The sequence below is a fragment of the Globicephala melas genome, chromosome 12, assembly GCF_963455315.2.
Source record: "Globicephala melas chromosome 12, mGloMel1.2, whole genome shotgun sequence".
NCBI lineage: Eukaryota > Metazoa > Chordata > Mammalia > Artiodactyla > Delphinidae > Globicephala > Globicephala melas.
In genome coordinates this window covers 66,488,985-66,560,491 of record NC_083325.1, presented here as the reverse complement: position 1 = coordinate 66,560,491, position 71,507 = coordinate 66,488,985, and the positions used below count along the sequence as shown (strand labels likewise).

At 47.6% G+C, this 71,507-nt stretch overlaps 1 protein-coding gene across 1 annotated transcript; it reads left to right on the top strand.

Moving 5' to 3' along the window:
• Nucleotides 1-14,772: 14,772 nt before the first annotated feature.
• LBH (LBH regulator of WNT signaling pathway) lies at nt 14,773-41,028 on the top strand. Its single transcript, XM_030858028.3, has 3 exons — nt 14,773-15,022; nt 17,605-17,707; nt 39,106-41,028. Exons 1-3 carry the CDS (start codon nt 14,997-14,999, stop codon nt 39,292-39,294), a joined length of 318 nt encoding a protein of 105 aa, XP_030713888.1. The 5' UTR covers nt 14,773-14,996; the 3' UTR covers nt 39,295-41,028.
• The last annotated feature ends 30,479 nt before the right edge of the window (nt 41,029-71,507 follow it).

Below are 71,507 nucleotides of genomic sequence, written 5' to 3'. Positions count from 1 at the left end.
GAATGGAGTGGGGAAGAGGACAGAGGGAAACTCAGCTGTGTCTCTAATATTTACTTTCTTTGAAGTAAAAAGACCTGAAGCAAATAAGACAATATGCTAATATTTTCTAAAGCTGATGTGGCCATCATTAATGCTGTCCACCAAATATTTCTGGCTCTCTGCTTTCCAGGCCCATGGTAAGATTGCATTTTCCATTCACTTTGAAGTTAGGGGTAGCCTGGAGACTTTGGCCAATGAACTGAAGTGGAAGTGACTTACATTTCTGGTGTCAGTGCACAAAAGTGTTGGCCAACATGGCAGCCCAGAGACAAAGTTTCTCTCCTCCCCAGGCCCTAAGCAGACATGATATTTCCAGATAACCTGTGGAGTACAGGTGGATGAGTGAGAGATGAACCTTTATTGCTCTTGGCCACTGAAATTTAGGGATGTTTGTTACCACAGCACAACCAACTCTGTCCTGACCGATATAGCTGTGAAGTGTGTCCATAGGTGTTCACTGTGTTAGTCTCTGATTTTATCTACATGTTGAAATATTACAAATACATTTTTTAAAGTTTTTAAATTGGACTGGATTAATCATATTTCTCAGTTCACGGCACATTGTCTTTATTGGTCTGCATAATGCCCTTCTCTTATTCTATTAATTCTCATTTTCTTAGTAAGTACCTCAGACTTGAGATGGAAGCAATGTTGAATGACAGGACATCTTGATGTATTGACAAAGGGAATGAATGATGGGCTCGCACTCCTAGCACGAGTCCAGATTTCCTCCAGTGCTCTCTGGTCAGATTGTGGGAGCCAGACTTTCCAATCAGAAAGTCTCAGCTCTTCTCCAGAGAAATGTAAACAAGAATTGTGATGAATGCAATGGTCCCAATTGTTGCTGACTCTTTGTATGGTTTTAGAAAAATCATTTCACCCTTTGTTCCTAATTCTCTGATGTGTTGGAAAGTGCTAACCTTGCCCCCAGAGAGTTCCTTCCCTACCCACTTAGAGCCAGCACCTGCCCTCCATCCCCACCAACCAGCAACTGTTTCCCCAGATGCAGGTCACCTGTGAGAGAAATGCTAAGAAAACTTTCCACACCTCGTGGCTCCCAGGTTCCTTTTGCAGGGCTGCCTGCAGAACCCTCAGGGAGTGAAAACCCCAGAAAGAGAAGGAGGAAGGGGGCAGAGAGCTGGGAGAAGGAAGAGAAACTTGTGCTTCTGGCCAGTTCTGTTCTGTACTGTGGAGCGAAACACAAGCAGTGCCTGGAAGTCACCGTGAAATTTGATGCCTTTGAGAAGTTCCGTGGAAAGAATGACATCATGACCAACCACTCCCCCCCACCCCACCTTTTTTCCAGTGGGAGTGAGAAATAAATAGACTGACACATTTTCCAGTCAGGGAGCGATTCTGGAGAGCAAGTTTACCTTGGCTCAGGAGCTCAGGTGGGGCTGTGAGAAACCTTATCTGTGCTTGCCCTGTAAACAAGGGGCCCTCCATCTCCCCGGAGCCTTGGCCACTGAGCAGGTGACTGCGGCAGGCAGGTGAGCAGGGCAAGCCACGGGCTGGCCAGAGCTACCGCAGAGCCAGCCTGGCCCCAAGCAGGCTGTGTTAGGTAAATATTGCCTAGATTTGACTGACAGACTCATTTACTGACTGTGGCTGCCAAGAGAAATGCCATCAAATCCACCAGATTCAAAGGTAAAACAGACGTCCCTTAATTTGATGCTTCTCAAACTGTAATGTGCATATGGTCACCTGGGGATCTCCTTAAAATGCAGCTTCTGATTCAGCAGGTTGGGGCAGGGCTGAGAAATTGCATTTCTAACAAGCTGCCGGGTGATACTGATGGTGCTGGTCTATGGAGCACACTGTGAGCTGGCAAAGCCTCAATGTTGAGATGACCGTGTGCATTTTACACGGTCGAAATAGTTACCATTTAAGGAGCCCCGTCTGACTCTGTGACAGGTGCTGTACCAGGTGTCTTCTGTCACTGAGCTCTTTTACTCTTCATACCAGCTCTGCAAGGTAGGCATTATTATCCCTGCCCCTTCCTTGGCAAACAAGGAACTTGAGGCTAAGAGAGGTTAATTCCTGCTCTGTAAGTGTCATTTCCAAAAGCTTTCATTGCTCTCTTCCTTCCCCTTCCCCGCGATCTGAAATAACCCAAAGACAAAGGATAATACACACCCTGTGTAGGGCTGGGCGTTGTCTGCTTGTGGTGATCGGCCCACTTGACATCCGAGAATGAATAATTCCTTTTGTACAGAATCATCAGGGCCAAGCACAGGACTTCAGGAATCCTGGAGTGAATGTTTGGCCCAGTAAGCCCTGGCCACAGTAGAGATAGTCACTCAGAAAGGTGGACACGTCTGGTTTTCAAATCCCTATTGTACTGATGTGTTCACCCCTAGGAAATGCGGTTTAAGATTCTAAATACCAGGAGGAGATGCTTTGATGTGTCAGCTTGGAAAGAATGCCTCTTAAGGGCCATTTAGGACTGCAGGAGGGGAAAAAAATGTCCCAGCTTGTGTAAACACCAGCGTGAAGGCAGTTGTAATTGACTGACCCACCTGGAGATATTTAATTACCTCCAAGAACTGTGATGTGCCCTTGCAAAACCCAGACAACTTCCGGGTATGAACTTGCATCACATCTGCATCTCAACCAGCAAGGCAATTCAACTAGCTGGTCCTGGCCACACACAGGGCAAAGTGGGAAAAATATGATACTCTCCCCCAGACCCTTGGAAGACCTGAATTCTGGTGACCGCTTAGGAAGTCGGACTGCTCTAGGACTCCATTAGCATTTGAACCTCATCCATAGTGGTTCCAAGATGCGACCATGATTTGTACTGCAGGGTGGGGAAGGCCAGGTTCAGGTCCTCCTGGAAGCCATTACAACTCCATCCTTGTTACACAGAAGAAAATACTCAGAGCAGCAAGTCCCAAGACAAATTGAAGGCCTCCAAAAAGTCACATTTAATTTTGTTATTTACATATTACATCATCCTACAAAGTATTTGAGGGAGTTTACGGAAACCACATGAAAGAGAGCAAAGTTTAAAAAAAAATAAGGAGAGGGAATATGGGAGGAAGGGAAAATAAAAGAAGAGGATTAAGCCTGGTGTGGTCAATACCTTATCAAATATTTTAAGGTCCCACGCACTTGGACTAAGTTATCTTAAATCGAGCTCTAACTTCCTAACCTACAAAGCAAAAAAGAAAAGCATGGACAGCATTCACTACACCTATGCTATAAAAATGAAGCAGCTGCTTCAGAGAAGCACAGCTATTCCTGGTGCTGAGGCTCCCCATGGGGCTTCATGAGGGAGAACCAGAAGACACAGTGGAATGTCATCAAGAGTGTCCTCAACGCTAGCTCTATGGGAAGTCCCACGGGTTGTTTCATGGGGATGTTTCCTCTAATGCGCCCAGTGCAGGCTGACGGCCGTGCCAATGCCTAGTCCATCGAGAGCAATTGTGAAAGATTCCAGAATGACCCCTGCGGAGCTGGCGTCGTCCCAGGATAAAAATCAGAGGCAAGGAACTGCTCTGGTAATCTGACAGTCTGATTTCTAAGCACTCCTCACGCCTGCCTCTCTGCGAATCTGAATTTAGTCTGCTCTCCAGGTCTTGTGCCCACCTCACTTAATTTTGGGGTGTGCGTCCTGAGCACTCCCAGCAAATCTGCAGACAATGAAGGTGAAGACGGGGCACAACCTGTAGCCCATCCCCGAGCTGGGAGCAACGGTCTGCCCGCCATGACTTGCTGGGCACAGAGCAGTCTCTTTTCCTGGGAAAGCACAGGCTGAGGAGCCAGAGGACCAGTGCTGGTCCTGAGTTCACGCTCACTGACTGTCAGAACTGAGGAAAGTCAACTCCTCTCTCTGGGCCTTACTTCTGTTGCCTGCAAAAGGGAGAAGATGGGCTGGCATCTAATCTGTCCGTTCCAGGAGGATTCCCCAAGCTGTGGTCCTCCGTGATGCACGGCAAATGGAAGAGAGGCAAGAAAGCAGAGTTGCAAGCTTTGGGGTCTGTGATAGAAATGGAAATGTGCCACCTGGATCCGCTTCAGGGGAGCAGCTGCTGCCCAGCTGCTGGGAGTGGGGTCAGCAGACTGCATCCAGCTCCCAGCTCCTTCAAGGTCAGCCTCGGCTGAAGAGGGCCTCCTCTGCCAAGATCAGGCCTTCCCCAGGACAGCCCACACTGCAGATGCAGGAGAACAAAGGCCCAGGCATTTTGTCCCAATGCGGGACACTCTTACAGGTAATATTTCCCCCATAGCTCCCCATAGGATTGGCTGAGATTTGTTGAGCCTGCATTAGACTTCCTTCTCGGCCCAAGCCTGCTTCTTCCCCTTCCTTTCATCAGTGTTGGCCCCAAACCCTGTCTCCACAGCTGCCTCTGAAGAACCTAGTCTGCAACAGCTTCAAAGCACCCACGGCACAGAGACTTGCCAGACCTGACCTTCAGAACAGAAGCCTTAGCCACCAGGGATCCCAGAGTGAGAGAAACAACTAGTGTGGATGGTGTGACAACACTTATAGCCACAGTCGCAACTCAACAGGCAGTCATCACGTGGACGCCCCACCCATCTAAAACTGACATGATCCTCTTCTCCCCACATCAGTCCCTTCTGGGCTTTGTTTTCCCAGCGGAGGGTGGCAGTTTTCCAGTCACCCAAGCTCAAGAACTCCAAGACTTTTCCAATTCCTTCTCCCTTATGCTCTCACATCCAAACAATTACCGAGTTCTAAAGCCTCCGTCTCTGCATGGCCTCTCACCTTGTCATCTGCGCCTCCCGTGGACACAACCTCTCTCTTGGGCCATCACAGCAGGTCCCCTTCTGACCTCCCTTGCTCCAGCTCGCCCCTTCTTACTTACCGTCAGATGGTTATACCTGTGCGGGCTCCTGTCACGGTGATGGCCCCCACTGCCCCCCGTCATCGCTCTATGGAAGGAAGAGAATGTCAGAGATACTGGAATCACACCAGTCCTTCACACCTGTTTCCCCTGTAGTCACTGGGAGGTATTTGTTGCTGCTTGTGACAACCACGCATACACAAAGTGGTAAAACAACATGAGTTGGATAAGTTTCTGTTTCTATTTGGATTGAGGTCAGCATGATTTCCCTACCTTAGACCCAGAAAACAGAGCACTTGTTCAACTGCAGAGGTGCCCCTGGCATGTAAGTGTATGTGCCTGTGTGGACATGTGGAGGTCCCAAGAACAAAAAAAGAGCTGGGTGACTTGCTGGCATTCAATACCAGGGTATTTCTTAATGTTCCTTGTTGAACAAATAGCTTTCATCTGCCCGTGTCCCCATGTGCAGAAGGGCAGGCTGTGAAGGCGGGACACCGTCTGCCTGCCAATTAAGGCTGGTGGAACCTCCCTGGGCTTTGATGGAAATGCAGCAGTTCACACACCGTGTGCTTCTAGCCAAGGCATTGGCAAGTGCAAGACTAGTGCAAATACTCTGAGAAATGTGCTGGGAAGAGGGAGAGATGGGTTATCAACCATTATATTTGGCATCATCCTCTTCTAAGAGAACTGGCTTGGCCTCTCTCAGAAAACAAGAAAGGGTTGCTACCTTTGCTATGTTTTCCTGTTAAGCAACAAAATGAAATAATTGATGTGGGTTTCACTATCCCTTCTTTTTACTGTTCATCTTCAAGCAGATCCAGTAGAGAATAATTTAACACTGTACCTTTCTGCCAAGGAAGCCGAGTGTCTGCCCCGACTGCACCCTTATGTGTGACGAGCTGAGGGCAGGGAATATAAGGTCCATTTTACAGAGGAGCAAACTGAGGCCAGACAAGTAAAGAGACCTGTTCATTCTCTTATTAAGAATGTCAGACAACATCATATATGGTGTGTAATTCATTAGTCTTTATATATTCTTCTTTTTAAATGAGGAAATTAGTAAGAACTGGGGAACATTAGGGTCCTGGAGGTGGAGGCAATAACAGGAGAATAACCCTGGGGAACATGTGTGGAGGAGACCTCCTCCAGTGAGGAACAGGAAGTGAAGTGGGTCAGGGCTTTCAGTTGGGTTCTCCAACTACCCCTAAATAAAAAAAAGCCTGTGGCTAGGGGCGGGGGCCGCACGCCCCCAGCCTCCTGAAAGACTGGAATGCTCTAGCTTTTTTCAATAGTAACATCAGGGCATTAAAGAGTGAAGTTAGAAAACAGCCTCAGGAGGGTCTCCTTCCCTATTTCTGGTTTTCCTTTCTTTTTCTTTTTTTTTTAAAAATTTATTTATTTAATTTATTTATTTTTGGCTACATTGGGTCCTGGTTGCTGTGTGCAGGCTTTCTCTAGTTGTGGCGAGTAGAGTCTACTCTTTGTTGCGGTGCGCGGGCTTCTCATTGTGGTGGCTTCTTTTGTTATGGAGCACAGGGTCTAGGTGCGCGGGCTTCAGTAGCTGTGGCACGCGGGCTCAGTAGTTGTGGCTTGCGGGTCTAGAGCGCAGGCTCAGTAGTTGTGGCGCACGGGCTTAGTTGCTCCGCAGCATGTGGGATGTTCCTGAACCAGGGCTCGAACCTGTGTCTCCTGCATTGGCAGGTGGATTCTTAACCATTGCGCCACCAGGGAAGCCCTGATTTTCCTTTCTTAAGAGGATGCCAGGGCTTCCCTGGTGGCGCAGTGGTTGAGAGTCCGCCTGCCGATGCAGGGGACGCGGGTTCGTGCCCCGGTCCGGGAAGATCCCACATGCCGCAGAGCGGCTGGGCCCATGAGCCGTGGCCGCTGAGCCTGCGCGTCCGGAGCCTGTGCTCTGCAACGGGAGAGGCCACAACAGTGAGAGGCCCGCGTACCGCAAAAAAAAAAAGAGGATGCCAGGGTGATGAGGAAGGAGACGGCCAGGTGCTCTCTCAGAAGGCAGGTGGGGATGCAAGGCAAGGGTCCTGCAGTTCAGGCTTTGATGTCAGGGTCGGGGGTGGAGGACGTGGGGGCCAGCTGCCCCACTGTCCTCAGTAGCTGGTGAGCAGTACTGTCCCCAGCTCTGCCCGAGCCCATGTGCCACGCCGTCCACTCGCAAGGCTTAGAAACCCTTTATGGAAGCCTCTGACGCCCCAGGGCCTCATCAAGCATGTGAAAGGGCATTTGGCCTTCCTCGCCATCACGACCTGTCATCAGCTTTGCTCACACTGGTGCAGGACTTCAGCAGTGATGTCAAGGCCACCTCTCCTGGTGCACACGTGGGCTGCTTGGCCTGGCCTGGGCAGGGGTGCTGGGTGCCTGGGGTCCACTTGGAGAAGTATCCTTTGGTCTAAAACTCCGTCCCTTCTTAGTACAAAGGAAGGAAGAAAATGATCTGCCCAGACTTTTTATACCCCTCCCCAATGATCACTGGCGTTAATCTGCTCCAATGCTGTCATCAGATTCGAGCTGGGGTCAAAGATTCCCATCAGATCCCTCCAGAAGGGCTGTGACCGACTAGGGAAGTCATTTTCTATTGTGCCCATGGTTGCACCCACCCAGCCCTTCTGAGGGGTTCACTTCCTTCTCTGTCCTCTCAGGGCATGGTTTCCCCTCAGCCTCCGACCATCAACCATACTCCAGGCTCCGGGACCACAGAGATCTTCCCTCTCACCCACTCAGCCTGCCTGAAATGGCACTATTAGGTGGAGACCCTGGAGGTATTGTGAGCATGTCGTTCTCACAATAGTGTGAATTTGTTTGGCAGATCAAGTTCACTTGCTTCGCAGCTGCCTGAGATTAGGCTGTTGAAGAGTGGACTTTTCTTTGGAAAAGAAAAAAGATGGCTTTGGAGTTTGGAAGGCCAATATGTAGGAGGGAGCATGGGTTTCTTGAGATCAGTGGGTGCCTGAGGCGGGTCAGAAAAAAGGTGTGAAACAAGAGGAGATGGAAAGGGGAAGTCTCAGAAGACACGATTCACATAAATTCAATCTGACCTACTTAACACTTCTGCTTAGGCCCCACCCAACTGGAGGAGAAATGCTGATGTTAACTCAAATAATGTAGAGGTGAGGAAAACTGGACTGGTTTGGCTAACAGAAGTTCCAGACATTTTTCCTGCCAGAAATTTGGTGCACAGCCCATGCGGCTGAGCACAAGGCCCTTTCCTAACAAATAAGTATTGCATTTCACATGCAGACTTGGAGTCCTAGGGGCCTCCAGTGTCCCCCCCCAGGATCTAGATTCTTTTGCTCACTCCTGGTTCCCAGTACACCCTGGCACTTTCTCACCCCTGGGTCTTTGCTTATGCTGTTCTTGTTGCTAGCATCGCCTTTCTCTGGCTTTTACCCATCCTTTGAGGCCAGCTCAGTAGCATCCTTTCCCTTTCACTTCTCCTGGTACCATTCATTTATTCAACAACTATTTCTTGAGTGCCTACCATGTGCCAGGCACCCTTCCAGGTGGTAAAGGTACAGCAGTAAACAAAACAGACTCAATCCTTGCCCTTGTAGAATTTATATTCTGGTAGTCAGCACCCTTCTCCCCAGGACAAGAGTAATCACGACACCCCCCATGCTCACATCTCTATCACAACAGCTGTCAGATGGTCCTAGAGGGGCTGGCATCTCCCAATCTCCCCAGTGATGGACACCATGCCAAGCACCAGAGGCAACCCCTGATTTCTTTATAAAGGGAACTCAGGGATGGAAAATCTGGTAGGAAGGGTAGAGGCTAGGGCTTTTTTGTTTTTGTTTTGTTTTGTTTTTTAGAGGAGGACAACACATTTAGTTTTATTTCAATCAAATCACAGAGGCTCGGGTTTTTATATGCAAACGGTACTTACATAGCACACGTGCTGTTTTTATTCGGCTGTATAATTATTTAGGGGATCGCTAAAACAATTTAGTGATTTTTCTTAGAGCTGTGTTGGCCCATCAGACCCCCTATTATCACATAGTGTGTGTGTCTATTTGAGATGGTTTTGGGGGTAATGGAGATGGGAGAGAACTAAAGACCTCCTAAAATAATTCCTTGGAACTCCACCATCTGGCGTGTAGTAGGTGCTTAATACCTCCTTAATTCTACCTGTTGGTAGAATTGTTGTTGAAAGGTCAGGAAGGTGTAATATGGACCCAGCTATCTGATCCCAAGGCTGGGCACCATGTGGGTGTGAAGTACATGGGGGACTCCAGTGAGCTGGTGTTAGCTTGGGTTACAGAGTTGGCAGAGGCCTTCAGAAGGAGCTGCTCAGCGTGCATAATTCACTGCTTGTTCCTCCAAGGAGGAACAGTGGGTGTGAAATCAAGAGGGACACAGCTGGCCCTGGAGGAAGCTAGCTGACATCCTGTATATTTGAAAAGAAAACTGAAAGTGCTTTTCTTCACAAGAAACTATTGTAAGTGTTTTTCTCTTTTTTTCTAACCCCACAGGAGCCATGGAGTTTCTGTGGTCCAGAGGTGTGGGTGAAATGGCGGGGGGTAGGGTGGTATGAAGGGAATTTGGATTGTTCTGTGGTCTGTGCTCTTTGTCTAATTCGAGGAAGGTATCAGCCTGCTGGAGTCCACCCCGAGGAGCCCTCTGCTATATGATCTGTGTCCTGGTGATAGTAACCTCTTTTCTGGCTGTTAAAGTACATTCCTGTGTAGATGTGGAAAGAGAGAAAGCACGCTAGGGCCAGAGCCAGGACAGGAATGTGAGTATTTCCTTAATTGGACACGAGAGCCTTGAACTGGTTCCAGTTTTAGTGTTTTCTTTTAAGAGCCTGGACCCTAAAGATTCCATAGAGTTTTCTTTCTCTGAAAAAATCCCTTTGGTTCAAAGCCCCCTTGATAGAAATAAAGAATAAGCCAGGGTTGAAATCTCTTTGATATTTGGGAAGGCAAGAGTTCATGGGCTGCCAGATCCCAGGCTTCTTTTGGGGGTGAGAACGTTCTGGCCAGAACGGTGAAGGCTCCTCGGGAGATGCACGGGGCAAGAGCATCCACGGGCTTCATACTGGGCTGCAGGGCTCTGATGATAGGATGCAGAGCACTTCGCTCTTGAGCATTTATCAAAGCAACTTCTCTCAGCCTTATTAGTGACCTGAGAGCTAAAAAGAGATGCTATTGCCTGCCTTATTGCTTTAGGAGTCTGAAACAGAGAGTTTACACAACTTGCTGAGGACTTAGAGCAAAGTCAGTGGAAGGCTAGAGGATTCTGTCCGGTGGGTTTGGGTTGCTCTGTGTCATGGACTGCTAATTCCTTAACGGCCGAGGTGGGAGAGCGTGCCCACACTCTCAGGCCCGCTCATTCATCGTGTGCCCAGAACCCAGCTGAACGCTTGCTGAGGGGCACCGAAAACTCCATGGGGTGTGAGGGGACCTGCTAGGACTCTGGCACCACAGCAGTGCCCACCAGGCAGAGCTTCACTGCTTGCCTCTGATATCTGCCCCACAAAAGCTGGAAACTTCAGTCAAGGGGCTCCAGGGGAAAATGGGGCAGTCTGTGGTTGAAATAAGTGAAAAACTGAAGCAGATGCAGTCATGTCTGCCGAACCCCTTCTTTCCTCCCCCTCCACATCTTAAAAACAAGCCGTGCATCTGCTCAGTGCTTTCCAACTTACCAAGTGTTTTCATAACATTATCTCATTTCATCCTCACATCAACCCACACACATTCTTGCCTTTCAGATTTCTTATATACTCAAATGAATTTCACTGAAAAATTGGCTAGAAACTCCCTTTCTCCCACTCACTTTTTTTTTTTTTTTTTTAACCCCACGCCTTTGACTGATAGTTTGAGAAATTCCTAGATTCCCAGGGTAGGAAATTTTATTCTGCCAGCACTACTACCCCACTGGATGGTCACAAAGTAGTCCTGATCTTTGCTATTGGAATCAACACCTGTGTATTCAGTTTATAGATTAGCTGTTAAAACAAACAAAGCCACAGAGGGGAGGATAAATGTTGCATTGTGGGGAAAATATAGGCTTTAGAACCAACAAGCCCCAGAGTCAAATTTTAGTTGAGCCATTTGAGAGTCACGTTACTTAACCTCTCCGAACCTCTTTTTTCAGCTCTAAAATGGGGCAATAGTGCCTCTGTCTTAAAGTTGTTTGTGAGGCATAAGTGTTCTAACAGATGTGAATGTATCTCAACAAACTTACTTTGTGAAGTCCCTTCTAGCTAACCCAAGAACCAGCTTCACCACTACTAGGCAAATTGCGAGCAATACTGCCTTTTTGCAAAGGCAGAAGGGACATAAAGTGTGGGAATATGTTGCTAAATGAATGTGGATGGAGACTTTTTTACTCAACGAGTAATTAGAGACGTGTCCTGCATACATGGCATAGTGGTGTCTAAGATATAAAGCTCAGTACCTTTATTCTTTTTTTTAACTCTTATTTTGGGTGAGAGTGAGAAGGATCTGGGAAACTGGATTTATGTAATGTTGGAAAGCATTACAACTTGGATTTTTCAAGTTGTAAAGTTCTCATTACACTTGGATTTTTATCGAAGCAGAATTGCAGTTCAACTTTCTAGTTCCTGGGGACAAAGGTAGGAGAAGGGACTACGGAAGCATATTTAGTTCCCTGGTCTGCACATAGTAAATGCTCAATAAATGGTGGTGGTGGACTCAGGGGGTTTCAAGAGACCGGGTCGTGTGTTTGACTTCTGTTGCTGACTTCCTGGCAAGTGCAATGCAAGGCGTGGGGTTGTCGTGGAAAGAACATTTGACCAGCAGTTTGAAGGCCTGCGTTCAGGTTCCATCAATACCACTTAATAGCCTGGCGACCTTGGACATGCCACTTAATCTTCGATGTCTTCTTACCTGTAAAATGAGGAGACTGGACTCGGTGATTTGGAAAGTCTCTTTCAGCTCTAAGTTTCTGCAGCTCAGTGCAACTTCATTCGTTTGTGTTTCTGTTTCTTCATTTATTCAAAGAAAGCAGAGATAGAAACCTATCTCATGGGGTATTGGGAAGAAATGGTCAGTCTGCAGGTTAAAATAACCTGTGTCTTTAGAGAGATGAAGGAAACACAGTGCCCCACAGCAATGTAGTAGAGTGGCGGTATGATCCTTGGAAACCCCCTTCATTTATTTCAGCTTCTGTTGGCATATTTGTAAAGTTGTGCTATGGTAATCTTTCTACATTCTTTTGAAAGTTGAGATCATGGAAATGCTTTGAAAACCTGCCAGGTGCTATAGAGAGTATTCGGATTGAGAAATGTTATATTTGTTATAGTTGTATAAAAGTTTAGCCCTATGCTTCCCATGTTTTCAAATGAATGAATGTGTCATGGGGACCCAGAGGGGAAACAGAAACTATAGATTTGGGGTCCCAACTCAAGGCTTACTTTCAACTGCATCCTACTGACGGAGGTGAAATTTAGCTAAAATTGGCATTAATACAAATTTTCCCCAAGAGGAGCATAAGATAATTACCTCAATGTTCTCCAGTGTAGGAAATTTTTCCAGAGGCCCGATAGGCCAGATATCTGCTGATGGAGGCCTTACTTCCCATCCTCTTCTCAAAAATGAGGCCATTTTGACACGAAGGGGTGTGTGTGGGGGGGTAGCTTTCTGAGTTTTGAAAGTTTCACAAAGCAATAATCACAAAGATATAATGCACGGCTGTTGGTGTAAAAGTGGTGAGACAGTCTTTCATGCCAGGCCTTGCCATGGGTTGCTACTGGGGAGAGATGGCAGAAGGCATCAGTTCTGCTCACCCAGGCTCTAGCTCAGGCACTCTCCTCTAAGTGCCCCAGAAAGTCCAGCCTGGAAACCAGTTCTCCAAGCACTGGCTTCTCCTTTGGTGGAGTAGATGACATGTCACACCCACCCTTTGAGAAGCTTCCCCACCCTACACCCAAGGCACAAACAGAGTCCCCTGGCAGCAGTAACCTCACACCTGGAATCCCCACCCCACCATGGCACCTGTCCACAGAAGCATCATCGCCCTCCATCAGGACAGTACCTCCAGAGGAGCAGAATGGAGGTGGTACTTACAAGCACAAATCAATTTCTGATTTATCTTGTGGGGAGGGAGTGGAGATGGGGGTGACGAGAAGCTCCTGAATTTCTCTGGTTGGAGGGAGCAACTAGGGGGCTGATCTTTTTTATTTTATTTTATTTTTTGGCTGCGTTGGGTCTTTGTTGCTGCAGTCAGGCTTTTTCTAGCTGTGGCGAGTGGGGGCTACTCTTCGTTGCGGTGCGCGGGCTTCTCATTGCGGTAGCTTCTCTTGTTGCGGAGCACGGGCTCTAGAACTCAGGCTCAGCAGTTGTGGCACACAGGCTTAGCTGCTCCGCGGCATGTGGGATCTTCCCGGATCAGGGCTCGAACCAGTGTCCCCTGCATTGGCAGGTGGATTCTTAACCACTGCGCCACCGGGGAAGTCCCTAGGGGGCTGATCTTGAAGCTGCATTTTCATTGGAAGTTCACTGTTTTTATTCAGGTTGTATATATGAATGACTAAAAATAGCAAAGTTAGTTTTAATTTAATTATTCTTGTCAATTCTTATCGATTATTTTTATTTGGGTTGGCTTGAGAGGGCTGATCAAATTATGAGTGCCTCCTCATGGCCCTGCCACTGTTAAACCCTCACCATTAATCCTATCCTCCTTTACCTGAGATAAACCTGATGTTTCTACTTTTAAGCGCATATATATGGATTCAATACATTCACTATCTTTCAAAGAGCTGACTTCAGTGCACACTTCATTTTGCCTAGTTTTGGATACCGTCCTCCCCCTGTCACCCCTCCTCCCCCCTCCACACACACATAGACTTCCTCTGTCCCCAGTACACACTTAAGTCAGGGTTATAAAGCCATTTTACAGGAGTCTCTGAGGCAGAGGTGTGAAGCAACGCACTCCAGCCACAGAGGGGCAGACTCCCATCCCTGCTCTGGGGGCTGCGCAGCCTGACCGCACGGAGGGACTCCCGGCGTTGCAATTCCCGGGCAGTGTGGGAGGGGTTCGGCTGAAGCTCTTTGTTTCTTCTTCTTGGAGGAGATCTGGGAGCCAAGGCTGGTGGGATGTGCTTGTGCGGCGTCCTCCAGCACCCCCGTTCCCCCGCCACGGCTCGGGTGTGTATGTGTCCAATGGAAAAACCCTACGACGACACCACATCCTTTCGCGCACCCTCCACGGCTCTCAGGGCTGCAGACCAGTCCCTTGCAAGCTAACGTGACCCCCGCGGGCACTCGGTCCCGCAGCTCCGCGTCCCCTCCCACCTTCCCACTGCCTCTTTTTTAGCTGTGCTCTCATTTGCACGTATCTTCCCAGGGATAGAAGAGACGCGTCTCGGGCGCAGCAATCCAGGTGCCACGGGCGAGGATGCCAGGGAAAGGCCTAGTTTGGGGGATGTACGCTGAAGAGGGGTCCCGAGGTGTGGGCCGAGGACGGCGAGTGGGTACAAAAGAGGTCACTGGTTGAGGGATGGCGCCCGCCCCCGCGCCGAGCGGTCACGTCCGGAGCGGGCCCCGGCGCCCTCCTCACACCACGGTCCTCTGCCCCCAAGTACCCCCCCACCTGGCCCCAGAGGTGTGTGCAGGGAGAGGGGCGCGGGGCGCCAACGCCCGCGGGATTGTAGGTCTGAAGTAGCGTTGACATTGAACTCCGGTCCCCTTGCGTGCGTGTGTGTGCGCGCGCGCGTGGCCACGCGCGTGTTTGAGTGTGTGAGTCGTGGGGTGGGGGCCGGGCTAGAAGCTGCAGCAAACCACTGCCCTCGGGGAGCAGAGCCGAGCGCGCCCCCGAGCCGCCGCCAGCGGGAGCTGCGAGCGCCGAAGCCATTCATGATTTTGGTGACGTTATTCCAGGAGTGGGCGAGGGGGGGCGGGGCCTCCCGGAGCCGAGCCCCGCCCCCGCCCCTATAAATACGGCTTCCTGGGCTCTTTGTGGGGCCGCGAGCTCGGTGGAGAGCCGAGAGCTCCGTCTGCTTTGCCGACGCTGCTGGCAGTGGGGCTGTCTCCGGGAGGCGGACCGGCGAACGCCCAGTGCCCACACTCGGCAGCCTGCCGCGCCTGTCTGCGCCCGTGACATCCTTACCCGAGACGCAGTGACCGTGTTTAAATCACAAGGGCGTGGGTCAGGCTCCCCTAGGACTTCATGTCTGTATATTTCCCCATTCACTGGTGAGTATCCTGCGCCCTCGGCGGGCATCCGTCTCGCGGCCGTGGCTGCGGGGCCCGGGCGCCTGCTCGTGCCTGCTCTGTGCGAGGGCAGCGGGTGGCGCGGGCGCCGGGCACTAACCCGCCGCCCAAGCCGGAGCAGGAGTCAACGTCAAGGTTGCAAAGGTGGGGGTGGGGAGGTGGCGCTGAGAGCATCCAGACAAAGGAAGTGAACTCGAAGCTCTCACTTAAGTGACGGCTGGGAGGGTGTGCGTACGGCCGTAGTGGGGTCGGGGGAGAACCAGGGGTCACGGCTGAACCCGGCTAATAAAAGCCCCGTCGCGGAGGGCTGCGGGAGGCGCGCGCCCTGCCTGGCGTAGGGGGCTCCTGCTCTCCCCGGGCCCCTCCCCTTTTCCTTTTTGTTTGCATGCAAATCTTGGCGTCGAGGCCGGCGGCAGCGGGGCTGAGCTGGTGCAGCGGCGGCTTTTGCAGAGCTCCGAAGGGTGAGGGAAAACGCTCTCCCCACACGTAACCCGACTGAAGCCACAGGCAGCAGCACAGTTCCTCGCTGCACCCTCTCGATCCCTTTTCTCTCCATAGACCCTAAACCCGACGCGCCTTGATGGGGCCCCGGGTTGGGGAGGAGCCGCCCTCACCGGGCCCGCCGGGAAGGAGCCCGGGCCGGGTGGGGGGAGGCGGAGGTTGCACCCGACCGGGTATCGGGGCTGGGAGGGATGCGCCCCGGGCGCCCGCCTCGTTGAAGAGCGAGACCCACGGCCGCTGGGACTTGCGCACCGGCTGCTGCTTCCTTCCTGCTCTGGGGAAGAGGAAGAGCTGTCGGGGGGCGAGCACTGGCGGCCTGGAGCTCGCTCCCAGGTGCGGGCGTGGAGAGCCCGGCCCCGCAGGCTCCATGTCCGCGCAGTCCTGCTCAGCTCAGATACCGGAAAGCTCATGCTTCTTGCTTCAACTTTTCGGCCCCGCGCCACAGCCGGGAGCGAGGAGCGAACGCCCGGACACCAGGCTAAGAGCCTGGCGAGAGCCCGGTGGGCGCTCTTCTGGCCCATTACGTTGGGGGTGGGCAGTAGCCTCTCCATAACCCAGGGGGAAACTGACTTTGGAGTCCTAGCTCCTGACCCTAAACTTGCCCGGAAGCCTAGCATCTTCTTTTAGTCTCCCCTCCCCCAATCCAGCCCGTCTCTGTTTAGAAAGGAGACTGAACTCTCAAAGTAAAAACTTCCTCACCCCGGAGGCTTGCGTACCTCTCTCCTCTGAGCTCTCCTTCCCTCCCACCTCCAGGTACCATATGGGTGAGACTTGGAAGGCAGTGGAGGCTGTGTGCCCCTGGCCACTCAAAACTTGCCAAAATGGTGTTCAGACTCATCAGGGTTATTGTCCCCTGAGAGATTAAGGTTTGGTATTATTTTACAGTTGATTGGCATTTCATGGTTTGCAATGCTTTCCCCCCCAGAGATTAGTCCTTTACCATAACTGTGAGATATGCATTATTAGCATCGTGGTAACAGACTAACAGCACATCTGCAGCTCAGAGAGGTTATATGACCTGTTCAAGATCACACAGCACTTGAGTGGCATAGCTTGGACCAGAACCTATTGCTTCTGTTTCCAACTCCTGTGCCATTTCTACTCTATGTAGTAGCTGTAAAATGAAGAAGAGTTTGGTACCCCTGTTTCCTTAGATACAGTCTTTCTAAGGCCTACCCTACATTTTTTTTTTTTAACCATGTGTAAAGGCATGATGGTGAAAATATTGCCTGTTGTGTAGGGAGTACACTGACTTTGGTATGTGCTATTTGGCATTACACATTCGGGACCCTGTACGTGCCCGTGGCTTGTGTGAGGATAATGGAACATTTGTATCCTGCTTACAGAGTACAAAGCACTTTCACATGTCAGCCATTGGTGGGCCAGCTTGGCCCCTCTGGAAATTTCCTTTGCAGTCAGAGTCCGGGCATCCTTAAGGCTTTTAATCCAGGGGATGTTTTTCAAGCTGTGAGCTTGCAGCTGCTGTGGCTGGGGCTCGAGAAGGAGGTTGGATGGCAGATGTGAAGCTTTCAGAAAGCTGACCCTTTGGGGCTTTAAGTGGGACATTTTGCAAAAAGGAACACCAGAGACACAGAGAGAAATTTAGGAAGGCAGCATTATCGAACTTGGTTTCTCTGAGATTGACCTGTTATCATTATGTAATAATAATATTCAGTTCCCCTAGAGATGGGTTGAATTGGTTTTAATATAGATAGACGGCCTCAGCTACTTACTGTTTTTTTTTTTTTTTTCCTAGTTCTGTCACTTAAAAGAAAATCCAGAGTCGCTCTGTGCCAGTAGGGACTAGTACAGGAGAGGAGGGAAGAGGAGGTTTGCCAGAGCAGTTTTCAGACAATGGGCTTTGTTGGTGGAGGTTGAGAGCCCTGATGCTCTAGGCTTGTAAGGTGCTTCCTCGGGGCATGAGCTCGTTTTTCAGCGAGTTCTGTTTTGAACACCTCTCATCCTGCTTCCAGGCAGTCCTCTAATTTAACAGCAGAAGGCACTGAGAGTAGGCATGTGAAAGTGCGTGTGTTTGTTGACTTTTGCTCTGGGTTTCTTGGCAGCCCTGACTATCTGAGATCAGCCGAGATGACTGAGGTGATGATGAACACCCCATCCATGGAGGAAATAGGCCTCAGCCCCCGAAAGGATGGCCTTTCCTATCAGGTAAGTTCAGTACTGGCTTCCTTCTGGTTCCTTAGAGCCTAGTGTCTTTTGCTGGGGCTGGAGGCAGACTTGGTTCTATATCCCAGTGCTGTTTGTAAGAGCTATGCGCCCTTGAGAAAGTCCCCTAATGCCAGTAAGCCTCGGTTTCTTAATCTGTAAAATGGGGCAACAAGAGTCCTTACTTCACAGAATTGTGGTGAAGATTCAACATGATGAGATGACATGGATAAGGCATTCACAGTACCTGGGAGGCAGTAAGCGTTCAGGAAGCATGAGCTGATGTTATTAATTAGTCATCCTGGCTGCTGTGGACTCTCCCCTTCATGGTGGCAAAGGGGGAAGTGATAATGTGCAGTCAGTTCAGATCAGAACTTCCCTCCCCACCCAAGCCTTGGGCAGTAGCAACATTGCTGTGAGGGGCAGCTTATGGGGAAGGGTAGTCTGGTGGAGGCATTGCTGTGTCAAACGCTGCTTTCTTCCTCTGGTTGATGGTTGACCAACTGATTCCAACAGGGTTAATGTTCAAACTACTTAGAGTTGAAGAGACCTTTCCCAGAAGGGTAGCTCTCTCAGGGATGTTATTGCCAGGAGCCAGCGTAGAGATTATGCTGTGTGGTGGATCCAGGGTATATAAGGACCAAAAAAGTGGTCTAAGTAACACCTTCAGATTCTCAGCCCATTCAGATTCTGGCCTGCCATTCACTTTCCACTGCCCACAGCCCGCTGCAGAGACCTCCAGATAGCGCCGAAGCAGTGAACTGTTTTCAGATTTCCAAGAAGAGTGCCTACGTTATTACCTTCAGGGGAGGAAAGAGTCTGTTCTTAAGGGAAGATCTCGGAGCTAGGGAAATTGTGTAGGATGGCTGGCCGGGGAAGATGAATGAAGTGTGATGGGCTCATTCAGCAGATATTAACTGAATGTGGCTATGGGCCATGCACTTTACAAATGTTACTCATTCACTCTTGACCGTGGGCACTGAGATGGGAATTTTTGTTCTGTTTCACAGATGAGGAAACAGGCTCAGACTGAGTGGATGACTTGAGTCTCGAACTCCAAAACCTTGCTCTTCTGATGTATCATGTGTCTGTGCCTTGAGGTTGGCTCTTGGCTAGAATCTAGACTTGTTCTGCCTTAGAACCATTCCAGGGGCATTTGTTTTGTGAAGGAAGAGAAAATAGAAAGCTGGGTGGGTGTGATGGAGGGAGGGTGATCAAAGAGAGCTGAGATGAAAGCTAAGGTTGGGTAAGGTAATTTGGCAGGTGACAGCAAGAGTCACCTCAGACACACTTGGGAGGTTAGAGAAGGCCCCTTTGTTGTGTGTCAAAATGGCCAAGCCCCTTTTGCTGGCTGGAAATAAGTTTTCAGGTAGGCTGAGGGGATTCAGAGGGAGGGGGAAAATACCCTTTCCTGGTTGGTTTTGTACCTTCCACCCTCAGAGTGGGTCTGAGAGAGACAATTGAAAGCCCCACAGCCTGTGGGAGGGTAGAAGTTTCCTGACCTACCAGCTGGGGTGTTTTTGGATACCAGTTTCCAAGCCACTGAATCAGACTGAATCTCTTTGTGGTTACAGGTGAGGTGTTTTTTGTTTTTTTTGTTTTTTCAGTTCTGGGTTTTAGATTTCCATCACAAAACCTTTCCAAACACAGTCATCAGTATGTCTGTGTGTGCTTTTTGATATTCTCCTTTTGAACTTGTTCCAGGATAAAGGACCAGGTCCTACAGGGCAGTTTTCTTGACCTTCAGCCCATTCCGCTGGATCTGAGGGTAAGAACAGGTCATGACCCTAGAAGGGGCTGCAGTGCTGGGTGAGGACAGCTGAATTGGGGCTGCCACGGCAGGAGGAAAATAAAATCACCTCTGGGTTCCTAAGATAACTCAATGCTGCCTAAGAAAAGGGCCCTCAAATCTTCCTTTGTGGTGCTAGACTTAGGGCCCAGTTTTCACAGCCTCTCAGGAAATCTGCCCTGCTACCTGAGTGGGGACTACTGCACAGTTCCAAAATATCTTACCTAGAACTTCAAAGCACTCTGTCACAAGATTTCAGAAAGGTCTTCTGGTTGCCTCGTGAAGAGAAAGGGGAGAGAGGTGGTTATCGTCAAGCAAGCGGTATTTATTGGACACTTGCTGTACGTAACATGCTATGCTGGGCATTGTAGGAAGGGTCCAGGGCTCACGTGGGAAACTAGCATGTACATAACTGGAACACAGGCCATCTGGTGGAGCAATATGAAAGCTACGGTCAGTCCAGGGATGTGTGGCAATCTGAAGGCTTGGGAGAAGGAGGTCAGACTGGGGCTGGGCCTTGAAAGAGACTTTGAGAGGACACTTCCACCTCTAATTTTGTTGCACCTTCAGATACCCCTTGGCTTGCCCCTGTTTCAGCCAGGCGCAGGGCTGTGCAGCAAACTGGTCTGCCAATTGTCATGAGACCGGTATTTTCTGGGCCCACTCAAAGCCAGTGCCATCCAATTAAACACATTCCCACCAGAGCTCTGGGGATTGGCTGGGGCTGCACTTGGCTGGAGCCTGTCCATTGTACATGCTCAGGCTAGGCTTGGCTCTGGGGGCAGGAGATCTTTGAACTCTGTTCTTGGCATTCCTCCTGAAGGTAATAATAGTACATGGCTTTTACTGCGACCTGCTTTTCCAAGGAACTAAAAGTGGGAAGGAGACATCAATCCCAACTTGGCAGTTGAAATAGAATCTCAGACTTGTGGTTTGACCTTGAAACAAGGTCATAAAATAAATAGGCACACTGGAATTTGTCAGTTGTTCCCCCACCTTCCAGACCTACCCAGAAGGAAGCTTTCCTGATTTCTCTGCCCCAGATGTGATCTCCTTCTTCTCCAGCACCTGTGGCATTTGTGCTTAAATGATGCTGCCGTGGTCCTGCCTGACCTTCTCCCTGCCCATGTGTCCGAGGGCAGGGGATGACTTATTCCCTCTTTGTGCCCATCAGCCATCAATCACCCCTCCTGCAGCCCTCCCCAACCCAAGGTGCCTGCTGGCCCTGGGCTTTCACAGAGCAGGTGCTAAATGGATGGTGGTGCTTTCAGTTAAATTGAGTCTCTTGGTTCTGAAGCTGCCCACCTTCACTTCTGCCTTAGAATTTTTAAAGGGCCTCCTCAGGGTCAGATAGATGTCTTTTTATCCCCTGAAAGATTTCGGGTAAGCCCGTCTCTTGTGCTTAGGGAGTTAGCATGTATAAAAATCCACAGAGCCGGTGCCTTGTTTTGTCTTTAACATTTATTTGGAGAGTCAATTCAGTATGTGCAATGCACGTCAGCTCTCTCACTTGGCATGAATTATGACACCCCGTGGGGTGGGTGAGTGAATGGTTACTAGAAAGTAGAGGACATGTTGGGCGGGATGGGAGTGGCGGCCAGCTCACAGGGCTGAGTGGGAGGGTCTCCATGTGGACATTTCTGCCCCTGCTGGCTGCAGCTCGCTTCCCACACTGCATCTGTCAGCCTCCTGTTCTCTGGCCCCTGGGATGGGAACGTCTGCGCCTAATGCCTTCTTCCTTTCCCTAATTCAGGGGAGCAGGTCAGTGGCTGCCTTGCAGGCTCCCCCATCCCAGCTCTAGGGACTCTAAGAATGTGGCAATTCAGAATGCCTCTCTGACTGCGTCTCCTTCCGTGCTGGGCCTGAGTTGGCCTGGAGAAGGGACCTGGGCATTTGCCTGTGGACACTGATGCTGCCACCACCAAGGGCTGTGCTGCCTAGCTTCCCCCAGCACAGTTTGCTGAGGCTTTTGCAGTTCTATCCCCCTTGCTAAGTTCTAGACAGAGATATGGCTCCCCAGTTTTCACTTAAGACTGTCCCATCTAAAGCAACTGGACCAAGATCTGATAACTTTTATCCATCCCAAGGCCCTTTAAATTCCTCTCTGATCAGCATACACGTCCCTCCCTGGTCACCTTTTGTATTCCTCTTGCTGTTCTTGGTCTCATACTCCTACCATTTAACGGCCACCCACCAGTCAGATGAGGGGAGCCAGGGAGGATGCACTGTAAGCCAGAGGCGCTAATTCTACATGTACCACAGTGCCCCGTGTTCTGGGCCTTCCTTAAGAGCTTCCCCTGCATTTCCCGACAGGAGGGAGGGATATCCTGGCGTTTTATAGGATAGGGAGAAGGGACAGTGGTGGGTGACCTTCTCCTGCCACAGCCCTGCCGTTAGCTTCTTGCAGTCTGAGCCTCGCTTTTAGCTCTGCATTAGGACGGGTCTAATGCACTGTGTTGGCTGAGAATAGCTCCTCCCCAGATAGAAGCTCTCTGCTTCTTCCATCTCCAAGGCCCAACAATAGACGACTCCTTTATCTCTCCCTCCTCGCTCTTTATCAGAAGCAGCAACTCCTCTCTCAAAGAATAGTCTCAGTTGAACCTCTAAAGTCAGGTAGCACTTCGGAAACACTTTCTCTTCACTCACCTCTCTGCTGAGCCTTTCTTTATGAGACCCCCAAGGCTGGCTCTCCTTGCTCCCACCCATGTAAATGCAGGTGTTGAAATCAATGATGGGCTGGGGTTCCTGCGCCTGTCTCTGTTCGCCTCCCTCAAGCCCCCGCTCACAAGGCCACTCCAGGCATAAGTCATCACCTCCCTTTGTCTCCTCCTCCTGGTGCCCTTGTCTCGTTGGATACTCCCAGCTGTGGTACCCCACATGTTCTCAAGAGTTTTGGAGGCCCAGCTGGGCAGGCGCACAGAAGTCCCATGGTCACCAGGAAAACATCTTTCACATCAGACTTAAAAAAGCCTCAGTTGTCCCTGAAGAAACATAAAGCTAAAATTCCAAAGCACTTGGCAGGAGATGTCCCCCTCATAGACACGACATGCTCCTGGAATCCCAGTGAGTTTTCTTTTTCCTCTCCCTACCCCGTCCACCCTGCTCCCTGCTTGGTACAATTCATAAGAACATGAGGCAAACAGGCAGTTAGGGCCACAAGGTTCAGAGGCACAAGGAGTTCATGTCTTTGGGTGGCGTCTGAACGTGCTGCCTCTTTTTTTTTTTTTTTGCGGTACTTGGGCCTCTCCCTGTTGTGGCCTCTCCCGTTGCGGAGCACAGGCTCCGGACGCGCAGGCTCAGCGGCCATGGCTCACGGGCCCAGCCGCTCCGTGGCATGTGGGATCTTCCCGGACTGGGGCACGAACCCGTGTCCCCTGCATCGGCAGGCGGATTCTCAACGACTGCGCCACCAGGGAAGCCCCGTGTGGCCTCTTTTTGAGTCAGTGCCCAGGTCACGTCAGTTTCAGGTCACGTCTCCTTTGTATGAGGGATCCAGCACCTTCCTTCAGTGCCCAAGGCCTTGACACAAACATGGTGTTCAGTGTTTTGCAATGCCCCTGGGTGAGGGCCTGCAGAGGGCTGGAATTATTCCCATGGGGTTCCTCCCCAACACACACACTGTGGTCACAGCAGTGAGTCTGTAGCACTGCCAGGGAGAGAACAAGCTTTCTTCGCTTCCCTAGCCAACGTGACACACACTGGAGCCATACAACCTGGCCATCTCTCAAAGGGCCTGTGTTAGGCCTGAGGCCTCTCAGGCGGTGGTGTGTTCATCCCTCTCCAGGCCCAGGGTCTGTGTCTTAGACGGCTTTGTTCCCACAATGCCGGGCACAGTGTCCTGCGAGTAGTTGCTTAATGGATGCTGTATGATTGATTGGACACTTCCTCTCTCCCTTTCCTGAACTGAGAATTATGCCTCCACCTCGGCTATCCCACGGCGCCGGTTTTTATAGAATCAGCATTTTCTCTATGGTGACCCAGTCTCCCGGGTCGGATAGAGAGGAGGATTGTACCATTAGGGAAATGGATGAGTTTGGGTGGCGCATCTTGTGACTGGAGCCAAGAGCTATTCCTGGGTGTCTAGTGAATGTCCTGAAATGATCTGTCAGGCCCGAGTCCTGAAATACTCCTCGGAGGATGAAGACAGGCCCTCATTCACACGGGGCCCAAAGTTGCCGGGGCTTCGTTCCTTTTCAGTCTCATAGACCCTGCGCCCCCCTCAGCTGTCTCTCACCTCGCCACCTGCCCTTCCCTTGTCCTGGAGCCCAGCTCAGGAGAATTCTTGATCAGTCAATCGGCTCCTGTGTCTGCTCCCCATTCCTTGACTGGGGGAGGGCCCCTCATTGCACAGACCTATCTTAGAAAAAAATTAATATTTTCCAAAAGTTTCTCCAGCCTGTTTTGACCTCAAGGGAAGTTTGGGAGCTCCCTCAGTCCCCTCACTGCTAGAATTAATTGCCTTACACTGTCAGAAGCCCCTTTTAGGTAAACTGTATAGAAGAGGCACCCAAGCATTTAGCTGAAGCGACATCGACTACTTGCAACTCAGCCAGTAATTGTACTGGAGCCAATGGGAAGGAAGGTTCCAGATCTCTCATCCAAAGGAGAACTGCCCTGAGCAAAGAGGGAAGTCACAAACCTCAGTCAGGGGGGCGTTGGTCTCTAGGTCTGACTTTCTCCTAACTTGAACCTGAAGGTGGTTGCCAGGCAGAATTAATTAGTATACCTTGAATTCATCTCCTGTCTTTACTTTGTAGAGCTTGAAACACATGTCCACCCTGGATTTGAGAGCATCCTTGGTTTTCCCAAATTCCTAACCATTTTCTCCAGACACAGCCCTATGTGTCAGTTCTAATTTATCTGCAGGTGAGCATTAGCCCAAGGTGTGTGGGCAGCCCCAGGCTCAGCTGCTGATCCCCATGGGACAGAGCCTGAGATGCCTACAGAGGCTCACACACACACACACACACACACACTCGCATGCACTTACATGAACTCACACACACATGCGCACACACACACACGACCAAAAGGGCAGACAGCAGAATGTTAATAGCAGTTGTTTTAGATCAGAGTGCTGTAATTACAGGAAAATTTTCTTTTCCTTCCCCTTTTTTGAGTAATTTCATATTTTCACTGGCAAACTATGTATTTTATTATTCTTATGCTTACTTTTCAAATTTTTAAAGTAGCATAGGCCCATTATGGAATTTTTATTTTCTTCTTTAAACTTTTTTTTCCAGTCACCATAATCTCACCATGCATAAATCGCAACTGTTAACATTTTAGCATCTTTTCCACAGAAGTTGTTTTTATATGGCCAAGATCACACAGGGTTGCGTTCTGCTTTTTTACTTAATGGTATGTAAGTCATCAGCATCACATCATCACAACTTATCTTTTTTTAAATAAATTAATTTATTCTATTTATTTTTATTTTTGGCTGAGTTGGGTCTTTGTTGCTGTGCACGGGCTTTTCTCTAGGTGCGGCGAGCGGGGGCTACTCTTCATTGTGGTGTGCAGGCTTCTCATTGCGGTGGCTTCTCTTGTTGCGGAGCACGGGCTCTAGGCACGCGGGCTTCCATAGTTGTGGCTCACGGGCTCAGTAGTTCTGGCTCATGAGCTGTAGAGCGCAGTCTCAGTAGTTGTGGCGCACAGGCTTAGTTGCTCCACGGCATGTGGGATCTTCCTGGACCAGGGCTCGAACCCGTGTCCCTTGCATTGGCAGATGGATTCTTAACCACTGCACCACCAGGGAAGCCCAAAATTTATCTTAAAAATGCTTCAAAGCCAGCATTTTAATAACTGCACAAAGTTATAAAGTTACAACATGATTTTTTCACCATTCTCCAATTGTTGAATTATTTTTAAATTGTATATATTTTTCTCTTATAAATAATGTGATAATATATATATAATTTTATATATAAATCTTTGTCCATAGTTTATACTATTTCCTTAGAGTCTTAGGAATAGAATTTCTGAGTCAAAAGGTGTAAGAGAGTGTGTGTGTGTGCACGTGTGTGTGTGTTATAATTATAAAGGTGATATTAATTCCTTTTAGAAATTTAGGAAAATATAGAGAAGTACAAACGAAATTTTAAATGCCCATATTCCTATCACTGAAATATTTTGGTATGTTTACTTCCAGTATTTTATATGCATTTTTATTAAAAAAATAAAATTGAGGTAAAACTGTATGTGCCAGAGTGAATCTTTTTTCACTTCGTATAATATTGTGACTATGTCCCTGTCACTTGGTTTTCTTTGTAAAATGGCATTTCATTTTGTTATGTACCACTTATTGCTGAATATTTAGGTTGTGGCATATTTTGTTCTTACAGAGAACACTGCTTTGAATATCATTTTACACAAATCTCTGCGCAGGTCTGATTTGTTTCCTCAGAATAAATTCCTGGAAGTAGAATTGCTGAATCAAAGAGATTAAACATCATTAAGCCTCTTGATTATATATTACCTTAATAACAGAAGACAAATAAAAGAGTTTATCATAGTATAAGCTCCCAGCATTGAAAGCTCTACAAATAGAATCTCAGGGTTGTAAAATCTATACCAATGGGATGATGGAGGAGCTTTGTGGAGAGAGTCAGAAAGGTGTTTGGTTACTTTAAAGTGTTTGGGAGATGTTGTACATCTTCCCCTAGTTTGTTAACTGCTTATTTTGAGCAGAGATGATAACAGTTAATGATGTTTAGGCACCATTTAGCCAGCATTGCAAATTAGCCAGGGACATTCTTGTCCCATAGTGGGTATGTTGACATGCTCTGTGAATTACAAATGTATATGAGTTGGCCATTCCCCTACTTATCTCCTTTATTCTGTTAATGACATTGGAGCACCGTGTGACCTTGAGGAAGACCAGGGTAGTTGCCTTGGCTTGGATACCCACGAAGGTTGAACAGATGCACGTTTAGTCCCCTGAACCATCTTGGTTTTCCTGGGGTTCCAGGTCTGGCTTATGGAATGGTCATGGTTTAGAAATATTGCTTCCCTGGAATCAAGGATGAACTGGGCTCTTAGAAGTAGATCTGAACATAATGGAAGTCTTGGGCCAGTGTTCAAGGGCCTTCCACCCAATAGCCCTGCAAGGTTCCAGGTTCTTTGCGACAGGTAAACAGCCTAGGCCAATGTTCCAGTAGAGTCCAATATGCCTGGCGGTTTACAAAGTTAATTTAGGTGTTACACAGACAAACTTTGAAAATGTTAGTGTATTTTATGGTTATTACCTATGACAAGTAATACTACTTTTCCATTTATGTAGTGATAGAATTTTATTTTATTTTTTAAATGTTTTAAACAAGTGAGGAAAGAAAAAATATAATTGAGCCATAGTGTGTATGTGGACGGGAAAGCATAACCATGGTGGTGCCTGACTTCCTGGGACTGGCGTCACCGTTGTTACCATGAAGGAATTTTTTTTCTTCAAGAGTTGAATCTGTCCTCTTGGACGGAAGCATTCTTAAAGATAAGCTAATACTAAATTATGATTTCTGTATTTCTTTGGTCATTTGCCCCCTTGGATATAGCAGTTAAAGCCATATCAGAAACGTTCTTGGCTGTTTTCCTTGGCACCCTAATATTGGAGGTTTTAATGCCAGATTACTTCTTAATCAGGTTCTGTGTATACACCCCTTCATGTTTTAACGAAGTGTTAAAACCAAAGTGTTAAAACCTCAGCTGCCCCTGAGGTTCACAGAAACTTTCAAGGGATACGACAGCAGAGAGCATTTTGGAGAAATCAATTTCCACATCTTTAGCTTCCTTCTGTTCCTTTTCTAAAATTGCGTTTCCTGAAGACAGGCTTCACCAGTTTTCTTTTCCTACCTTTCCTATCAAGATTGCCCTCCACCCCCTTTGTAAGAGGACCTGCTTCTCACCTACGTGAATCTTTCAAGGTGCCTTCCCAGCGTATAGAAACCTTAGGAGAATCGAACAAATGGACCATATAAAAATGTTACTGTCTAAGAAGCTTCATAAATCCCACCTATCTATAAAAAAAACAGTGAAAAATTACCTTTGCGTTTAATAATTATTTGTGGTATGTTTATTGATTACTTATATACTAATAGCTGCAATAAGCCAATCCAGAATTTTATTTTTTTAACTAACAAGGCTTAGGGTCATGGGACATAAAAACATTAAAAGCCAATTTACAAATACATCTTTTTATTGCAGAGAAGTATGAAAAAAGCTAATGACTAAAAACTTTCAAACATGAAAATACATTAATATAAAATTCTATGGAGCAGTAGAATGGAAATACATTTTCAAGTAGAGAAAGGAATAAGATTTGACTTACGAGCTTGTTTATGAGTTTTTAAAATAGGTGATGGTAGATATCAAATTGCTATGGTGTTTATAAGCCATTGAGTACTTATTTAAAAGAGTGGCATAAAAGTTTATTTTAAAATGGTAATATTTATAATATAGCAGAAGTTTTAGGTGTCGGTTTTAAAAGGTGTGAAAGGAGACAGTTTTTCAAAATTCTTTCAATTCTTTCAAAATTCTTTCAAGATTCTTTCAATCTCCAAGTTTGGAGATCGTGGATATAGATATTTTCCTTGGGATCAAAACTGAGATACCGTAGCATCTCAGAGTGGGAGGGTACCTTAGAGACTGGGCCAGTCTCTATCAGATGTGAGAATGCACTCTACAGTAGCGTGGCACTGGGTCACTTACGTGTTCTTTGGACATTGCCAGTGATACGGAGCTCAGAACCTTTCAGCGCAGCGGGATTATGAAGTATGAATCTGGATAACTGGTTTCTAATCTTGGCTTTGCTACTGTCTATGTCATTTCAGGCCACTCCCAGCATCTCTTTGGACCTTGCCTTCCCCATCTGTAATGGAGAGAGTTGATTCTATCATTTTTGTTAGAAGTTGTATAATGCGGTGAAATCCTCCATTCTGATCTTAGATAGGCCCCCTGGAGTTAAAAAAAATCTGCTCTCTCTTAGACTTCATGTCAGCCTTTTAAGTATTTGAAGGCACCTCTTATGTTCCCCTCAAATCTTTTCCAGTTTTAAAACATATTATCCTTCAACCTTGACTTATGGAGTCATCTTTGTGAAGGTATTTTTTTCTCCAGGCCATTGGCTCTCAAATTTTTAAATCTCAGTCCCTTTTACTTTTTAAAAAATTATTTAGGACCCCCAGAGATATTTGTTTATGTGGGTTATATCTTTTGATATTAAAAGTTTAAAAATTTTATTATTTATTAATTCCTTTAAAATGACAATAAAACCATTACATGTTAATATAAGTAATGATTTTTAATAAAAATAAATATATTTTCCAAAACAAAAAAAAAGTTCAGCACAAAGAAAGGTTTCACATTTTTGCAAATCTGTTTGATATCTGGCTTAATAGAAGACAGCTAGAGTCTCACATCTGCTTCTGCTTCCAATCTGTTGTTATCGGTGTTGGTTGAAGTACATGAAGAAAATCTGGCCTATGCAGATATGTACTTAGAAAAGGGAGAAATATTTTAGTAGCCTTTTCATATATTTTTCTTTGATATTTTGGCAAAACTCAGTAAGTGGTAGTTTCTTAAAGGTTAGTGGTAATGTGGAATCTGAAACCTTATCAATGAACTTTCTGTACTCTTACATTAAAATTCATTAGCCTATCTTGCACTTTGAACGAATCTTTTACGCATGCTTGTTTTCATAACGTGCTGTACTGATCATTTGGAAAATATAGGTTTGCTGAGTTATGCAGATCTTCCAAAGTTAACACATTTTGTTACATAATATCAAAAAAAATTACATTAGTTAATATGTGGTCTCATCAGAAATTCTTCAAGTGATAGGAAACTGTCAAGATTATGGTGGCTGATACAAGTTTTACAAAATTCTAATTTTTGCTTGAGACCTCAGTTTTTATCATTGGTAACAAATACCATCAGTCATTTTTTTGAAATATCAGGCTCATTTTCTTTGAAATATTAGGCTCAGGTCTGCCAAATACCCAAGTCTGAATAACCATGGTTGTTGGTCAATCATTCTTTCAACTAAAAATGGCGTCCCGTGGAAAAAGCGGCTCACCGCTCAATCCCATAAATGCTTTTCTGCGAGACAACCATTGTGCTCTGATGTGCACCAGAAGTGTTGTATAACGACTTTGCATTTCATCACAGAGTATATTAAACAACATGTACTTAACAGTCAATATTTAATAAAAATTAATCTTTACTGCTTCATCAAGGACATGAAGTTTTTTTGTTTTTTTTTTTTTTTTGCTGTACGCGGGCCTCTCACTGTTGTGGCCTCTCCCATTGCGGAGCACAGGCTCCGGACGCGCAGGCCCAGCGGCCATGGCTCACGGGCCCAGCCGCTCCGCGGCATGTGGGATCCTCCCGGACCGGGGCACGAACCCACGTCCCCTGCATCGGCAGGCGGACTCTCAACCACTGCGCCACCAGGGAAGCCCGAAGTTGTTTTTTGTTTTTTTTTAATTGCAAGTGGGAGGTGGTGACGAATACAATGACCACCAGCACAGTTTGCAGCTGCCGCCAGCATTAATTCTTGCTCAGGTGCCAGCAATTTCACCCACCGTTGCTTTTTATACCATTAGCGCAAGTATCAGCACAGGAAAAACGGCAAATAACATCTTAGTATTAACTAAGAAAATATTTTAACTCCATGGACACTCTGTCCCTGAAAGGAGCTCAGGAATTAAGCTTTGAGAACCACTGCTCTAGACTGAACAGAATGTGTCTGATCAGACGCTAGCTGGGCATCACCTCCCTGTTAGTGCAGGTGGTGTAGATGGTCTCCATGAGATTAGCGGACCTCTAGGAACATAGCCCTGTTTGCTTCAGTGTTTTCACATCAATACTGCAGTTGCGATCAACTATAATCTCCAGGCCTCTTTTACTGGACCTACTATCAAGCAAGGCTTCCTGTTGGAGAGGGGAAGAAAAGTTTTTAACTTAAAGAAAGATATAAACTAGCTGATGACCTCACTTTGGGAAAAGGTGAGTTGGGGGTGATGGATGTCATCCAAGTGGAGACTTTCACAGATGGTGGAAAGGGCAGTGAAGCCGTGGATTGGGGAATCCTCAGCCTAAGATGGACAGTGGAAGCCGGGAAGCTGCCTGAGTCCAGAGAAAAGCCTAGGCTGACACCAAGTCCAGGGAGGGCACAGGGAAGGTGAGGTTAGACAGGTCAGGTGAACCTGAGCAGGGTCATGAGAATCAGGAGAGAAGCAGCCTTGAAGCAGGCTGGCCTGGTAGTGTGCTGCAGAGGTCGTGGTGACTGAAGGCCAAGCAGGGCCCTGGGTCTGGGCTGTAAGCAAGTCCTCAGAGACTTGAGAGTGGTTTCCATCCAACGATGGTTTTGGAAGCCAGGTAATAGGGGAACCCCAGACAAGAAGAGAATGGGAGGCTATGGGACCAGGCTAAATATTCAAGATTTTTGTCTCCAAAACAAAGAATGAGGGAATGGTTGGAAATGGCAGCCCTGTCAGTCTGGGCTTTCTGAGAGAGGGTGTGTGGCTTTGGGACACCTGGGTGGCACCAGCAGGAGAGAGAGAGAGAGAGAGAGAGAGGCCATCCCCCAAGGCCCAGAGATGACTGGGAAGCATGTCTTCTTTTCAAAGGGCAATAATGAGATAGTCAGGGGGCATATTTGGATGGGGGTATTTGAAATCATCCTATGCCAGAAAGCTGCAGTGTTTTCTTACCACCCTGGAGAACTTTGAGAGATGTTCTGTAACATTACAAAAGCCCCATCAGCTCGCTGGGCCCGAATTATCTGCAGCAATTCGTGCTAATTAATTGGAATTTGGAACTCCTGACTTGCAGGATGGGTGTGTGTTGGAGAGATGTTTATGAAAGATGGTGTTTATCCAGAGGATTTCCTTTTCTTTTAAGTTTCAAGGCTGGAGGCTTAAGCATCTTTAATCCAAAGGAAGGAGATCCAACAGTTGTTAATAAAGCCCCAAATCTCTGCTCAAGTCTCCTGTAGGATTAGAGACACCAGAGAAGTGTAGGAGAGGGTGAGGTGGATAGTCTATAACCCCAGTCCAGGGGAGATTTGCGTGACGTGAGTCTCAAGGATGGAGAATGAGGTCATTAGCATCTGAGTGGAGGTGTTAGAATGTTCTTCCCCATCCTCTGAATCCAGGCAGTAGCCACTGTGCCCCTTTGCTATAATTCTTTCTGTTCTTGCCACCCACGTTTCACTCTGAAAAGTCAATAAAATGCAAATAATGATGATGATGATAAAATAGCAGGAGGCGAGGATTTCAAAGAACTATTTCTTGCCTTCACGTATTGTTAGGGGACAAAAAGCAGGGTGTACTTTTCTTTTGAATTAGCTGCCCCTCATTCACTCAGCCTTTGTCAGAGCAGGATGCTGGTAGAGATCTGCCCATTGTTAGAAACCAGCCCTTCCTAGGAATGAATAAACACACAAGGCCCATCCATTGTTATTCTCCAGGAAAAATAAGAAACCCAGGCGGCACCCCTAGAGTAGGCTGGGGGAAGGAGGGGAGGGTGCGTAATGGGGAGACTTACGCTGCAGGGGCTTCCACTGCAAGGCCAGGATCTGGACAAGGCAGTGGCTTCCATTCCAGTTGGCCTAACCAATGCCCTGGGAAAAGAGAGGTACTGTAGGAGAAGTCCAGAGAACCTGGCCTAGACTTTGTGAGCACAAGCTCAGGAGTGCTGCTAATTTCCTCCTGTCCCAAGCCACAGCTACAGACGTTCCAGTGCCTTACTGTAAATGCTCCCTGGGGACCCCAGCTTTACCTAATAAGAACCATCATTAGGAATTTAAAGTTTATAGAACATACAGACATACCTGTATTTAATTCTCTCCAAAGCCTATAAGATGGGAATTAGTAGTAATCCCAATTTATAAATGAGGAAAGGGGGGCGATGGGCCTCCACATCTTTGAGCCTGTTGGCTTCCTTGCTGGCACTCAGGCTGAAGCATCGTGTAATCCTTTCAACAATACTGTAGAGTGGAAATTCCTTCCTCATCTTACTCACGAGGCAACTGAGGCTCAGAGAAGTTAAAACGACTTGACCCCAGTCATAGAGATAATAAAGCACGGGGACAAGGGAAAAGCCAGATCTTTCAGACTCCTGGTCTACCTGTGGGAGTGGAGATTTTCCATCACAGGTTTGAGGTTCATTTCTACCCCCTCCTCTGGAACCAGAGAGGGGAGAGACACACTGTGTGGTTTTGGATGCCGAGGCAGATCCCTCTTGGGGCCTTGGAGAGCCACCTGGTTATTCATCGCAGGCCCTCTGTCCCACCTGCCCTCTCCCCCGCACCCCAGCACGCCTCCTTCCTCTGTTCCACCCCAGCAAAGAGGAGCAGGATGGCCGAGCTCCCTGGGTCTCAGCTTGCAGAGCTGGTAATTAGCCCTTTGTATCTAGTTAACCACCTTTCATCTCCTCTACCTGCTGGTGTCCGCTTTCCCTATTAGCATCTCTCAGCTCTTTGCCGAGCCCTCCACCTTCTTTGTGGCCAGCTCGGGTTGTTTGTCAGGGGTGACGGCTGAGGGATGCACGCACACAGGGGAGGGCTGCTCCAACCAGAGTCGCTCATTTTCCATCCTAGGTGCCAGGCATCTCTCTCCTCTCCCACCCCAGAGGCAGCCAGGTTTAGGTCACCTGGCTTAGAGGCAGACAGTCGATAGCTAGGCCCCCAAATTTCGGGCCTTTGGAGCCCTGGTATTACCTTTCAGTTCCCCTCCGTAGGTGAAATGGGAGCCGACTGACCGGTGACTTTTATACTTTCAACAAAAGCCTGCTGACTAATTCCGCATCTCCAGGGGCTCACCTTCAACCCCAGACTTCTCTGCTCTCAGGCCTCCCATGTCGGTCTATTAGCCAAGCATCCTGAGCTTTCCTGGACGGTCCTGCTTTCAGGACCTCATATTTATGAGGTCCTATTTATTTACCAATGTCCTCATATTTATCTATTTATTTGTGTAGCTATTTCAATTTATATTAACTTTACATATTTCATATAAATTTATATTAATAAAAATGAAAGGGAATTAAAAATTTTAGCCTCAAGTGCTTAAGAGACACATGTGGCTGGTGTTTGCCATTGGACAGCGCAGATAGAAAATATTTCTATTATTGCGGAAAGTTCTGTTGGACAGCTCTGATCTACAGGCAGAAATTCCAGTATATTGGCATCCAAACTACATCTCACAGACCATTTCTTCCTAGAAGTTCCTAAAGCTCCTTTGACCTTTTTTTTTTTAATTTATTTTATTTATTTAGTTTTGGCTGCGTTGGGTCTTCCTTGCTGCGTGTGGCCTTTCTTTAGTTGCGGCGAGCAGGGGCTACTCTTTATTGCAGTACGTGGGCTTCTCATTGCGGTGGCTTCTCTTGTTGCGGAACACAGGCTCTAGGCACGCGGACTTCAGTAGTTGTGGCACATGGGCTCAGTACTTGTGGCTCGTGAGCTCTAGAGCACAGGCTCAGTAGTTGTGGCACACGGGCTTAGTTGCTCCACAGCTTGTGAGATATTCCCGGACCAGGGCTCGAACCTGTGTCCCCTGCATTGGCAGGCGGATTCTTAAAACAACTGTGCCACCAGGGAAGCCCCTCCTTTGACCTTTTGAGTGAACTCATTTGAGTTCCCAAAATGTCAGATCCTGTTGGGATTGGAGGCCACCTGGCAAAGGATGCCTTTGAAGAAGTGTCCGCTATAAAATTGACCATTACCAAGTTTTTTGTTTGTTTATTTGTTTGTTGTTGTTTTTGTGGTACGCGGGCCTCTCACTGTTGTGGCCTCTCCCGTTGCGGAGCACAGGCTCCAGACGCGCAGGCTCAGCGGCCATGGCTCACGGGCCCAGCCGCTCCGCAGCATGTGGGATCTTCCCAGACCGGGGCACGAACCCGTGTCCCCTGCATCGGCAGGCAGACTCTCAACCACTGCGCCACCAGGGAAGCCCGACCATTACCAAGTTTGTTTGTTTGTTTTTGTTTTTTTTTTGCGGTATGCGGGCCTCTCACAGCTGTGGCCTCTCTTCGTTGCGGAGCACAGGCTCCGGACGCGCAGGCTCAGCGGCCATGGCTCATGGGCCTAGCCGCTCTGCGGCATGTGGGATCTTCCCGGACCGGGGCACGAACCTGTGTCCCCTGCATCGGCAGGCAGACTCTCAACCACTGCGCCACCAGGGAAGCCCGACCATTGCCAAGTTTGAATGCCTGCTGTTCCCCACAGTGGGACATGCAGGGCCCGGGATGTTCTTGGTGCATGTGATCTCCAAGATGTCATTTGCAAAGGAGGGAACTTGGTGTCTATTAGTTTCATCCAAGCCATCAGCCCTGGCTGCCGAGTGTAACAGCTGGATGTGGAGTCCGGTGTTGGTGGACAGAGGAAGGGGCAAGGCTGAGAGAATCACAGCTGGGATGGATGCTTTGTGATCTGTTCTGCCCTGGAGGGTGAGGGTGGGAAATGCTTCTCAGAGCCTCCCCATCTTCCTTTCTGGACACCTTAGAGAGGAGCCTTTTGCTTCAGAGAGAAACGAAAAGGATTTTTTTCCCCTTCTCCAGTCCAAGGAGAAGGGACGCTTTGGGGTAAGAGGTTTAACCAGAAGCAGTTTCTTTTTGGAACAGGGGCAGTGCTTTATTCCTGGCCAGTTCCTGCAGGCAAACAGCATGCTGGGCTGGCCTGCTGCCCCAACTCTACCTGTCATGTGCTTGGCAAGTCTGACTTGAGTCCTTTTTTCCACTGCCTTCCCCACCCCGTCAAACTGCCGTTGCAACCTCTCATTTTTCTGCTGCCTAGATGATTAAAAAGCATGACTTAGTGGAAAAATCTTGACCTCCTTGGGGTCAGCCTCTTAGGCAGCTGTCAGAGATAAGATTGTACTGGCAAAATACTCAGCTTTGCTCTGCAAGGCTTTCTGTCTGGATGTGAGGAAATGAGAAGCTGGTTGGTTCTGGGTGCGTTTTGTTTGTCTTTGGAGAGAGCTACAATTTTCAGAGGCATAAATTGGTATTATCTGATAATACAATATAATCTCTGATGGGAGGGTTAGATTATTATAGTGATTTTTAAAAATGTAATTAACAGGCTTTGTAAAAGAAAAAAAGTTTTTTTTTCCATGGCGCCTGCTTTGAGCAATTCAGGGAGCAAAGTTCTCTGGCAAGTAAGCAGTATCAGAAGTTCAATGCTCAGACTTCCCCCAAGGACTTAAAAGACTTAATTGTGTGGCTCCTGGTATGAAAGGCATTGTTTAGAGTTATTTTAATTACTGTGTTAGTATTTCTGCCTCTTGCTTGGAGTTTGAAACTGCTGTTGGAGACTGCTCTCGCAGTCCTGTTGAAACTGCTCCAAAGAGGACATTCCGATTTGAGTTTAGCATATGTCTTCAAAGCATTTTATCATCTCTGTATTTGCCCAGGCTTTGCACCCACCTAGTGAGACCAGAAGGCCACTTCACTCTTCACTTCTTAAAAAGAGAAACTGAGGCCCGGGCGTTTGAGAGGTCTTGGTTAGGGTTGTACAAGTGATGTCAAGGTTGATGTGGCTTGACCCAAGTGTTGTCAAATGAGCGCCTCATTCGAAGTCCTGTGGGTCTGAGTTTGGGTCCCCGTTCAGCCGCTTCCTAGCTCTGTGGCCTTGAGTAAGTCACTTGCCCTCTCTGTGCTTCAGTTTCCTCATCTATAAAAAGTGATCACACCACTGCATACTTCAGAGGATTATTGTGAAGACTGAGATTCTGCTCAGCAAACGTGCCTGGCATATCTTCCATCATCAGCAGCCTCCTTATTTTAACACTTTTCCCCCTACTTTTAGTTAAAGATGCATTCCCGGCTTAGAACAAAATCATATGCTCTCCGCCCTTGTCGTCGTCCTCCTGCTTCTGCTGGCCTTGCCGCTGCCTGTCTCTCTGGCTCTTCCTCAGCGGGTGCGATCCTAGCTAGGAGCCGGGCGCCACCTCTCTCAGCCAGGGGGTCACAGCGCAAGCCCAGCCCTGGGCTTTAGGTCAGAGGGTAGAGGCAGGGGCCCAGGGCTGTCTTGGGCCAGGTGTCCATCCCCTCTTGATATTTCGCAGCTCTGTCCTTGAAGATTTAGAACAACTGTTTGGACGGGGCAGCTCATCTTCTGGACCTAGCTGCCCAGATGGTCATCCTGGGGCCTGAACTGCCAAATGGGCCATTAAAGCCTAGGGTCTTGGGCTTCCCTGGTGGCGCAGTGGTTGAGAATCCGCCTGCCAATGCAGGGGACACAGGTTCGAGCCCTGGTCTGGGAGGATCCCACATACCGCGGAGCAACTGGGCCCATGAGCCACAAGTACTGAGCCTGCGCGTCTGGAACCTGTGCTCCGCAACGAGAGGCCACGACAGTGAGAGGCCCGCGCACCGCAATGAAGAGTGGACCCCGCTTGCCACAACTAGAGAAAGCCCTTGCACAGAAATGAAGACACAACACAGGCAAAAATTAATTAATTAATAAATTCCTACCCCCAACTTAATCAATCTTAATCTTAAATTAATTAATAAACTCCTACCCCCAACTTAATCTTAATCAATCGTAATCAATCTTAAAAAAAAAAAAAGGCCTAGCGTCTTGCCCACCCTCCCTGGTCAGTTTTCTGTGAAGTGGGCATGTTGACTCAGTGGCATCCATTCATTGTTCAAGAGGCACAGGTGTTGAAGACAGGAGATCTAGGTTTGAATCCTGGCTCTTCCTTGTGACCCTCAGAGCCCCAGGTCTCTCTGCTCCTGGGCAGCGGGGGAGGGGGGAGGTGAGGCCTACCGGAGGTATCTGAAAAAGCTTTGTAAACTGTAGCATACTTTCCACTCGTGGGGGTTCCCCTCACTCATGCCCAAGGCTTGTGCTCGGAAGGGCACCTGTGTCCTCACCCACAGCAGGAGGCTCCGGCTCCCCAGAGGAGAAGTGAGGAGGGGCCCAAGTAAGCCACTTGACCTTCTCCCTGCTCGGCATGTGGGTCTGTGCGCAGAGCCCAGTCCAGGGGCAGACCTGCAGGGCTGGCTGCATCAGGAAGAGACAGCCCGCAGGGGGGCGTCATCTTTCCCGCGCCTCCCTTCACCCCACTAGCCTGGCCCCTCCCTGCCTTGTTTTCCTCCTGGCCGCCATTACGATCCTGTTTATAAGCCCGTTAAGTCTTTAATGATGCCTGGTTGTGCAGCTGGCTTAAGACTTAATCCCCCAGCAATAGGGCTTTATTGGATAAATGGTTAATAATCACTCGTCTGCAGGGATTGGGGAGGTTGTGTTGAGGCCCCTGATTCCCGGAAGCCCCACGTGGCCCCTGACATGGTCAGGGACTTGATGGGGACAGCACTGCGTGGGGCTAGGTGCAATAAGATTGGGTACCCTCATAACACCCCAGAAGTTGGGAAAGCCTGAGTTTCTAGGAGAGCACTTCTGCTACCTCCAAGGAACAGAGCCAGGCACAGGGAACCCCCGGGATCTCTTCAAATGTGTGTCTCCACCCCCTCCAGGGTCTGCTTTCCTTTCTTTTGCCATTAACAAGCTGTGTGACCCTGAGCACGTGACCCCTCTGGGCCTCAGTTTCCTTATCTATCAAATGGAGAGGTTGGAAGAGATGGCCTTGCAGGTGCCGTGTGATTCTGTGAGCCCAAGCGTCCCAGACAGTCTCCTCTCTCCGGCTCTCTGGCGTGTCCCCGAGAGCTGTGTGTGGCAGGAGACCAGCAGCCCATTGGATTAAGTACTTAAGCTGCTGGGCAAAGAATTGGGTCAGCTGTAGTCACAGGGCAGTGTGCGCAAAGGGAATCCGCAGAGCCTGGATTTTATAGCCTGGTTTGGGGTTTCTCCCAGCTCTGGTCAGGACACACAGTAGGCATCAGAAAAAGGAACCTCGTTGACAGGACTGTGGAAAGAGAAGTAGACTCTTTCAGGTGTAGAGCCGTCAAGGAGCCAGGTGTTGTTTACAGGTGAAAAAAGAGCCTGGGATTATGTTCTCATGTGCCTGTGTCTGGGGCCATGCCTTCAACCCTGATTTGACTTTGACTTTACAGCTACAGCGAGATCAGAACCCGTCTCCTTGAGAGGCACGTGATATTGGCCACGGACTTGGGAGTCAGGCAGACGTGGGTTTGATCCCATTCTACCACTGCTCGTTTCCAGGCTGAATGGTTTGGGCAACCTCCTTCTCCAGGAATCTCCTGGGATTCTTTCAGGTGGCGTGAGCAGCACCTATGTTTCTGCCTGACCGTGTTGGGTCCAAATTATATATGTAAAGTACCTGGTAGGTGCCAATAATTATCCTGGGAGGAATTTAATGTTATAGCACCTGTTGTATGCATTGTACTTCTAGAGTAAAATGCTTGCTGCAAATGGAGATGTGACTCACTGTGGACATGATTTTGAGTTCTTTTATCTGAAAACAAGACCAAAAAGTACAAACGCAAATTTGGTGGCACTGCCATGAAAACTTTCAGCTTCAGGATTAGTCTGGGTTTCCTTTGTTGCCCCAGAGTTTGTTCCCTGGCTCCTGCCTGATGCTCTGCAGTATCCCACCTGCTGCTCCCCAGTATCCCAAGGGCGTAGCACGGTCTCTGGTGTATAGCGGGGGCTCGGTCCTGCACATGTACCTGATGGGGTTCTCCGCTTTTATTTCAGATCTTCCCTGACCCGTCAGACTTCGACCGCTGCTGCAAACTGAAGGACCGTCTGCCCTCCATCGTGGTGGAGCCCACAGAGGGGGAGGTAGAGAGCGGGGAGCTCCGGTGGCCCCCCGAGGAGTTCTTGGTCCAGGAGGATGAACAGGACAACTGTGAAGAGACACCGAACGAAGACAAGGAGCAGTAGGGTCCACGCCGGCTCCCACAGGGTCACACCAGACAGCATCTGTACCTGAACTGTGTTCTTTCCCGCTACCATGGAAGGAGAGCATGAGCCACAATAGTTCTGAAAAAGTCAGACGATGGCTTCCGTTTTGCACCTGCAAATCACTGAGTTGGTTTTCTTTTCTTTTCTTTTCCTTTTTTGAGATGTCGGGCAGTGGAGCCCTCTGCGACAACACGCCGGACCTTTGAGAAAGGAAGCTGCTTAGAGCAGGGGTTGGGGGGTGCGGGGAGGCGGGCGTCTTGGAGATCTTTATCTGAACTCAAGCAGGCTGGGGGCAGCCGTGGGATTCCAGTGGGCTCTGGGGGTGGGCTGGGATGGGGGGATGTGCAAAGCTAGCAAGGAACGTCTGGGGCAAGAAAACAAACAGGAGATGAAAGAGAAAATACACATTTTAAAGAAAACATTGAGCAGAGAAGTGCAGCCAGGAAGTACCTACCCAGCAAGCATTCGCTCTGGCTGCTGGGACATCAGACAACAAAGTCTTCATCTCTCTCTAGTTTTGCCCACTGCCAGCCTTTGTTTTTGTTTCAGGTGTGTTGGTCTGTAATGGGGAGGCAGGCAGAGGAGAGCAGTGGAGGCTGGCTACCTGCAAAGCCAGCTGGAGGTGATGCCGATGCCAGGAACGCCTCCCGTTTCCTTCTCCAGACCCTCCCCTCAGGCCCTAGCAGGTGCGTGTGCCCCCGTAATCTGGAGGTTTTTAAAGAGGCTGCAATGTTGAGCGCTCCCCTGATTTATCCTTTTTGCCTCCCAGCCCTTCTGGAAGTAGCGAGAGCCCTTCCCACCCTTGTTGGAGGGCCGATGTAGATGCTTGGACACCAAGGTCCATCCCCACCTGCCCCCCCACACACTTGCTCTCCCTTTGGGCAGAGGCACAGAGTGGTGGGCTCCCCCTGGCTGGCCCTTCCTTCTCCTCATCTCCACCCTCCCAGCCCTGGCACAGCGGTCAGGCCGGGTGGCTGCCAGCCCTGCCGCAGATTCCAGCCAGCCTGGCCAGCCACAGCACCCATTCCCGCGTGGGATCTTGGCCTCTTTTTCCGGTGGGAGCTGAATGGCGAATGGAGGATGCTTTTTCTGTTTCTTGTGGGGGAAGTGAGCTTTAACGCAGGTCCTGAGAGCTGGCAGAGCCTGGGAGTTATTGGATGGCAGTGACAGGCTCTCACGCAGCAGCCTGGGGATTGAATTTGAAACTAAAGGGTGTCATGAGGTCTTGGGCTTCTTCCGCGGTGTGTCTGGATGCAGGGGACAGGACGAGGGAGCATCGTCCCTCCTCACCTCCCACCTGACCCCTGCAAGGGCAAGTTGCAAGAGAAGGCTAGCTTGGACTTAGAGCTTCTCGTCATAGTTAAGAACCATCTGGAGCTGCAGAGATTGCAGGACAAGCCCTTCAGACCGTCTCTATCTCAGAGCAGGACGGTGCAGCTAAGAGGTGTGCTCAAGACCCTCCCTGGGGCCGTACTCGGCCAGCGGAGGCACCCACCGTGTCCCCTCGGGGCTCCAGTCAGTCCAGCTTGATCCCAGCTGGGACATGCGTGTAGAGTTGTACTTAATACCTCAAGGTTAGTGTGGCTCTGGAGAACGCTGGTGCAGGAGGACCAGCGTGTGCTGTTGTCACATCAGCAGGACTTGGTCCTGGGAAGCCAACGCTCACCCCCTCACCCCTCTGCCCCCAACCTCTGTGTTGTCTGCTTGTGTTGCACACACTGATGGCAATAACTTCCTCCAGCTCCTCGAGCAAGTGGGAGAGGCCTGCAGCCTGCCCTGCGAGGGGGCTTCTCACTCTCGCTCTCCCTCTCCTTCTGGCTGCAGGGAGCCTTTCCAGTTACCCTCACACCCCCGCAGCTGCAGTTCTCATCCCGTGCCTCCCTGTGTGGATGGGGTCTTGCCTTGGAAAATCCCATGTTTCTGTGTCCCCCTCTCATCTGCTCCCCTGTATCATCTGTCCTGGTCTTGCCGTCTGATGGGAACGTGCTTGTAAACTGCATAACAAATCTACTTTGTGTATATGTGTGTTTATGGGGGTGGTTTATTATTTTTGCCGGTCACTAGACCCCTTTGTACGGTCACGTGCAGTCTGAGCAGGCCAGGGGCTGACAGCTTAAGTCAGGACCCTCAGCGGTGAGCCTCTTGGGGCGACCCAGCTGCTCTTGGACAAGTGGCTGAGCTCCTGTCTGGCCTCCTCTTTTTTTTTTTTAAGTAACTTGTGTGTATTTCTAACTGATGCTATTGAAACAAAACAAAGCAAAACAAAAAACCCCCTAGTATTTCAGTAAAAATGCCTGTTGTAAGATGAACCTCCTATAACTTCTATCTGTTCTTTTTTGAGGCTCAGGGAGAAACTAGCATTTTTTTTTCCAAACTACTTTTTGTCACTGTGACAGTTGTAAATAAAGTTTGAAAATGCTTTGCACTCTTGTCTGGTTTCTTTCTTTCTTGCTGCTCCATTGGAACAGACAAAGCACAGGAGATACTCTTGCAGGAGGCTGAGTTCAGTGGAGCCCCATGTGAGGGTCCTTACATATCTCACCTTCTGGCCCTTCTGGGGTGAGCCCATCCATGGTTTTTATCAGCTGGTTGAATGAAAGCAGCTTTTTTCTTCTATGCTAGAGGTTCTAACTCTGGATGTGCATCAGAGTCACCAAGAGAGCTTTAAAAAAATACAAATAACCTGGATCCTACCCCCACAGACTTGCATTTCAGTTGGTCTGGGGTGAGGTCCAGGCATTAGCATTTTTTAGAATCACCTAGATTTTAACACACAACCATGGTGGTGGTTGGTTTTTTTTAAAATTTTATTTATTTATTTTTAGCTGCATTGGGTCTTCATTGCTGCACGTGGGCTTTCTCTAGTTGTGGTGAGCGGGGACTACTCTTCGTTGCAGCGCACAGGCTTCCCATTGCGGTCGTTTCTCTTGTTGCAGAGCATGGGCTCTAGGCACGCGGGCTTCGGTAGTTGTGGCATGTGGGCTCAGTAGTTGTGGCTTGTGGGCTCTAGAGCGCAGGCTCAGTAGTTTGTGGCACACGGACTTAGTTGCTCCACGGCATGTGGAATCTTCCTGGACCAGGGCTCGAACCCGTGTCCCCTGCATTGGCAGGTGGATTTTTAACCACTGTGCCACTAGGGAAGTCTCACAGCCATGGTTTTAAACCGCCCTTCTAAGGGAAGAGAAACATCCAAAATATATTGTAAAGTTGTTCACAAAGACTGGGAGTGAATGAATGGGTGTGTATATAGCTCGAGAGAAATCCAGGAATCATTCAAACCATTGACTGAGTGCCTAGGACTTATCAGGCATTGTTAAAGAGTTTGGGTGAACAAAATAGCAGTGGTCGCAGCTCTTACTGCACTGCTTTAGTGTAAAATTAAAGGAAAAACAGGTGCTCTAAGAGTAAGTGTCTGTTGGAAGGGTCAGGAGAGGCATCTGAAGAAGTGACAAGGGGTAGGAGAGGAAGCGGATGAGGTGCATGGAGAGAGTACTTCCGGCAGAAAAGGCTTGGGATGAGCTTGACTGGAGGGAATGGGGAGGAGGAAACAGTGCAAGGAGGGATGCTTAGGCCTGGGTGAAGAGTTTGGGTTTTATTCAAGTGCAGGGCCTAGGACAGTATCATTTACATTTTTACACAATCTGGCTTTATGGAGATGGGATTGGAGCGGGCAAGATGGAAGGCTAAGAGACCAGGAAGGGGGCTTCATGGAGGTCAGAGTGAGAGAAGGTGGTGCTTTGTGGAAAGGGTTTTTGGACATTTGTTGAACCTGAGGCTGGCTATTTTTGCCTTCACTCAGCCCACATCTGGGCTCTTAACCATGGGCAGTATAAGTAATCAAGTGATCTGTGCTGAGCTCAATTGATATCAGTGGAAGATCAATCCATTTTAACATTAGCCTGTCAGACCATTAGATCTATGGATCTGCTGCCCTGAAGATAATGTTCAAGCCTTGATCATCCTCATCTTGGATTGCCCTCTGTGTCCCCCAGACAGCCTGAGGATAGAGTTTATTACAACACAGCCTCCTTGAACATAGCCCCACAGAAAACTGTCTTTATTCACAGATGATATCATTTATGTAGAAAAATCCTATGGGACCTACCCCAAAAATCTACTAGAGCTGACATGTGAATTCAGCATGGTTGCAGGATCTAAGATCAATATACAAAAACCGACTATATTTCTGTATACTAGCAATGAATAATTGGAAATTGAAATTTAAAATTCCACTTATATTAGCATCAAAACATAAACTATTTAGGGATAAATCTGACAAAAGATGTACAAAACCTATTCAATAAAAACTACAAAACACTACTGAGAGATATGAAATAAGACCTACGTAATCAGAGGGGTATACCTTTTTCATGGCTCTGAAGACACCATGTTGTTAAGATGTCAGTTCTCTCCAAATTGAGCTATAGATTCAACACAATCAAAATCCCAGCAAGTTTTTTTTTTCAGAAATTGGCAATCTGATTCTAAAATTCCTGTGAAAATGCAAAGGACCTAGAATAGCCAAAACAACTTTAACAAAGAACAAAGTTAGAGAACCCAAATCTCAATTTCAAACTTGATTACAAAGTTACAGTAATCAAAACATTTAGCATTGGCATCAAATAGACAAAGAGATCCACGGAACAGAGTCCAGAAATGGCCCCAAACGTAAATGGATGATTGATTTTTGACAAAGGTGCCAAGGCAACTCAGTGGAGAAGGGACAGTGTTTTCAACGATTGGTGTTAGAACAATTGTACATCCACATGCAAATATCCCCTGGGGATGGAAACATGAGTCTTTACTTCTGTCTCCCATTGTCTCCATGTGACTTTCTAAGTAGAATATTTATTCATTTAGGAAAAAATTCATCTTCATGGTTGGTCAATCGCTTCAATGCTGTCCCCACTCCACCCCAGGTCACCTCCTCTGTCCCTAAAGGAGGAACATTGGTGGCAACTGGTGACCTTTGCTGTGTTATTCAGGACGACTTGTATTCAAGTCCTCCTCAGCCCCTCCATATGTTATCTGCGTCCAGTTTCTTAATGTCCAGGATCTTCAGGTTTCTTTTCTAGTACCTCTTGCACAGAGATGTGAGGATTGAACACTCAGTAGGCACTCCACAAGTCAGGGTTTTACCTCTCTTCCCCTTAAACATCTAAGGAACCGGCCCCTTCCTTCTCTCCCCTGTTTTTTACTCTGAGTCCTGTGTGCACACCAGAGTCAAGGAGAGCTTCAAGGTGAAGACAGCTCCCTACTCACAAATGCACCTCCCTTAGTCTGCCCCTTTTATTTCTCAACATGAAGGAGGGGAAAACAGGGAGAAGAAGGGAACTTTAATGCCTTCTGTCCACCGAAATATTGGAGAGGGAAGGGGGAGACATCTCCCATCAAGCTAGGCCTGATGTCTGGCTCCTTTTTAAAGAGGAGATCCTTGGGCAGAAACCTGTTTGAAATGATGCTTGAGTTTTGTGTAGAGGTGTGGGTGACCGCAAATGCAAAGGCCCTGTGGTAGACATTGACTTGACTTTTTTGAGGAATGTCTGCGAAGCCAGCAGGGCTAGAGTAGAGGAAAAGAGAAGTAGCTGAGGCCAGATATCACAGAGCGGAGTTTAGAATCACTATTGCCCACTCTGAGAAGCCCACTGGGGAAGGAAGCAGGCTCGTCAGGCATCCCAGCCCCTGGAAATCCACTGGTCAGCCCACCCAAAGTTGTCTGACCGGGTGGCAAATGGCAGTCAGTATTGATGGACCTGAGGCAATGTCACTGCCTGAAGGGGCTTCTGGATCATCAAAGGAGAATTAAATTAGGTAGAATTCAGTTTGTACATCTGTCTTCCAATTACTGAAGTGTGGTTATGGCTAAGAGAATGGGCTCTGAGCTCAGGGCCCTGGATCTGTAGCTCAGGCCTGCCTCTTACTAGCTGTGTGACCTTAGGTGAGTTACTTTTCTTCTCTGGGCCTCACTTTCCTCCTCTGTAAAACGGGTACCTACCTCACAGAGTTGTGGTGAGATTTAAATGCACTATTACAAGTAACATGCTTAGAACTGTAGCAGGCACACAGTGAGTGCTCAAAATGTTAATCATTGCGGTAGGCAGAATAATACCCCCAACTCCCAAAGTTGTCCACATGCTAACCTCCGGAGCCTATTACTCTGTTATGTTACATGGCAAGTGAGAATTAAAGTTGCAGGTGGAGTTAAGGTTGCTAATCAGCTGCCCTTGGCTTGGGAGAGCCTGGATTATCCAGGTGAGCCCAATCTAATCACAAGCGTCTTTACAAGGGGGAGGCAGAAGAGTGAGTACCAGAGTCAGAGATTTGAAGATGGCGGAAGGGGTCACCAGCCAAGGAATGCAGGTACCTGTAGAAGTTGGAAAAGGCCAGGAAACAGTTCTCCCCGAAGCCTCCAGAAGGGACACAGCCCTGCCGACACATTGACTGTAGCCCAGTGACACCCATTTCGGGCTTCTGACTTCTAGAACGGTAAGATAATAAATTTCTGTTGTTTTAAGTCACTACCTTTGTGGTAATTTGTTAGAGCCACAATAGGAAACTAATACAGCCGCTGTTCCCGTATGATGATGGTGATGATGATATAGACTTTTCCTGTGTGGCCTCAGAGAGCAGGGTGGCAATGGACAGGAGGGGGTTTCAAGCAGGCCGAGGCCACTGTCCAGAATTAGAGCCCATGCTGTCCTAAGGCTGAGTCTTCTCTGGGTGTCACCAGGCAGAGGTATCTGTCAGATGGAGGGGGCACCGCTGCACTGGGACTGGGTAAGGTTGAGGCTGTAAAGAGCTTATTCTAGAATTTTGAAAATTAGTGATTGATGTGTGATATGTTTGTCCTTATAGCCTATGTATCAGAACATTCACTAGAACACTCCCTTCTCCCCATTTACCTGCATAGAAGGTCCTGCTTTGAAATGTAATTCAATTTGCACTACCTCTGTTGCCATTTCCAATCAGAAAAGTATGAATTCACCCTTTTCTAATATTGGCTACTATTTATAGAGCACTGGGCTATAGGTTTACCGTAATTTCTTCTAACTCTCACAACAGTTTTACAAAGTGTGGGTTTTTATAGAGAGAGGTTTTTTTTCTGTACAAACTACAATTAGCAATGATGGAAATTATACAAGACGGTGGAGTTTGGGGACCTCATCTTTCAAATCCCATTACGGTGGCAAGTGATGGGATTATTTGCATTTTTGTTTCCTTCCATTGTCCCTCATGCTTACCAGAATGTCCTCAATATATTTTTTTCCCATGAAGTCGGCATTTTTAATGTTATTTTACAGATGAGGAAGCTGAGGTCAGAGGGCTTTAAAATATACCAAAAGCAGGGTTAGAATCAATGATGTGCTGGTAAATGTGTAAAAGCTGGCACTCAACGGAAAAAACCCCAAAAAACCTGATTTAAAACTTTTGCCAATTTCCATGGCATAAATGCTCCCACTCTGGCTGATTTCGTGGACAAGCTACCCAGCCTGAGTCTCAGCTTCCTTTTCTGTAAAATGGATATAACTCCAAAACCAGCACCGTGCCTAGTTCAGAGGCCCTCTATAAACTCAAGTGCCCTTCATTCAGAAAAGAGAAATAGCTCCAAAAGATGTACCTGGCACAGTATTTTTCCAACTGAATCATGAATCATTATTGGGTTGTGAAATCGATGTATTTGTGGTTTGCAACCAGAATTTTTAAAAAGAAAGATGACAGAAAAGACTAGAATAGAACAGGAAAAAAATATCAGAGTGCAGCAGACATGGGAAGATTGTTATTCCCTGAAAACTTGGTTTCATGCCTACCTATGTATGGATGTGTGTACTGGGTCATGAGAAATTGTGCCGCTGTCAAAACAGTTTGAGAGTCACTGAGTGAACCTGGCTTTCTAGAAAGCAGTGAGTGCTTGTACCTTATAGAGTTGTAGGGTGGGAGAGAGGCAACTAGAAAAAGTACCTTTATACCCTTCTCTGCAGAGGAAGTGGGGCTGAGGCACCCAAGGGTGGGGTCGGGGTGGCCTGTGTTGAGGGGACCAGCCAGAGAAGAAGGCCACGATGCCCTTGGCCGCCTCCTCCAAGGCCAGGGTTAAGCTCCAGGCAGCCCTCAGATTGCCTCCTGAGCGCTAGAGGGAGGGACCCTTGCATGAGGGAGGAGGAGGAAGCTGCACAGGAAATCCTGGCTGTGAGTTCAGTGCTGCTAGACCCACCACAGCAGCTCCCAGGCAACCAACAATAGCGCCGTTAGATAAAAATAACCCATGTGCTCTGCAGCTCTGCCGTGCGGGGCAGGGGCGTGCGGTCTAGAGGGCTGGATTCTCACCACTCTACAGCTGGGGTCATGCTGCTTGGCGCCGTGCTAGGCCTTGATTTCCTGATTGCTAATTAGAGGGCAGTTTTTCAGCTGGAGGTCATTTGGGCCGGTGCCAGGAATGGGGCCCCTTGCCCCCAGGGTCTCTGCTCCCCTGCACTCTTAACACAGGGTGATATACAAAATCGTTCATGCTGAGATCTTGAGATCTGAATGCACCACCTCTCCCAGGTGGACTTTCTTCTTAAAAGAGGGCCCCAGCCCAGGAGGGCTTACCTGAAACCCGTCTCGATGGGGGTTGGGGGGATACGCGTGGAGTGAGGACAGAGGCCTTCCCTGCAGCTCTCTCCCTTGGCTATGGGCATGGCCTGACCCCGAAGCACCTCCCACTGTGCCCCCAAAGTCCTCTCTCCAGGCTGAAGAGAGAGGTTCCCTGTTCCCCTCAGTGCTTGAGCTCTGCAAGCAGTCAGTCTCCCTACACGCTGGGGAATGGAGGGAGGGGGTGAGGTCTGGCCCAGTGTTACTTTACTGGAGCAAAGCCTGCTGAGGGTCAGCCGCCAGCTCTGAAACACACAGACTAGGCGGCCCTGTTTGCTTCTGGCCTCGCAGTTTGCTGGCTAATAATCTGGTTTTAGCCTGCTTCTCATCCTCCCCTGCCCATCCCAGAAGCACCCGCGTCCCCCAAGGACAACAATATTACACGGCACTGCACTCTACAGTTTACAATACACACTTCTGATCTTTCATTCACTTATGCAGCACTTTTTTATCCTGGGCACATGGGTAGAATTCAGGGGTTCATGTGAATTTGGATTGGGACAGAAAGTACATCTATATTTTCCTTAACTACTAAGTGAAATTTAGCATGTCCTGCTGTTAGGGATGTAGGCAACAAAGCACTGTAGTGTCAGCAGCACCTGTGATTGTCACCCATAGCTATCACAGGTATTTTCATTTTCACGGCACACTTGTTGCAGGTATGAATTACCATCTGTAGTCATGGCTACCTCAGAATATCACACCTGCTGCTTCATTTTGTTAAAGCATTAATAAAGGACACTTATGACTTTGTCGCAAAGGCTTAGCTGTATCTCAGCATAGTTGATTTTCTTTGCAACACTTTGCATTTTATTTTATGCATTGAAAGCATTACTCTGAGAAGAGGATTAAAACTTTTTCCAAAAGGATCTATGGCCCCAGGAGACGAGGAAGCCCCTGAGGGCCTGGTGCTGGGGCCCTGAGCAGAGCTAGAGTACAGCATGCAAGGGCAAGGAAGCCTCACCCATAACCCCCAGGGGCACAAAGCCAAGAGAAATACCCATAAGCAAATAAGCAATTGCAAACTAGCCTGATGGGTGCCATGAAGGCAGAGACTGGACAGAAGCCACCTCTAGGACGGCCACGAAGTAGGTGGCCGCTGCCGCATTTCAGACTCTGCGGAGTCCCAGCCACCGCGGGCTGAAGGGGAGAGAGCCCATCTACCTAACCGTCCTGGGGGCCCTGGGTGGGGCAGCTTCTCCCTGGACCCGCTCCATTTCCCTGCCAGCCTCAGCCCAAGGCCTGGGAACAGCGTGATGAACTGTCCCCGCTGCGTTGGCCTGAGATGTTTCCCAGAATGCAGGACTCTCAGGGCTAAAACCAGGAGTCCTGGGCAAACCAGTATGGTTGGTGACCCTACTTGGAAGCCAAACCCCACCCTTTTTACCTAGGACTAATTCAGCCACCTGGAATTTGGGTCGGCTTATTCCCTTAAGCACCTTTTCTGTCCATCTCTGTCTGTACCTGTCTCTCTGGGTCTGTCTCCGACTCTCATTCTCTCCCCACCTACCCAGTTTCTGCTTTAGCTCCCAAACCAGCCAAAGTCTCCCAGCTCCTGGCTATAAAGTGATTTGAACTTTTTATTCCCCTGGGGGCCTGCCGAGCACTACTTGCTCTTTGTTTTTAATTGAGGTATAATTTACATAGTCTTCAGTTCCCAGGTGAATGGCTCAGTGAAGGTTTATACACCCATAAAACCACCACCCAGGTCTAGATATAGAATACCATCACTCCCCAGAAGGCTTCCGAGTGCCGATTTGTTGTCAATTACTCCTCCAAAGGGTAACCACTACTCTGACCCCCGCCACCTTCCTGTAAATGAAATCATGCGCTCTACCCGTCAGGAGCACACCTGCTCCACCTGAAGCTGCTTCAAGCCCCAGTGTTGCCAGCCCAGCTGGGAGAAACCCTCTTCAGCAGAACCATAAAGCAGGAGGGACAGAAAATGTGGGGGAAACTTTACACCTTATGGCTGGAGGGAATAAATAGCCTCATTTTCAAGTGACGACACCAGGACTCAGAGAGACGAGTCACTTACTTGGTCCTTCTTTTGGCTAGCAGTGACTGGGCTCAGGGACACAGCCTACTGGGGAGGCAGAGTTGGGATTAGAACACAGAATCTCCTTCCTTTAAGCCCTGCAGCCTCCTTTAGGCAAAAGCCAGGGCCGACTCCTGCTGTGGCGAGGAGGTTTTGCCTGGGAAAGCTGAGCGGGCAACCTGTTCTTTCGGCTTCACCCCCTGCCCAGATCCCCCAAATACCTGAAAGCCCAGGGATGCAGAGTGGTGGTTCTCAATGCTTACTGCACATTAAAATTACAGAGGCGCTTTCAAAAGACTCAATGCCCAGACCAATGAAATCAGTGTCTCTGGAGGTGAGACCCAGGAGCCCGTAGTTTTTAAAATACCTCAGGTGATTCCAATATTCTCAGGCAAGTTTGTAAAGCAACAGCACTTCTCAAAATTTACAGTGCCTGTGAATCTTCTGGGGCTTTTGTTAAAATACGGATTCTGATTCAGCAGGTCTGGGGTAAGGCCTGAGATTCTGCACGTGAGGCTGATGCTATAGTCCAGGAACCATGCCTGAGTAGCAAAGATTTAGAGGACCATTCTGTATCCCAATTCTTCTTCATACAAATATATTTTGCAGTGATGCACTTTTCGGTTTGTCTTTTAAATATAAGGCTCACCTAACCACCCCCCCCCCCAGTAATTATATATTTACCCACCTTTACCAGGAAAGAGTACAATGATTTATCATGTGCTTTCTATGTGCCAAACATTGTCCCTCAACAACTTTGAGGATAGAGAAATAAAGAGCTTAATAACATGAAAACATGGAGTAGAAACAGAACAGAGATAAAATATCTAATATACATCCAACTGGGGCTTATGAAGGTGGTAAGAAGGAAAATAAAAGGGATACGATATTCAACAAGAAAATGGATAAGGAGGGAGTGGCCAAGATGGTAAAGTAGGAAGACCCTGAACTCACCTCCTTCCATGAACACACCAAAATTACAACTGCTTACAGAGCAACTATTGATGAGAATGACCTGAACACTAGCAGAAAAGATCTTCTAAAATTAAAGATATAAAGAGGGAACCACAACAAGATGGGTAGGAGGGTGGAGATGTGGTATAGTCAAGACCCACACCCCTGGATAGGTGATCCACGAATGGGAGGATAATTACAATTGCAGAGGTTCTCCCCAAGGAACAAGGGGTCCAAGCCCCACATTGGGCTCTCCAGCCCAGGGCTCCTGAACAAGGAAGACTAGCCCTCAGAATATTTGGCTTTGAAAGCCAGTGGAGCTTACTTTCAAAAGACCCAGAGGACTGTGGGAAATAGAGACTCTACTCCTCAAGGGCACACACACAATCTCACATGCTCTGGGACCCAGGGCAGAAGCAGTAATTTGAAAGGAGCCTTGGTCAAACCCACTTCCTGATCTTGGAGAGCCTCCTAGAGAGGCAGGAGGCAACTGGGACTCACCCTGGGGACATAGATGCTGGCAGCAGCCATCTGGGGGAGTTCATTCTACCATGAGGCACCGCTGTGCAATACTACCTATAGCTTATTAGCACTGGGACATGGTCCTGCCCACCAGCTGGTCAGCACCAGTCCTGGGAAGCTCATGGCCAAGCAGCTACATGGACAGAAACATAGCCCTGCCCACCAGCAGACCTGCTGTCATAGGACCACCAGAAACATAGCCCCACCCACTAGCAGACCAGCTGTCATAGGACCACCAGAGGCCCCAGCTACCCTGGGGTCTGGCCCCACCCACCAGGGGGCTAAGGACCCAGCCCCACCTACCAGTGGGCTGGCACTAGCCCTAGGACTGCCAGGGCCCTGCAGCCAGTTAACCCAGGACCTGGATTCACCCACCAGTGGGATGGCACCAGGACTGAAACTCCACAGGCTATACAGCCAGCTGTGCCAGGACCTGGCCCCATCCATCATTGGCTGGCAACTTCCACACCAGGCAGGGCCTGTCAACCAACCAGACCAGAGGTCAGTCACACCTAATAGCACGTCCACGGTAGTCAGCCCACCACAACAGAAGGGCCCATGCAGCCCACACAGAGGGCATTGCTAGACCGTATGGGTCTGGTGACCAGAGGAGGGTGTGTTGCTGGGCCCCAGAGGATGTCTCCTTCATAAGATCACTTCTCCAAGACTGGGGAACATGTCTGACCTACCTAATACATAGAAATAAAAGCCGCAAATTAGGCAAAATGAGGTGACAGAGGAATATATTCCAACATATTCAAGAAACAAGATAAAACCCCAGAAGAAGGACTAAGCAAAGTGGAGATAAGCAATCTACCCAATAAAGAGTTCAAGCTAGTGATCATAAAGATGCTCGAGAAGCTCAGCAGAAGAATGGATGGACACAGTGAGAAGTTTAACAAAGAGTTAGAAAACATAAAGAAACAAAGGTAGAGAATACAATAACTGAAATAAATACACTAGAAGGAATCAGCAGTAAATTAGATGATACAGAGGAATGAATCAGCAAACTGGATGACAGAGCAGTGAAAATTACCCAAGCTGAACAGAAAAAAGAATTTAAAAATGAGGAGTTTAAGAGACCTCTGGGACAACATTAAGCATACTAACATTCACATTGTAGGTGTTTCAGAAAGAGAAGAGTGAGAAAAGGAGACAGAGAACTTATTTGAAGAAAAAATAGCTGAAAACTTCCCTAACCTGGGAAAGGAAACAGACATCCAGGTCCAGGAAGCACAGCGTCCCAAACAAGAACGACCCAAACAGGACCACACCAAAACACTCTGTAACTAAAATGGCAAAAATTAAAGAGAAAGAGAGAATATTAAAAGCAGCAAGGGAAAAGCAACACTTTATGTACAAAGGAACTTCCATAATGCTGTCAGCTGACTTTTCAGCAGAAACTCTGCAGGCCAGAAGAGGGTGGCACAATATATTTAAAGTGATAGGGACTTCCCTGGTGGTCCAGTGGTTAAGACTCTGTGCTCCCAGTGCAGGGGTCCAAGGTTCGATCCCTGGTCAGGGAACTAGATCCTGCATGCCACAACTAAGACCCAGTGCAGCCAAATTAATTAATTAATTTTTAAAACCTATAAAAAAAATAAAGCCATAAAAGAAAAAAAAACCCTATAGCCAAGAATACTCTGCACAACAAGACTATTATTCAGATTAGAAAGAGAGACCAAGAGTTTTATAGACAAGTAAAGCTAAAAGAGTTCAGCACCACAAAACTGGTTTTACAAGAAATGTTAAAGGGACTTCTCTGAGCAGAAAAGAAAAGGCCACAACTACCTATATGAAAATTATGAAAGGAAATAAATCTCACTGGTAAAAGCAAATATATAAAAAAAGATAGTAGATCAACCACCTATAAAGCTAATAGAAAGGCTAAAAGACAAAAGTAGTAAAATCATCTATATCCACAATAAGTAGTTAAGGGATTCATATTAAACATGGGCAGTGGGGGTAGGATTTAGTGAAAAAGCAGGATTGTTAAAATGCATTTGAACTTAAGAGATCAGCAATTTAAAATAATCATATACATATATATATATATATATATATATGGTTATATATAAACCTTGTGGCAACCACAAACCGAATATTTGTAATAGATACACACAAAAAAGAGAAAGGAACCCGAACATAATACTAAATGTAGTCATTAAATCACAAGAGAAGAGAGCAAGAGAAGAAAGGAATGAAAAAGAACTACAAATACAACACCAAAACAATGAACAAAATGGCAATAAGTACATACCTATGAATAATTAATTTAGATGTAAATAGACTAAATGCTCCAATCAAAAGACATAGAATGGCTGAATGGATACAAAAACAAGACCCATATATATGCTGCCTATAAGAAACTCACTTCAAGTCTAAAGACTGAAAGTGAGGGGATGAAAAAAGGTATTCCATGCAAATGCAAATGAAAAGAAAACTGGGATAGCAATACTTATATCAGAAAAAAATAGATTTTAAAACAAAGACTGGAACAAGAGACAAAGAAGGACATTACATAACAATCAAGACATCAATCCAAGAAGATATAACTATTGTTAATATATATGCATTCAACATAGAAGCACTTAAATAAAGCAAATAATAACAGACATAAAAGAAAAATTGACAGTAACATAACAAAAGTAGGGGACTTCAACACCTACTTACATCAATGGACAGATCATCCAGACAGAAAATCAATAAGGAACCACTGGCCTTAAATCAGCAGCCCTGAACCTTTTTGGCCACAGGGACCGGTTTTGTGGAAGACAATTTTTCCATGGACTGGGGTGTGGGGGGGATGGTTCAGGCGGTAATGCAAGCCATGGGGAGTGATGGGGAGTGGTAGATGAAGCTTCACTTGCTTGCCCGCCGCTCACCTCATGCTGTGCAGCCTGGTTCCTAACAGGCCTGGGGGTTGGGGACCCCTGCCTTAAATGACACATTAGATCAGGTGGATTTAATTTATATATATAGAACATTCCATCCAAAAGCAACAGAATACCATTCCTTTCAAGTGCACATGGAACATTCTCTAGGATAGATCACATTCTAGGCCACAAAACAAGTCTTAATAAATTTAAGAAGATTGAAATCATATCAAGTGTCTTTTCTGACCACAATGCTATGATACTAGAAATCAACTACAAGAAAAATACTGCAAAAAACATGAACACATGGAGGATAAACAATATGCTACTAAAAACCAATGGGTCAGTGAAAAAAGTCAAAGAGGAAATCAAAAAATACCTAGAGATAAATGAAAATGAGAGCACAACTATCCAAAATCTATGAGACACAGCAAAAGCAGTTCTAAGAGAGGAGGTTATAGTGATACAAGTCTCAGGAAACAAGAAAAATCTCAAACAACCTAGCCTTACACTTAAAGGAACTAGAAAAAGAACAAACAAAACCCAAAGTTGATAGAAGGAAAGAAATAATAAAGATAAAAGAAGAAATAATTGAAATAGAGACTAAAAAAAATAGAAAAGATCAATGAAACAGAGATATGGTTCTTTGAGAAGATAAATTGATAAACTTTTATCCAGACTCACCAAGAAAAAAAGAAAGGGGCCCAAATAAATAAAATCAGAAATGAGAAAGAAGTTACACAGAGGATCACAAGAGATTACTACAAACAATTATATGCCAACTTAGAAGAAATGGACAACCTAGAAGAAATGGACAAATCCCTAGAAATGTACAATTTCCTAAGACCGAATCAGGAAGAAAAAGCAAATGTGAACAGATCAATTACGGTAATGAAATTGAACCAGTAAGTTAAAAATTTCCCAACAAACAAAAGTCTAAGACCAGATGGCTTCACAGGTGAATTCTACCAAACATTTAAATATTTACCACCTATCCTTCTCAAACTATTCCAAAAAATTGCAGAGGAAGGTACATTTCTGAACCCATTCTATGAGGCCAACATCACCCTGATACCAAAAACCAGACAAAGATATTGCAAAAAAAGAAAATTACAGACCAGTGTCACTGATGAATATAGATACAAAAATCCTAATGAAATGATTCTAAAATTTGTATGGAAACACAAAAGACCCTGAATAGCTGAAACAACCTTGAGAAAGAAGAACAAATTTGGAGGTATGATGCACCCTGATTTCAAACTATAATACAAAGCTACCATTATGAAAACATTATGGTACTGGCACAAAAAGAGACACATAGATCAATGGAGCATAATAGAAAGCCCAGAAATAAACCCACACTTATATGAGCAATTAATTTATGACAAAGGAGGCAAGAATATACAGTGGGGAAAAGATAGCCTCTTTAATAAATAGTGTTGGGAAAACTGAACGGCTACATGCAAAAGAATCATACTGGACTACTTTCTCACAACATAAACAAAAATAAACTCAAGATGGATTAAATATTTAAATGTAAGACCTGAAACCATAGAACTCCTAGAACAAAACATAGGCAGTATGCTCTTTGACATTGGTCTTAGCAATATTTTTTTGCATCTGTCTCTTCAGGGAACAGAAACAAAAACAAAAATAAACTAATGGGACCACATCAAACTAAAAAGCTTTTGCACAGTGAAGGAAAGTATCAACAAAACAAAAAAGGCAGCCTACTGAATGGGAGAAGATATTTGCAAATGATATGTCTGATAACGGATTGATATCCAAAGTACACAAATGACTTATACAAATCAACATCAGAAAAAGAAAAACCTGATTAAAAAATAAGCAGAGGACCTGAATAGACATTTCTCCAAAGAAGACATGCAGATGGCCAACAGGCACATGAAAAGATGCTCACCATCACTAATCATCAGGGAAATGCAAATCAAAACCACAATGAGATATCGCCTCACATCTGTCAGAATGGCTATTATCCAAAAGACAACAAAGAACAAGTGTTGGCGAGGGTGTGGAGAAAAGGGAACCCTCATGCGTTGTTGTTGGGATTGTAAATTGGTGCATCCACTACGGAAAACACTACGGAGAGTCCTCAAAAAAATTAAAAATAGACCACATCTGAGTATTGAGCTGAAGAAAACAAAAACACTAATTTGAAAAAATATATGCACCCCTATGTTCATTGCAGCATTATTTACAATTGCCACGATATGTAAGCAACCTAAGTGTCCATCAATAGATGAGTGGATAAAGAAGATGTGCTGTATATATACAATGGAATATTACTCAGCCATAAAAAAGAATGAAATCTTGCCATTTGCAACAACATGAATAGACCTAGAAGGTATTATGCCAAGTGAAATTTGTCAAACAGAAAAAGACAAATACTATGAGTTCACTTATGTGTGCAATCTAAAAGGCAAGCATAAAAAAACAAAAACGGAGTCGTAGATATGGAGGACAAGCAGGTGATTGCCTGGGGGAGGAGAGAAATAGGCGAGGGAGATTAAGAGGTACAAACATCCAGTTACAAAATAAGTGAGTTGTGGGTGTGAAATATTGTATATAGTGTGGGAAATATGGTCAATAATAATGTAATATCTTTGTGTGGTGACAGATGGTAACTAGAGTTATTGTAGTGATCATTTTGAAGTGTATGGAAATATCAAATTACTGTTGTGCACCAGGAATTCACATAGTGTTGTAGGTCAGTTATACTTCAAAAACAAACTCAGAATAAAAGAGATCAGATTTGTGGTTACCAGCAGCAGAGGGTGAGAGGAGGGGGAGTTGGACGAAGATAGTCAAAATGTATAAACTTCTAGTTATAAATGCTAATGATGTAATGCACAACATGATAAATATAACTACCACCGCTGTAGGTTACGTGGGACAGTTAAGAGAGTAAATCCTAAGGGTTCTCATCACAGGAAAAAAATTGTTTTCTATTTCTAATTTTGTATTTATATGAGATGATGGTAATCATTGTGGGAATCATTTCTAAACTTATTGTGGTAATCATTTCATGAGGATATAAGTCAAATCATTATGCTTCTCACACCTAAAACTTATACAGGGCTGTATGTCGATTATATCTCAGTAAAACTGGAAGAAAAAGATAAATTTTAAAGAAACAAAAAGGAGAATGGATGAGAACTTGTCATAAATCATTAAACAGAATAATCCGTAAATTTGAGAAGGCTGCTGAATCCCCCTAAAAAAGATGACGAGAAATACACACCTAGACAGAACAAATTAAAATTTAGAACACCTAGTATGAAAAGGAAATCTTAAAAGCAGCCAGAAGTAAAAAGATGATTAACTTCAGTGGAATTAATAGTAAAGTGACTCCTGAACTCTCCCCTGCTTCCTTGATGCCCCCGACAAACTAACTTTGAGGAACGACAGCCCCCATTTTAATCATGAGTAACTCGGAAGCCCGTAGTATTAAAGGCAGTTTTAACTCTAAGTCACCAAGGCTCTTTTGAATAAATAACCTGCTCCTTCCTACCCACCCCTTTTTAAAATTGTGAGTATTAAACTTTCCTATATAAATAAAAATTTACCTTGGGATCCAAACCTCACCCAGTCTTTAGTGCAAACAATTAGAAAAAGGTCCTGCCATTTTTCTAATCTCTGCCTCAGATCTGTTGTTCACTTTCAGTTCCCTGATTCCTTGCCCTGCCAGCCAAGCCTTCACGGAAACTTCCTTCCCAAACACCCCTTCCATCTCTCACCAGTGTTTCTGCCCCACCCCAGCCTGGCCCCATTGCTACACCCCAGGACTTCTCACCAAGAAGGGTAGCTAGAGCAGCCCAGCTAGAACGACCTGAAGCAGCTGCTGGAAGTACCACCCCAGTCCCAGCTTGCTTTTCCGTCCTTTACCCAACATTGCCAGCTAGGGTTGGGTTATGGGATCCTGGCCTGGGGGGTCCCTGCAACAGTCCTGTCACCAAAGAGAATTTCCCCACAGAAATGAGGGCTGTGCCCCTGGCAGCGTGATGCCACTCTAAGGGGCTGTCCTCCTGTCCCCTTGCCTGTGGGAGGATGGATGACAGCACACATCAGTGATACTCAGCAGACCTCCCCAGCTGGTTGTGTCCACGGTCACTCCCTAGCAGGCCGTGAACCAGCAACCAGTTAATGAATAAAGCAGGTTCTCCTTGAAAGCCTGTGTCTCTGTGGTTGGTGAGGAGAAAACTATGAACCGCTACATTTTGTGGAATACCTGGGAGGTTCTATTACATTGTCACAGCTGGGCATTGTCATAGGGGCCATCGCGGGCCAGCAAGGCCAGCTCTCTGATGGGAGGCAGCCTTGTGCGGTGGTGAGAGAATGGATTTTAGAGTTAGACAGACCTGGGTTCAAACCCCAATTCCCCCACCGCTCCCTAACTGGCCACGTGACTTCTACCTCTGTGTGTGTGTATAGTGTCCTCATCTATAAATTGAAGGGAGATAATAATAATTAATTGGAGTAATGATTGTAAAGATCAGGTATGTATAACATCTGGCATTTAGTATGCATTAGGTTTAAGCAATTCTCTACTGTTGTGAGGATTACGTGAAGTGATTCACGTGGAAGGGGCTAGTTAGCTTAGCTCCTGCCCCACAGATGGGGCTCACCAAATGTTATAGGTCTTCTGCCCTTTTCTTTTCTTTTTTTTTTTTTTTTTTTGCGGTACGCGTGCCTCTCACTGCTGCGGCGCCTCCCGCTGCAGAGCGCAGGCTCCGGACGCGCAGGCTCAGCGGCCCTGGCTCACGGGCCCAGCCGCTCTGCGGCATGTGGGATCTTCCCGGACCGGGGCACGCACCCGCGGCCCCTGCATCGGCAGGCGGACTCCCAACCACTGCGCCACCAGGGAAGCCCCTGCCCCTTTCTTGATGACCATCTTTCTGATGCTGAACAGCCATTTCTCTGTTCTGCCTTCATCCCAGGTACAAAGGAGGGGTGGGTGGGGCTGAGGGTCTGGCCTGAGCTCACAAGCTTCCAACCCCCTACTATGGCCACACTTCCCAGACAGCCTCTGACCATTCACAGCCTGCAGCTTTGCTAAAATTCCTGAGACCAAAGAACCTCTGACCTTAGGCTTGGGAGTGGTTATCTTAGGTGTTGGGGGTGGGAGAGAGAAAAATTTTGGCATGTGGACTGGTTCACAATGGCCCCAGCTCAAAAGCTGCCGTGGATAATCACTGTTTATCAACTCATTGGAAAAAATGACTACAATTACATTTCACACATCAACAAAAAGGAAACATAAAAGCCCCATTGGAATGTCTGAGTCACTCTTCAGAGCCTTTAAATTACCCATTCGTTATGACCCTTCTCCTCGCCGCTTCCCCCCCCCACCCCCGCCGCCTTGCAGGGATGTGCAGTGCCCAGCGGGCTGGCATTTACCTGACGCACCAGCCCGGCCAAAAGTCCTCATGGAGCACCTAAGACTCTGTTTGGGGGCTTAAAATAGACCTCTAAGAGTTATTAAAGAGATCAGTGGGGCTCGGGCTCTGGGCTGACTGGCGACACGGGTGTGTCATTTACCCATGTGTACAAAAGCCGGGAGGAATGAGGAGGAATCATCGTCCACAGGAGCCATGGTGTCACTTGGTGCCAGCGTTTGTGCACAGATGTAAAGCTTGTTTAAAAACGAATGGCTTCGGGATTCCCTGGTGGCGCAGTGGTTGAGAGTCTGCCTGCCGATGCAGGGGACACGGGTTCGTGCCCCGGTCCAGGAAGATCCCACATGCCGCGGAGCGGCTGGGCCTGTGAGCCGTGGCCACTGAGCCTGTGTGTCCGGAGCCTGTGCTCCACAACGGGAGAGGCCACAACAGTGAGAGGCCCGCGTACAGCAAAAAAAAATAAAACAACAAAAAAAAACGAATGGCTTCACTTAGGAGAAGAGGGTGGGAGGACTGAGCAGTGACCCCCACTGAGGCGTTGCCTTCCTCTGCTGCCAGGTGTGTGCAGTCCCACACATCATTTGAAGTAATCCAGACGTCCCCTTCTGAAAACTGGGTATAAGTTAAATACTGATCTTTAAGATCACATTTTAAATTCACAGGAACAGTGGTTTTAAAAGCATTTTGTAGGGGTCATGCACTCCTTTGAGAATCTGATAGAAGCTACAGACTTTCTCTCCACAAATACCGACAAATTCCAGGTAGTTCACGGGCTCCCCTGAGAGGAGGGGTGTCTCTGGAACTGAAATGGCTCTGGACAGACTTCTCTGTGGGGAATTCGTTTGTGAAGTGTCCTCTGTCCTGGGAATCCCACAACCCACCTCACTTCTTGTGTGTGTTTTATAAGACTTCATCTTGGCAAGTAGTGTCCGTTCATGGAAAGAGAAGTAGCCCTGCCGCTGAGGCCTGTGGGTCCCTATCCCAGAGCTCCCTTTCAGCTCATGCAGATACCAGGACATTCCTTCCAAACCAGGATATCAATCAGGCTGACCTCAGCACAAAGTACCCATTGTCGGGGCCTGATGGGTGACCTGGCCCCTCATGGGTCCCTCCTCGAGCCACCAACACCAGGACTGTCTTAGCTCTCTTGGCCAAGCCCATGTCCCTCGTCCCCAGTAGGGAATACTGTTGGAGGGCACAGAATGACAGGTCTCCAGGATGAAAGTGTATGCTCGATCATACCCAGTGCTTCAAGAATCTTGGCCATTAGCCATTCATTCTTCCACTTGGTCGTTAAATCTGCTGGCTGCATGGGCGGGGGGCTACAGGTCCAGGCTGGAGAAAGGCTGTGTTTACAAAGTAGTTTTATGCCCGCCTATCGGTCTGAGAACTTTGGAGCGCTCCTCCACCACAGCAATACAATAACGATCGATAATGATAATAATGATTTCTTACAGTTGTATGACATTGTACCCTGTGCAGAGTGCTTATGTATAGATTCTTTTTTTTTTATTGTGGTAAAATGTACCGTTTAAACCATTTTAAGTGTCCAATTCAGTGGCACTAAGTACATTCACGATACTGTGCGACCATCACCACCATCTATTTCCAGAAGGTTCTCATCATCCCTAACCGAATCTCTGAACTTCTGTCGCTATTGAATTTGCCTATTCTAGGTACTTCATATAAACTGAATCATACAGTATTTGTCCTTTTGCATACAGTTTAGGTCGCTGAGCATAATGTTTTCAGATTCATCCATATTGTAACCTGTATCAGAATTTCATTCCTTTTTATGGCTGAATAATATCCCATTGTATGTGTACACTGTGTTTTGTCTATTCATCTGTCAGTGGACATTTGGGTTGTTTCTACCTTTTGGCTAGTGTGAATAATGATGCTGTGAACATGGGTGCAGAGGCATCTGTTTGAGTTCTGCTTTCAATTCTTTGGGATATATACCTAGGAGTGGAATTGCTGGATCATATAGTGACTTTATTATATTCTCCTGTTGAGACTGGATATACAATTCTTGATTATAACCATTTTAAACATGAGGATACTGAAGCTCAGAGAAGTGAAATCACTCAATGGAGGTTGCTAACTTAGGGACTGTAAATATTCCTGCACCCAGAAGTGGGACTAGGGTGAGACAAGTGAGGCATCTAGGGTACAAAATTTAGGAGGACTCTCAGGTTTGTGTGTCCCCCCGTTGCCAGGGCCATCTTAAACATGAGACATGGTAGGAACACTGCCTAGGACCCTTTTAGAGGCCATGAAAAATGTTTTAATTTATTTTAAAGTCAGAAGAAAAAAATATAATCCAGCTTGGATTAAATTTGTCTTTATACCAAGTTGAAATATAATTTTTCCTATATATTTCTTAGTGGAGGGAAAGGATGACAAAGGTGCAAGTGCCCAGGACCCCGGAAGTCATGGTTCCTGTCCTGAGATTAAGCATCCTGTTAAGGATTTAAGGAGCCTCTCATTTTCAGGTTCCTGTGAGGAAGAACCCTGCTCTGTCATGAGCCCCAGAGTGGGTGCCTCCTTGAATTTTGTGCCCTAAGCCCCTGGTTTGCCTCACCTGGGCCTGGGCCTGCCTGGGTCTTGACCAGGCTGGATGGTTCCTCCTGGTTTGCTGGGCAACGACATCTCAGGCCAAGATTATGTTCCCAAAGTAAGGAGTCAGGCCAAGGAAGCCAACTTTAGTCATAAAAAGCTATGTGTTTGCCCATGGGGGGTCGCTGGGGGACCACAATGAACCCCACTGCACGGCAGCCCTCACTAATAATGATAATAAGCCCTCACCCCTTTTTCCATTTCAGAGAGCTTGTCACATCTGTAATTATTCTTACTTTACCTAGAAAGTCTCTCTTTGTCTTCATTCCCAAACGATTAGCTAACTCTGCCAACCCACAAGGGCCAGAGAAGGAAAAATTGCCTTTCTAAAGGACTGTGTTCTGGGTTCATAATCTTATTTTTTTCCTCCATTCAGGGACCCCATTGGCCCCCACTTCATAAGACACAGTCATTTCACATTCACTTCTGCAGGGAGAAAGCATTTGGGAAGACAAGATATATTTTACTTATGAATTAGTTCATTCAGCAAATCTTCATTGAGCACCTACTGTATGCTTAAGCAATGGGGATACAAAAGTGAACAAAACAGTCAAAAATCCCTGCCTTCATGGAACTTACATTCTAGGAGAAGAGATAGACAGTAAAAAAATAAGTAACTAACAAAATGTATGGTGGGCCTGACAGTGAAATGTAATGGGGAAATTGAAGCAAGTGATAAGGAACTTGAATGGGGCTGGGAGTGCAGTTTTGGGCTTTAGACTGGGTGGTTGGGAAAGATCTCACAGAGAAGGTTACATTTTAGCAAAGACCTGAAGAGCAGGAGGGAAAAAGCCACATGGATATCTGGGAAGTGCATTCCGGGAAAGAGCAACAGGCAGGTGCAAAGGCCCTGAGGCTGGAGCGTGCCTGGCAGAAGGGAGTCACTGCTGTGTGCCTGCGGGTGGACGCCTCTGTTCAGCATCAAACAGTCTGTAATACCCCTGCTGAGGACTCCAGTTCTCAGGTGTCAACCCACAGGGTCCCCATTCTCTAAGCATCAAGGGTGCAGTTATGTTTGCTGTCCCTCGGCCTATAGGATCCTGTCTTCCAGGAGATTCTGGTAGCGGTCTGGTCTGTTCTGAGGTATGGCTGTGACGGGGCTCTAGAGCCACATGGTGGGCCCATTTGCACCCCTCCCCCCACCACCTGCCACACAAACACCTACAGAAGCAGAGAAAACAGTTGGCGAAGCGAAGGCGAAGCAGATGTGCAGAGACAGGAGAGGGGCAAGACCTGAGGCAGAGAGACTGACACAGAGAGACTGGGGGGCGGGTGCTGGGAGAGAGGCCACCTTCGTGATTCCTAACAGCTTCAGTGTCCTGATTCCTGTCCCTCCCTAGAGGGGCCCCACTGGCTCCCACCCTTGGATTATCTGCCCCCACCCAGCAGATATCCCTGTATCTTCATAATGACTCCCCCCCGCCCTACTTCGTTTCTCCTAAGTGAGCTCCAGAGCCTACCTTCTGGGATTCTTCCCCTTCTAGCTGCTCCTTTTTCACACCTAGAAGTCTTTCTGCCTTTGGCCATCTGTGTCCCTGGAGGAGTGGGACCTACCGTGCGGGCTGCCGGCTCACTTTAGGTGGCTGTGAAGCGGGGAGCACGGCCTGGACTCAGTTGCCCTGGGTTCACCCTCCAGCTGGGCCTCAGACGAGCTCTGTAAACTTGGATGAGTCAGCTGAATTCCTTGAGTGTCTTTCTTCACCTCTACCGTGGAGGCTGTAATCCCTGCCCTGCCTGCCTCTCCTCACTGCTGTGAAATTACAATAGGACCTGTGTGGAAGGGTTCTGCCACTTGTCCAGTGTGAGTGGTGGTGGCCCTGCCCCCCAGCCATGGCCGTGACTTAGCCGGCTTCCCTGGCCCAGTGCCCTGTCACTCAGCTGTGCGGCTGAGGCTCCACCTCAGCCTGGGTTCCACCCAGCCGCTCTCTCCTTCCTGTTTCCTCCCTCTCTAACCCTTGAAGTTTTCCTCCTGACTTGGTTACTCTGAATCAGGCCACCCTCCGTTGGCTTCTCAGCAATCTGCATTTTTTCCTAAAGCTCCTTTTGCTCTGTGAAAGTCCCCACCCTCCCTGAATGACTGGGCCCGTCTGCTACCCTACCCACCCCCTCGGAGGCTCATCCCCCCCTAGGCACGCTCGTGTCACAAAGAGAAAACACCTTTTCCCGGCATTTCAGACCAAAACCCCCAGCTCAACTCATTGTCAGGAACAGCCCTTTGGGCCACCAGCAGGAGGGAGGGCTGCGAACTCTGTAAAATTGCTCAGCTATCTCTTGAACCCATGTTTTTCTCCCCATAACCATTCTTGTTCTTCAATTTAAGTCACCGTCCCCTCTCGAGACTATTGCCATAATTTCCTGGCTCTTCTACCCAAATCTCTTCTCTCTCCCCAGCCGAGCCATCATCCACCCTGTCCCCAGAATAAGCCTTTGAGAAACTGATCTACCCAGCCTCCTCCTGCCTCAAAATCACCCATAGTCTACAGGATGGAACTCCAACCCCTTAGTCTGGCATCCACAGCCCTGGCGAAAGCCCTTCCCTAGCCTTCTCTCCTATACTGCACGCTCCAAGCAATAGGGCAGGCAGCCTCTGAGATGGCCCCAATCATCCCTGCCTGCAGGTACTCCCAACCTTGTATCATCCCCTCCTCTTGAGAGTTGCTAGACCTGGTGATTTGCTTCTATCCTATGAGTAAGGCAAAAACAATGGGGTATGAGTTCTGAGACTAGGTCACAAAAAGACTGTGGCTTCCATCTTGCACACCCTCCCTCACTCTCACTTGGTTTGAGGAAGGCCAGCTGCCAGGCTTTGAGCTGGTCTGTGGAGAAGCCCTCATGGCAAGGAACTGAAGGAGGCCACAGGCCAAAAACCCTTGAGGAGCTGAGGCCCTCAGCCCAATAGCCTGTGAGAATCTGCATCCTGCCAATAGCCACACGGGTGAGCTTAGAAGCAAGTCTTCTCCAATTTGAGCCCTCAGATGAGACCCCAGCCCTGGCCATCATGTCGACTGCAGTCTGGTAAGAGATTTTGAAGTAGAAGCACTCAGCTAAGCTCTGTTCGAATTCCTGACCCCAAACTGAGATAATAAATATTTGTTGTTTCAACAAGTTTGGGAATAACTTGTTATACAGCAATAAATAATTAATGTAATACAGCCTCACTAAGTCTCACTACATCTCAGAAAGTCACTCTAGAATTTAACACTACTGTTTTTGTTTTTATTTATTTATTTATTTTGGCTGCGTTGGGTCTTCGTTGCTGCGTGTGGGCTTTTCTCTAGTTGTGGTGAGCTGGGGCTACTCTTCGTTGAAGTGCATGGGCTTCTCATTGCGGTGGCTTCTCTTCTTGTGGAGCACGGGCTCTAGGTGCCTGGGCTTCCGTAGTTGTGGCTCACGGGCTCTAGAGCACAGGCACAGTAGTTGTGGCACACAGGCTTATTTGCTCTGCGGCATGTGAGATCTTCCCAGACCAGGGCTCGAACCCATGTCTCCTGCATTGGCAGGTGGATTCTTAACCACTGCGCCACCAGGGAAGCCCTACTGTGAACTGTTGATCAGCATTTTCTACAGGCTTGTCATACAGCCTCACATTTTCCTGTTTCTCTGCCCACCTCAGTCTTCATCTTTCCACAACAGATACTGCTGATCATCCCACCTCTTCAAATTTCCAACACTCTCACCCACCCTCAAAGGCTCCTTCCCAATATGCACCTGCCCCTTACTCCCAGTAAATGACTTCATCAAGAATATGAAAGCTATCAGAGGAGAAGTCTCTTACCTTCCACTCTAAAGAGATAGAGTTATCCACTTCAGCACCCAACCACTCATCCTTCTCTCCTGTGACTCCTTAAAACGGATCCCAATCCGTCTTCCAGGGCTCTGGGTCCCACCTTTCTCCTGTATTTGCAACCCCTCCCTCTCCTTTCCAGCATTTCAAGTCACTCAGTTCTCTCCCATCCTAGCAAACATTTCCTTGAACCCACAACCCCCTCCAGCAACCACCACCCTCTCTGTCTTCTTTCTACAACCAAACTCTTGGTGTGTCCCCTATCTTTCCTTCCCTCCCATTCACTCCAGTCTGGCCTTTGCCCTAACCACCGCACCAAAACACCTCTCTCTAAAGTCATCAAGGAACTAGAGGTTGCTAAATCCAATAAACATTTTTTAGGACCCCGTCCTTTTGACCTTCAGGAACATTGAAATATTGATTCCTTTAGGCTTCAAGGCTCCCCCAGCCTCTCATTTGTAGGTGCTGTTGCTAACTTCTCTCCTCTCCTCATCCTCCAGGGCTGGAGGACCACAAGCTCAGTCCTGGGCCCTCTTCTTTCCTCCCATCCCACACGCTTTCCTTTTGCTAGGAAATCCCAGACGCATCTCATTTACTATCTCTACATCCATGACTCAGATTCATACTCCTAACCCAGACTTCTCTGAGCTCCAGATCTATGTATTCAACTGCTTGCCATCCACGTAGATGGCTCATAGGTACCTTACACTCAACATGTCCAAACTTGAATTCATGTCATGAACCTCGCAATTGGTACTCCCCAGTGTTCTATTTCTCAGTGAATTGCCCAAGCCCAAAATCTGGCAGTCCTTCTTGGTTACTACTATCTATTCTGCCTCCTAAAAGTACCCATTGTTTGCTCTGCATCTCCATCACCATTAGGCCAACCACCATCTTCTATCACCTAGAGTAAATCAATGTCCTTTTCTTTTCCTTTTTCTCTTTTAAAAGCAATATCCTTAGAGCTCAAGTATTCTCAACCCTAAACATACATTAAAGTAACCTGCAGAACTTAAAAAAAAAATCACTATTGCCCAAGCCTCATCCCAGAAGTAAAAAAATCTGGGAGTGGGCTCTAATCATCCTTATTGAAAACTCCCCAGTTAAATCTAACAGCTAGGATTGAGATCATTGATCTGACTGGTCCCCACGCGTCCATTACGGCTCCACTTCATTTTCCACACAGCAGCCAGGGAGGGGTCTTTTCCATAATGCCAATCTTAACACGTCCCTCCCCTTGCTCTTAGGATAATGATCAAAGCCTTCTGGTCCTGCACCATCTCATTCGGCCTGCCTCCGTTAGCCTGGGTGCCCTATCCATTCTGAATACTTTCAGATACTCTGGACCCCATGCTCTTTCTGCTTCAGAACTGTCACCCAGGCTGTTTCATCCTCCTCGAATGCCTTGCCTGACTAATCCCCACTCATCCTTCAGGAATCAGCTTAACTGTCTCTTTCCCAGAAAGACCTTTCTTGATTCCCAGATCACATGGGACCCCTCTCTCTTTTACCCCATTCACGCTCCCATAGCTCCTTTCCCTTCCCCTTCACAGACTTGGCACAATTGTAAATATAGTTATTTGTGTGATTTTCATTTGTTTAATTTCTGTTTTTCCACTAGAAAGAGAAAAAGATCTTGGCTGCCTTGTTATTTTCTGCACTCCTGGCACCTAACCCAATTACCTGGAACCGAGTAGGTTTTTAATAAAATTTTACAAAATGATAATAAAGAAACACATGTTCCTTCATGCCCCCTAGTCTGGTATCTTTTTCCATCTGCATAGTATGCACCAATCCTGTCCGCAGCCTCCTCAGTTTTTTCCCTGGAAAGCTCCTACTTATTCTTCATGACCCAGTGAAAAAAGTCCTTCTCCACAGTTTCCTTCTTCTCTTTAAGCCGACAGTCTTTTCTCTCTTGTGGTATTTTTGCTTATGGACTTTCGTCCTGCTGTAGCTGGACTTCATGATTATGTCTCTTTCTTCTGGTGTTGATAATTCATTTGCTGGATGAATGAACAAACCAATGATATAATGGGATCACATTACTTAATCGTAACTTTAATAAACACACATATGAATTGCCGCACAACATTGGTGCTGGTCAGACTTAAAGTTCTTGTGCACAGTTCTTGTGCCGCGCTCCCCTGGCCAGAGCTTGTGGGATTTTCTTTTGGGGCCTCTTCAGACAGATCTGGAGCAGTTCTTTGATGCAGGCTACCAGGTGGGCTTCTAGAGTGGGGAAGGCCACAGGACTCTCTGCCCCTGGGGCGTAGGAAGAGGAGATGCAGTCTCAGCCCCGTCCCCCTTCTCCCATTATTGGTGAGCTATTTTCCTGGGGGAGCATGACTCTCTCTGCTTTAGGCCCTGACTTGGAACACTGAATTGTTCAAAGCCAGCAGACTGATTAAGGCTGTAGGTAGAGACCAAGTCCAGGATGGAGTGAGGAGATGGTCCGCCTCAAGGATGAGGAAACGAGGAAGAGATGCTTCATGGCCAGGCTCCAGTTGCCCTAGAATGGAAGTTTCTAGTATTTTCCAGCAGCTGCTCCCTCCTTTCCAAGGCACTCAGCCTGAGGAAGTGCCTCTGCACCCTCAGAACTCCTGCTGTACTGTATGTGAGTCCCGGCCCCGGGCAGCTGGGTGAGAGGCCCGCTGTGTTGGTTCACGTCTGCTGACCAAGTAGAGAGAAGCAGAAGCAGGGCCGGGCAGGGCTGGGGCAGCCATCTGGGGAAAGGCAGCTGAGGGCCCCTTCCAGCATGGCCCCACCCTGCCTGCCCTCAGGCCCTCTTTCTCTTCCCTTGACCAGCTCCACTGCTTGAATTACAGGGGTGATGTGCAGGCAGGCAATGCCTTTGGAAAAGGACCACCTGTAAGGTGTTAAAAACAGTGCTGGAGGTGGTCAAGAAATGCCTTTTCCAGGTCAGAGAGTTGGAGCAAGGTTGACATTGGGAATGACATTAATAATAATAGGAGCTAATGTTTATTGAGCATTTCCAAAGTACCAGGCTAAGTACTTGACACAACTGTCCTATCTGAGAACCTACACCTCCTCACATGCCTTCTGAGAACACTGCCTGTGGTGGATGCAGGGCTAGAGTGTACGTGAGGCGCCTCTTTGGACCACCTTGACCCTCTGAGCCTCACCATTTCTGGGTCCTTTGGCCATCGATTGTGTTCCAGCTGCTTCTGAGGTGACCAACCCAGCAGCAGCTCGGCCAGTTTGCAGTGGGCACAATCTTGCAAGGCCCTCTCCTCATACACCTCTTTCCTATCATGGGGCTTCCGTGTTGCCTCTGAGGTGTGAGGTGCCGCTAATGGGCCTCAAACACACAACCCCAAAGAGTAAGACCTTAGACCAGTGGATGCAGGAGACAGTGGACACATTTCCCCCCTTCCTTCCCCGGAATGGGTTGTCCTGAGACTCAGAGGTTCATACAGACTCTTGGAAGATGGTCCCACAATATCGAGCAATTGGTCTATTCAGTCTAAGTGAGGCCAGCTCAGAAGCAAGCACATGTTGGCAGTCCTGGCTTCCTTCCTCACCCCAGTTTTCATTTGCTCTTCCTCCACAAGAACTGCAATCCCTATTAAAGCAGTAGCATGTCAGCGTGTGCCTTGAGCTCCGCTTTCTGAGGTACCCAGGCTCAGGCAGGCTAGTGGGGAAGCGAAAGGAAAAAATAAAGATTGGTGGAGAATTCCAGGCGAAGAACATGGGTTTTGTTCTGTGATAAGATGGAGCTGAGAGGTGCGGGAAGATAACTCTCTTAGGTGGGTGGAGGGTAGAAGTGAGAAAGCAGCAGCTCAGACAGAAAGTCTGGTTGGTGGCCATGGCACTAGTCTGGGAGGAGCTGGGCTGCTCAGGCAACTCTGGGGTACTTACTCATCTGGTGACCTGTGGGTGACTGTTCATTTCTGGAAGAAACAGTGGGAGAGGGAAAGAAATGAGGCCCTAGCTGTGGAGCCTCACGTAGCCTTGACCTATATCCTGGCATCTGGTTACATCTGAGGGTGTGTCCCTTTCTCTCTTGGGCCCCACCACCATTCACCTACGTGGAGATTGCCGTGCCTTGTCAAGTGTAGAGGGTTATAGGTGAGCATCTCTGGTATGAGACCTTGAAATCCAATTCTGGTAAAACATTGCCTAAAATGACTAAACATTTCAGAAGTGCTGCTCTGAGTCCAAAGCGCTTTGCCCCTCAGAACAGGATAATCTTAGCCCTTGTGTTCCCCCTCTCCCCCCCGCAAAAAGAAGGATTTTCTGATAGGACGGCCAGTTAGCCTGGGCCTGATAGAGCTTCCTTGGTCCAATCCTGCCCCATTGGCCTTGACTTCATCCCTCAGGGGTTTGGCTGTCCTGCTTCCCCATCTGTCTGACTCTACTCAGTGCTCACCAACAGGCATCTTGGAAGCTCCCCTCACAATCGCAGTGCTTCCTGTTGAGACAAAGGTAGTCACCCATAGCCATGGCAGGAAGTGCCAGAATCTTAGATTCCGGCTTTGCCTGCATGGCCAAGCTGTGGTGGAGGAAGGACTAATTCAGCTTGAACAAAGTAGGCAGAATTGCTCTCCAACAGGCCTGAGCTCACACTCAGGACCTGGGAAAATCTCTACCCTCCGGATGGCCCAGAACTCTCAGCTTGCTAACATTCTTCACCCAATGGTATAAAAAATGGTTTGATTAATAGGAAATAATACCAACACCATAGTCCCTCAAGGGGGCCTTGAGCTATACTAAGCTCTCAGGTCTCCCCCTGGCTTGGGAGCGTTCCTGACCTGGCATCTCTTCCAGTCACTCCCCGTGGGCACTTTTCTAGAAGCCAGTCCTGCCCTGACATGAAGACAAAACCAGTCTTTCACCCAGAGGCCTTCTCTTCTCCACTTTCCTCATTGGCTGCCCTTACCAGGCTGGGTCACAGTGAGTGTTGGGGACTGCAGATGCCTCACTCTACAGCAGTTCATGGAGGGAGGAGATAACAACTTTGCCTTGTTAGCTTCCCAACAAGGCAAAGTGTGGGAGGAACACTGCTGACGTCTTTCTTTGTTCATCCCTTCCCAACCCCCTGCTTTCTTACTACTCCCATGGTCAGAGAAGAGGCTTCTCGCAGTAGTGTGACTATGACATATTTCTTTTCCATCTTTTTCTTTTAAGCCATGTGTGTCTTCATATTTCAATTTGGTTTCTAATAGACAGAATATAATTAGAGCTTGCCTTTTCAAAATCCAGTCTGACAATCTCTGCTTTCAAAATGGGACTGTATATACAATGTATATGTAATGTTATTATTGCTATGGTTAGTTTTAAATTACGATCTTTCCCTTTGTTTGCCAATTATCCCGTTTATCCTATTTTTATCT

Bases quoted from the DNA above. Each gene is read 5' to 3' on its own strand.
- LBH (XM_030858028.3), top strand. From the start codon at position 14,997: ATGTCTGTATATTTCCCCATTCACTG. The intron at 15,023-17,604 runs GTGAGTATCCTG...GTTTCTTGGCAG, and splicing joins GTATATTTCCCCATTCACTG to CCCTGACTATCTGAGATCAG. The intron at 17,708-39,105 runs GTAAGTTCAGTA...CTTTTATTTCAG, and splicing joins AGGATGGCCTTTCCTATCAG to ATCTTCCCTGACCCGTCAGA.